Source organism: Diceros bicornis, unplaced genomic scaffold, assembly GCF_020826845.1.
Source record: "Diceros bicornis minor isolate mBicDic1 unplaced genomic scaffold, mDicBic1.mat.cur scaffold_95_ctg1, whole genome shotgun sequence".
Taxonomy (NCBI): Eukaryota; Metazoa; Chordata; class Mammalia; order Perissodactyla; family Rhinocerotidae; genus Diceros; species Diceros bicornis.
Window position 1 is genome coordinate 938,829 of NW_026691844.1, and position 69,439 is coordinate 1,008,267.

Sequence of the window (69,439 nt, forward strand, 5' to 3'; positions counted from 1 at the left end):
ACAGTACAGTTATCAAAATCAGGAAATTAATGTTGGTACAATACTAGTGACTAAACTACAGACTTTAACATTTTTCCACTAAGGTCCATTTTCTGATGCAGGATCTAATCCAGGATCCCACATTGCATTTAGTTGTCAAGTCTCCTTAGTCTCCTTCAATCTGAGATAGTTCCTTGGTCTTTCTCTCTCTTTCGTGACCTTGACACTTTGGCAGAGATACTGGTGGAGTTATTGTGTCGCATATCCCTCGATTTGGGTTTGTCTGATGCTTTCTCATGTTTAGATGAAGGTTATGCATTTTTGGCAAGAACACCACAGAAATGGCATTGTGCCCTTCTCAGAGCATAAAGTCAGGAGACATGGTGGTCTCTGCCAAGTTTCTCCATGTAATTATTCCCCTTCCCTTGTCATTAATAAATATCTTAGGGGAAATACTGAGACTATGCAAATATCCTGCTTCTCCTCAAACTTTTACCCACTAATTTTAGCATCCTTCAATATATTTTGCCTCTGATAATTATCACTATGGTGTTTGTCTAATGAAGATTTTCTTTCTTCTTCTTCTTCTTTTTTTTTTTTTTGGATATCTGATCTTATTTGTTACTCTTAGAAAATTTCATTTTTGACAGGACTCAGACTTAGAGGTAGAAGCTCTCAGGACAGCCCCCGTCTCTTGGCAATCTGTTCCTGGTGTTTTTCTTTGGCCTCCTTCACTCTCTTGGCCAAAAGTTCAGCATATTCTGCAGCCTCTTCCTTTTTTTCTTAGTACACTGTTTCTTCAGAGCAATAGGCCGCCGTTAGTGTTGCAGGACGCGTGGAGTAACAAGATGCTGAATCCTAGTGGATATTGACAGACAATGTGAAGGATCATCACACTTTTGTGAGGCATGGAAGGGGATGCGCAGTGGAAAATTTTTTGGAGGGAGCTGAGGAATTAGAGTTCCTTAATATCATTTGCTCCTCCTTGTGAGTCCCATTCTTATGACTAAAATTTCACTTTCTGGCATTCAATGTAAAAACTCTGGTGTCAGACACAAGGTGGCAAAAAAAAATTATGTTGCAATGCAGTGGGTTTCCTCAGTAACTTCCTGATCTGGTTATATATTCTCAGACCAAAGGCAAATTGGCTTCCAATAATTGTCAAATTTGCTCCAATCTACTTTCATCTGAGAACTTTGTTTAGAATTCCTCTCTTCTCTAATATAGTTTCCAAAACTCCATGTTCAGTAACTGCCACACTTGACATTTTTTATATTTGGCTACCAAGTTCTCTAAAGCCCTACCTCAGTGACTATATAGTTGGAGTTCTAAGACACTATTGGAGAAAGCCTGTGTAAATGATTTACTATTGCATAACACACACACAAACAAGTTCCCATTTTAGGGCAGGAAAGTCTTTATTGCCTGCTACCCCACCTTGATTCAGCCAGTTTCACTTTCTCTGAGGTTTGTTATTTCCAACCCCATTCACAGTCAAACTGGAGCAGGACTCTTCCAGTTGTAATTGGCTGAAATTCACTTAAACCAGTTTAAGCAAAGACATGACATTGTATTATAAGGATAAATTATGATAAATAATTCAAAGATAGGGAGCAGACTCGACCTTCTCAAAGGACTGAGATCAGGAACGGTAAAACTATCAGGAACGAAAGCAGCTATCAGATCCGTGTCTGATATGTCAGCACTGCTCCATGAAAGCACAGACTCTGGAGTCACACTGCCTGAGTTTTATTTTAGCTTTAGCCCTTCCTTAATTTAGCCAAGCTTCTCAGTTTCCTTACCTATAAAGTAGGGATAACAGTACCAACCTCGCAGAGTTACAACACTCAGAACACGGAGTGACGAGGTAAGTGATCTGAGAGTATTCTTGTTCTACAACACACCTCTCAATCTCCACATGCTGCTACCAAACATGGCAGCCCTCGCCTCAATTGATAGGTTTCTTAGAACAGATCAGCTGTCTGATAAACTTTCTCAATCAAGTGTAAATCCTCAGGACAATCTGACTGGTCCAGACAGGGGTCAGGGTTCATCCTTGCTAAAGCCAGAGGCGTTAAGTCACCTAACACTACACACCTGCTGAGGCCACCCCTAAACGCCTGTGGATATTTCTCAGTGCTGGGGGATCACAAACCAAAGCTAAAATCCCCCCCCAAAAACAAAAGAAAAGGAGTTTTCAGTACTTCTCTCAACTCGCTGCTCTTCTGCTCTTCCATAGTCACAACAGGTCCTGAGGTGAGTAACTGCTCAGCATCACAGAGCCAATAATCAAGCTGGGGCTCAAAACCAGGTCTGACTCCAAACCCCAAATTCATTCCCACTGAACACTGCACTAGAGTTGTTTACATTTATTGAGACCACACTACGCAGCTGACCCTGTATCTAACCAAACACTGGAGATGCAAGACTTCCAGTACTTCAAAATTAGGTTTCCTGGGTTTTTTCCCTAATTTTTAATTTTTAAAAATTGGGGTATAGCATATGCACAGTAAAGTTCACAAAATTAAAATGTTCGACTTGATGAGCTTTCTCATACATATACACTCATATCCACCCAGATCAAGATACGGAACATTCCCATCATTTTATGAGGCTTCCTTACGCCCCTTCCAAGTCAATACCCATGCCCAGAAAGGTAACTGCTATCCTGACTTCTATCATCATAAACTAGTTTTGTTTGTTCTTGATTTCATATAAATGGAATTATATCATATGAATGCTTTTGTGTCTATTTCACTCAACATAAATTATTGTTTGTAGCAATTTATTCTTTTTTATTGCTGGGTAATATTCCGTTGTATGAATATACTTCACTTTGTTCCAGTTTGAAGCCAAAATGAATCAAACTGCTAGGAAGATTCTTATACAATGCTTTTAGGAGACACCTGCATTCATTTCTCATGGATATACACTCGGGAGTGAAACTGCTGAATTATAGGATAGGCATAAGTTTAGCTACAATGTACACTGCCTGTGAATTTTCCAAAGTGGCTGTAACCAATTTACACCCCCACCAGCAATAATACTTTCAGTTGCACTATAATCTTTTTTTAAACAAGGAAAATAATATAATCAGTCTATTGTGCTAGTCACATTTCTTAGTTCTGCAAACGGATTTTATTTGAGGCTCTTTTGTTGCTGGTTACAAGCAAGGCTTAGTTTTAGGCTAAGTTGTTACGTAGAATAGATCCTCCTCATTCATTAGCACCCTTACCAAACCACAACCCCCACCCACTGAGATTTCACTAAAAGATACTACCTAGTTTGCCATCCTTTATAGCCGGGTTTCTCAACAATGGCATTATTGTCATTTTGGGCCAGATAATTCTCTGTTGTGGGGGGCTGTCCAGTGCATTCTAGGATCTTTAGCAGTATCCCTGGCCTCTGCCCAATACATGTCAGTAGCAGCCCCCACCCAATTCATTGTGACAACCACAAATGTTTCCAGATTCTTGCCAAACATCCCCTGAGGTGCAAAATCTCCACCCACCACTGCCCTGTTAATAACCACTATTTTCTAAATAAATATTCTGGCCTCTCCACACTTCATCTAAACCAAATGTCATGAGTCAATGCAGTGTTAATACAATGATGTCCATAGTTTCTCAATACTAATGGCACATTAGAATCATCTTTGTAAAAGGGGAGCTTTGAAAGAACGCATATGCCAAGGCCCCACCTTAGAACAATGGAATGAAATCTCTTAAGTAAGTCTTGAGCATTTTTCTTTTTCTTTTTTTTGGTGAAGAAGATTAGCTCTGAGCTAACATCTGCTGCCAATCTTCCTCTTTTTGCTAAGGAAGATTAGCCCTGAGCTAACAGCTGCGCCCATCTTCCCCTATTTTTGTACACGGTTTGCCACCACAGCATGACTTGATGAGCAGTGCATAGGTCCGCAGCCAGGACCTGAACCTGCGAACCCCAGGCCGCCAAGGCAGACTGCGTGAACTTAACCATTACACCACCAGGCCGGCCCCTTGAGCATTTTTATTTTAAAGCTCCTTAGGTAATTCTAAACTTCGGCACAGCTGAGAACTACCTTCTTAACATATTACTCTTCCCAGGAATATATGCTTTCAAATAGATTTCTACCAAGGACTTTTCAAACATTAGTAGAGCATGAGGCATGTATCTGGGGAGTAAAAGACTCACAGAAATTCTCAAATTACACCAATTAAGTGTCTATAGCCCATAACTATAAACAGTGATATCTAGTGTTCAGTTCCCGATTGGAAAAAAAAAAGGTATATGTGTTAATTCTTACAGCTAACTCTAATATATTCAACCTCTCTTTCAAAGGGATATTTCCCATTGTCTTTGAAACACCTTAAATCTTTCACCTAAACAAACAAAAATCCACAAGCCCCCCCAAAAAAACAAACAGAAAAATTCATATTCACTCTCAAGTCAAAGTCAAACTGTCTGAGAGAGAAATTGAGACTCACTGATTCCATTTCTTCATTTATCACATCCCACTCCAATCTGGCTTCTGGTCCTATTATTCCAACAAAATAGTTCTTGCTAAGGTAAATGACCCTTATGTTACTAAATCTAATGGATATTATTCAGGCCTTAGTTCACGTGACTTCTCAACAGCATTGGACACTACTCACCACTCCTTCCTTGAATCATTTATGCCTTTGTCTTCCATTGCACAACACCCATCTGATATCTGCAACTCCTTAGCCAGCTCATCTTCCTCTACCTAGCCAAAAATTAATTTAAATTCTTCATTGCACACTCCTAGGTTGTCTGCTAAGTCTATTTCATGTATACTCAAGACTTTAATTTCTCCCTACATACTCAACAGTTAGTTTTCAGTCTAGATCTTACTTCTCAGCTCTAGACTTCTATCCAAAAGCCTCTTGGATGACTCAAAGGCATCAGAAACTCAGTAAGTCCTACACCAATGATCTCCACACCTACTCATCTCCAAACATATTACCTTTCAAATGGATGTCATCAATCAGCTCCATCCCATTCCATTGTATGTACAGCTTCCCTCCTCCTCCTGACCTTGAATCCAGTTGCATCAACAAATCCCTCCTCGCGCCCAGTGGGGAAGGGGAGCGAGCAGGGAGCTTACGTCGCGCGGGCGGCGGCGGCGGCGGCGGCTACGACGGAGACGGCTGCGCTTGCTCTGTCGGCGTTACGGCGGCTGCCGGGAGCCAATAAGCGGCGGGAGCGGGAGCGCGCGCGTGGCTGCGGCGACGACGGCTCCACGGCTCGTTCCTTCTCGCCCTCGCCGGTGGTGCAATGGATTGTTGGATCCGCTCCGCAGGGGGTCGCGCGTGGGAGCCGTGGGCCGGGGCTTCCCCTCCCCCTCCCCCTCCCCCTCCCGGACTCCTGCTTACCCCCAGACGCCCGGAGCCCGAGGACTCACCCGGCGGCGGAGACCTGAGTGGGCTCCCTCCGCCCCCGCGAAGCCTGCACGGCCGCCGGTAAGAAAGGGGGCGGCGGGCAGGTCAGGATGTGGCGGGGAGGCCGGGCGGGGGCGCCGGGCGAAGGCCGGGGCGGCTCTGCGAGGGCGGCGGCGGCGGCGGCCGGGCTGGGCGCGCGGGGGGCGCGTGAGTGGCGCGCAGGCGGCTCCGCGGAGCGCGTCCTAGCGCCGGCGGGCGGCGGAGCCCGGGCCTCCTCGGCGTGGGCGCGGCGGGGCCGCGAAGGCGGAGCCGCGGGGCACGAGCGGCGAGCGCTTGGCCGGCGCGTCGCCCCCGCCGCGACCCGGCCTCCCGGCACGTGGGGGGCGGCGGCGAGGGGGAGGGGCGGCGGCCCAGGCGAGCCCGGGAGGGCGCGGAGCGGGGCGGCGGGAAGTGTGAGGCGGGAAGAGAGACTCGGGGACCGGGAGGGAGGCCCTGGGAGGGACGGGGGTGGGAGTGTGCGTCCGGCCGGGAGACTGACTGGAGCGAAGCTGCGATGGACGGAGGCGGGAGGAGGAAGGCTTCCAGCCTCCTTTCGAGCCCCGCTTGGGAAACTCAGCAGGAGCAGAGCAGCTGTTGAAGGACCGGGCCCAGGGGAGGAGGGTTGGGGAGGTTTGACTTCATTGTTGAGACGCGGGAAAGGCTGGAGAGAGCTGCGTGCGCCTGGAGCTGCAGCACTCAGGGCTGTGAGCAGGGCCTCAGAAAGAGGACCGACTCGGGGAAGGCAGATGAGGGGGAAAAAGGAAGTTAGAATGTCCAGAGAAAGCCGTTTTGAGGAGCGAAAGGAAGGTGGAAAGGAAAGAACGAACAGAGGAGTGAACTTTCTCAACGCAGAGAGACTTTCGGGAAAGAGGCGGTTTGTTAGAGTCCCTAGATTTTTAAGACTTGTTGAACAGTAAAGCTCTTTGACGGGTTGGAATTAATCTTTAACATGAGGAATAAATGTTGTGTGGAAGAGTTACTTTTTGGATAACCAGTTCTTGCAAAGAGTCTACTGGACCTTAGTCTCTGGAGAATTAAAATCTCGATCTAGATGTAGAGTTTGCTGTGATGAAGTTGGCAACAGCCTGTTTTCCTCCTCTTTTTTTGTGGAATGGAGATCATCGTAGGACTGAATTCTCTTTGCTGAGGTCGGAGGACAGCTCTGCTCTCAGTCGGCTATCTCGGTCCTTTCTGGCTGGGGAAGGATCTGACGTCTCCTTCCCCCGCTTCCTCCTCTCCCTCCCCTGCCAGAGATCTTTGTTTATTCGTGGATGGCTTGTAGGTGACTCTCCAGTGTTGTGCTGAAATCTTGAAAGGTGGGAATGCTGTGTCTTGGTCAGTGATTTCTGCCCCAAACCTGTTACTTAAAAAATCATAGTGTATATTCCATTACCTTTTTTTCTTTTTTAATGAAATCTCTGCAAGTCCAACCTGGATAAATATTATTTAAATTGTATCATTCCACTGTCGGCTTACCTGTGAAAGTACACGTTTATTTTGACCTGTACAGTTTTTGCGAAGATTGTATGATACTTTTATTCTTCTGTTCTTATGTGAGCATTTTCAAAACTTTGCCTCATTCAAGTGTATGAAGTTCTTGGTGATATGAATTAGTGTTTGATTAAAGGTAACCTTTTCCCCCCTTACTTGGTTTGACAAAGTATCTAATAAGACTCCGTTTTCTATTCTTGGAATGTATGTATATGTTATATATTACCGTTTTTCTTTAGTTAGCTAGTTATCCGTAATGTGTATATATGTATCGCTACACAGCTGCAGTTAGTCTAAAAGTTTTATCACTCAGCAGATTTTCTGATTTCCTCTGTCAAAAATAAGCACTGGTGTGATATAAATTCTAGTAAGTAGTCAGGAATGTAGTTAATGGAAGCCTAGGTATTTCTGATTGGCCTAGGTAGATTTGTATAAGTTCTAACTAGACTTATCTTTTTCTCTACAGGAAGTTTTCTTATTTTCTTAATATGTTTTCTTTAGGTGAATCAAAAAGGGTCCCAGGAAACCTGTGAATGTTGAAGAAAATTCGTCTGTGAATTTTTGGTATTCAAGGAGGAGTCAGTATTTATATTCATCTTTTAAACTGGGAAGATTTATATTTTATTTTAAAACTTGATATTTACAATGAATGGACACAGTGATGAAGAAAGTGTTAGAAACAGTAGTGGAGAATCAAGGTAAGCACTTTATTATCAAGTATTTATTATGAAGAGAATGGAAAACTTGTGTGACTCTTTTTAGTTTTCTTAGTAGATGGCAGTTTTCGGGTTCAAATTCTTCCTCTTAGGTATCCAAACAGTAAAAAGTTTCTAATATAAGGAGCTTTGTTGATAATACAGGTTTTAGTTATTTTTTTCCTTTGAGATACACAAAGAAGAATTTAAGTATAGAAGTTTGGGTTACTTAAATCTCCTTGGAGGTATATATTGTTTGGGTTAATAACTGAAGCTAGAACAAGTAGGAAAAGAGATTTAAATTGATTTGACTGTTAGTGCACTCTCTAAATAAAGGCAATAAGAATTTCTTTCCTCATCTTTTTCTGGCATTTTATCTTCTACCTGTGCTGTCCAATATAGTAGCCACTAGCCACATGTGGCCGTTTAAATGTAAATTAATTAAAATTACACAATATTCAAAATTCAGTTACTCAATCACACTAGACACATTTCAAATGCTGAATAGTCACATGTGGCTAGTGGCTACCATGATGGACGGTGCAGATAGAAAACATTACTATCACTACAGAAAGTTCTTTTGGACAATGCTGATCTGGATATTTGTTAAAGTATTGTTGCAACTCTTTTTTTCCTGCTATTTTCTTTAATTTGAGTTTTAATTATATATGAGTGAGTTAAGAGTTCTTACTTGGGCCATGTCTTTTTAAGGAAGATATAGTTTATGGGAATAAGCCATATTAAGCTATTTTAATGTGAAAGAAGCCTCTTCAAATACAAAGACTCTTTAAATTCTTCTGTAGCCCCCAAATTTTGAGTTATCTGCATATTAATAATAAAGTCCATGTAGTTATATATACTTATCATATGTAGACATCAGGAATATGGACATTGGAGTGAGACTGCCTGATTACTTATCCTGGTTCTACTTCTGGTTAGCTCTGTGAATTAGGACAAATTATTTAACCTCTGGGGCCAGCCCCATGGCCTAGTGGTTAAGTTTGGTATGCTCTGCTTCAGTGGCCCGGGTTCAGTTCCTGGGCACCGACCTACATCACTCATTGGTGGCCATGCTGTGGCGGCGACCCACATACAAAATAGAGGAAGACTGGCACAGATGTTAGCTCAGGGTGAATCTTCCTCAAGCCAAAAGAGGAAGATTGGCAACACATCTTAGCTCAGGGCCAATCTTCCTCAGCAAAAAAAAAAAAAGAGAGAGAGAGAAAAAGAAAAAATTAACTTCTGAGGCTTTGATTTTTGCAGTTTTGAAATGGGGATTACAGTATTATTTATCTTATTTGAAGTTGAGGATTAAGTGAGATGCTACATCTAAAGGTCTTAATATAGTTCCTGATATAATGAGCACTCAATATTTGCTTATTATGATTAGCATTATGTTTTATGTAACATAGGGTACTAGATAACTAAAACATTAATTATAGTGATAGAGAAATGTGATGGACAAGAAACAGGAAAGTTTTGGCAGTTAGGAGGGTTTCAGAAAAAATGTTGGGGTAGAAAATGAAGCAGTGGTATATGTATTTGACCTGAGACTTGGGATTTTCTGGTCATTCTAGGAATACTTGAGTTTATCAGCTTTCACAGGTGCACTGTTTGGATAACAAGAACATCATAGAGAAGGAGGAGTAGTTACAGAAAGCAGCATGATTTAGCAGAACAAGTGTTGGTCTGGAGTTACAAAACCTGAGTGGACACCATCTAACTAGTTCTCTGAATGATTTCTCAACTGTAAAGTAATTAAGAGTTGAACTAAATGATTTTGAAGTTTCATCCTATCACTTGTACAATGTGTAATAAAATTTTAGATAACAGAGTTTCTGGTGATTCTAGTCAAACTCTATCTAAAACTTTATGAATCACCAGAGTTGAGAGGTAAATTAGAAGACTTTTGAATCTCAGTTTTGATTCAGATCTCTACAGGTGTATTGACTATAGTAAGTGAATAGGAGAGTCACATTGTCCCGCATTGTCTTATTCATTAGTGAGCAGTGAAATGGTTGATAGGTAGAAATAGCTAGAGGAGACACAGGAACAAAACTACCTGGAAAATAGGAAGTAAGCCTCTTGAGAGTAAATCCTCTTGTTGAGTATGCGGAGAGATCGCGTGCTGTTATATTCTGACCGCTTACCTGTTCGAGTAATCTTTTATATATTTTACTGCCATATCTAAAGCAAAGGTGAGTAGTAAGTCAAATTAGATGGTATAGTTGAAAAAAGTTAAACCCTGTGGAAGCAGATTTACTTACAGGAGTCTTTTATAATGCATACTCATTTAAAATAATTGCAAAGCATATTCTGTAATTATTCTGAGTCACCATTTCTACCATACAAGGTATGTGCTTCTGAGAAGTATGATTGTCGAGTTATCTAACTCTTTCAACTGCCTTGGTGTTTGTTTATCAGGAGGAGGAAGACCTGCTTCTATTTTGCTTTCATTTTCTTCCTTACTGCTGTTATGCTATCCTTTTCCTTTGCTCTACTGTCATTGTTACTAACCCTGAGACCCCCTCCCCAAAGCTTTTATAACAAGGCAGTACAGAGAAGGGAGATTGTGCCTAGTTAGTTAAAAGAGTGAGGAGGTGAACTTTATAGACATAGGGATTTTCTTGCAAACAACAAAAGTTTCAGTAACTATGAATGTTAATATAGAGTGATGCGAGGAGAAATATGCTCTCCTTTTAAAATTAATATACACTGTAAATAGTTTTTTTTTTTTTTTTGTGAGGACATCAGCCCTGAGCTAACATCTGCCAATCCTCCTCTTTTTTTGCTGAGGAAGACGGCCCTGGGCTAACATCTGTGCCTATCTTCCTCCACTTTCTATGGGACGCCGCCACAACATGGCTTACCAAGCAGTGCGTCGGTGCGCGCCCGGGATCCGAACCAGCGAACCCCGGGCCGCTGCAGTGGAGCGCGCGCACTTAACCGCTTGCGCCACCGGCCCGGCCCCTGTAAATAGTTTTTAAAGTAAAATTTGGTTTTTATTGGCTAGAATTTTGAAATGTATTTTTGCTTTAGCGTTTCTTTTTTCCTTTATGAAAATGAAGTTTATGAAATGAAATAGACTTAAGAAGTCATTTAGCATTTTTGGTTGGTATAATTAGCTTTCTACTAAAAAAAATGGTTTTTTGATTCTTTCCATGTAGAAAGCTTTCTATAACCATTGACTGAAGGGAAGAAGAATACATAGGAAAATGTCTCTTGGGCTGTGCTATAACGGACAGTTTTGAAACTTATTTACTAAGAAATCTGGGTCAGGATGCACCTGTACATCAGTTTCAGCTCAGCACAAAGTTTATTATGTAACTGAAGTTAAGCTTTCTGAAGATACTATTGGAAGATTTCAGAGCATCAATTCCTCACTGTGTGGATGTGTTGTTATTTGCAACCAAATTTCTCAAATCCTGGGTAGATATTTTTTATTTTAAAATTATCTTGAATGATGATTTACTCCAGGACTAGATTTATGGGTAAAGACCAGAAATATATTATCATATTTTGCTCATTTTTGGATGATTGATACATGCTTAATACTCAGAAGAATTTCTCTGCTTGCCTGTAGATTAAATTTTAATAATATGTTTGTCCATGTAAATTTGAGAATTTATTTGAATCACTTTAATTAGTCTCTGTATATTATGCTCTTGAAAAATTCTTACAGGGTGAGGAAGGTTGTTAGTGATGTGCTGTAATGGTCTCAACCATTTAGAATTAATCTCTAGCTGGCAATGGAGCTTTGTTGACCTGTAACACTTCAATTTCCTTGGCTTATAGAAAATATGTTAATTATAATTTTATGGTTCAAGAACCTTTGGATCTCAGCTTGTAAAGTGTTCTGGGTAGGCAGTGAATAGGGAATATGATCACTGGAAATGTTCCAAATGAAAACCTCCTTTTTAGAAATTCAGAGTTTTAAAGGCTTTTTAGAGGCTTTGAGAAGCCCTAGAGCCTCAATGACCTGTGAAATTTAAGGAAAACCGATTCAGAGTTAATTTGAACACAGGGCACAGTTTGCACCATGGATCTGTTAGTGTCCTGTTGAATTCTACTATGGTATACTGTGTTTGGAAACATTGTATTTATGTATACACATACCAGAAAGATTTCTTGCCATCAAAATCAGTTAGTTTCTTTCACTAAATAAATTTGAACAATTTTTAAAGTCAATACCAGTTAAAATGGTGTTTGCTGAGCTTATTTTGCAGTTATCTCAGAGTTTTTAAAAAAATGTCATTTTTTAAATTTCCAAAGTTTGTGTTAAGAAACATTTTAAGGAGGATGGGAAAGTGTGAAATCACAAAGCCAGAATGGCTAGAAATCATTGAGTTAAGGAAACTGGTTTTTAAAATTTTCTGTGATGTCATTAATTGCAGGAAAGTATGACTCTTTTACATCTCATTTTTTGTTATTCCCTATTTCTCAGTTCAGCATGTGCTTTCTTCATCTTTTCCTCTTTTTTCTCTCAAATATCCTGTATATGCTACTAAATCTAAGATCATCTAAGATCGCTTCTTATCCTTTGAAAACTCAAATCGTTAAGCAGGAGCCTTAGTAATAGGATACTCTGTTTCCAAACAGAATTTACCAAATTAAAATTTTCACACAATTTCCTAAGATTGTGGTTAATCTAGGTTACTGTAAAGTATTTAGGCTTTTTTATCTGATAAGGCTAAGAGAATTGTATATGACTTGACTTTGCAAGACATTACTTTTATCTACGTAGGTATGAGATCATGTGGGGGCAAACATTAATGTGTAGTTACCCCTTTTTTGTACAGTAGCCTCCCCTCATCCACGGGGGATGTGTTACAAGACCCCAAGTGGATGCCTGAAACTGCGGATAATACAGAACCCTGTATATACTATATTCTTTGCTATGCATTCATACCTGTGATACAGTCTAATTTATAAATTAGGCACCGTAAGAGATTAACAACAACAATAATAAAATAGAACAGTTATAACCATATACTGTAAAAATAGTTCTGTGAATGTGGTCTCTCTCTCTCAAGATACCTTATTGTACTGTACTCACCCTTCCTCTTGTGAGGATGTGAGATGATACAATGCCTACATGTTGAGATGAAGTGAGGTGAATGATCTAGGCATTGTGATGTAGCGCTAGGTTAATATTGACCTTCTGACAATACATGAGGAGGATCATTGAGCCGTGATGATGTTGATGGTTGGATGTCATAAGCAGATGATGTCCATGGTTGTTAGAACACAAGCACTGTGATACTGCGATAGTCAATCTGATAACTGAGATAGCTACTAAGTGACTAAATGGGCAGGTAGCTTATGCAGTGTGGATACGCTGGACAAAGGGTTGATTCACGTCCCAGGTGGGATGGAGCGAGATTTCATCATGCTACTCAGAACAGCACGAAGTTTAAAACTTACGAAGTTGGGAATTTTCTATTTAATATTTTCAGACCACAGTTGACTGCAGGTAACTGAAACTGTGGAAGGCAAAACTGCGTATAAGCGGGGAAGACTGTACTGTTGAAATAGTTGCTTATTTAAGATCTTGACGACTGGTGGGTTACATATGATATAGTTGGGTTTAAAAATAAGAGTATTTTTTGTGGTGAAGAGATAAAGAATAGATGGAGAAAACTTTATTGTATTTTTTAAGGAAAATTTAAAAACATGCAGAAATAGAAAAGTTGCAGCCCCAATTTTGGTCCTTGGGCCAGCAGCATTGGCGTCATTTGGGAGCTTGTTCAAAAGTAAAACCTTGGCCCTTAGCCCAGACCTTGTGAATCAGAATCTTCATTTTAACAAGATTCTCCAGTAATTCATATTCATATTAAATTCATACGCATATATATGAAGCGGTTCATTCAGCACCTTGCCGCTTTTTTTGTTACTGATGTTGTTATACATCGTTTTTATTTTCTGGAAACTCCCAAAGAACGGTGTCATAGGCCCTGCCATCAAGAGGCTGGGTACATTTCATTGCTCTAGAAACAATAATGCAACCAATAATCATTGAGCTGTTAACTCTGACTGAGCCAGGCATGGTGCACAGTACATGGTGCATTATGTGAATTTATCACAGTTCATCCTCACAAAACTCCTGTGATGTTCACAGTATTATGAGTCCCATTCTCTAGAAGGAGAAACCAGATTTATAACCATTAAAAAAAAAAAAAAAAAGCTATTGGGGCCAGCCTGGTGGTGCAGTGATTTAGTTCACGTGCTCTCCTTCCGCGGCCCAGGGTTCGCAGGTTCGGATCCTGGGCGCAGACGTATGCACCACTTATCAAGCCATGCTGTGGCAAGTGTCCCACAGAAAATGGAGGAAGATGGACACAGATGTTAGCCCAGGGCCAGTCTTCCTCAGCAAAAAGAGGAGGATTGGCATGGATGTTAGCTCAGGGCTAATCTTTCTCACCAAAAAAAAAAATAAATTTCAAACTTCACTTGGATTTCATTGACTTTTCCATTAATGCCTTCTTTCTATTCCAGGATTCAACCCAGGGTACCATGTTATGTTTAATTGTCAGCTCTCTCCAGTGTCCTCTGTTCTGTGAGAGTTTCTTAGCCTTTGTTTGATTTCCTTAACAGTCATCAGAAGTACTGGCTAGGTGTCCTGTAGAATGTCCTCCAGTTTGGATTAGTCTGATATTTTTGTTAGGATAAACTAGGGTTATCAGTTTTTAGCACGAATATCACAGAGATGAAGTGTTCTTCCAGTCACATCGTATGGGGAGCATAATATCCACGTGACATTACTGTTGATGATAACGTCCATCACTTGGCCAAGGTAGTATTTGCCAGGTTTCTCCACTGTAAAGTTACTGTTTGTTTTTCCCTTTCCGTGCTGTATTCTTTGGAAGCAAGTGACTGTGTCTGGCTCACTCTCAAGGGGGTGGAGGGAGTGGGAATTAAGTTCCGTCTCCTGCTGGGAGGGAGTGTCTACATATATTATAATGGAATTCTTCTGTAGAGAAGTCATTTCTCCCCCGTTTAGTCACTCATTCATTTATATAAGCGTGGACTTATGTATATGTATTTTATACTTTGGGCTATAATCCAATAAATTTATTTTGTTGCTCAAATTGTTCTAGCCTTGCCCATTGTGAGCTTTCTTTCGAGTTGGCTTCTGTGTCCTTTTTACACATTCCCATTCTTTTGCCCTCGAGTCACTCATTTCTCCAAAGAGCTCTGGTTCCTTTTATTGGAGAAAAGGGTATTAGAAAGCAGATTTGGGTGCTGGGTATGCTCATTGCTACTCAGCTGTCACTACTTCTAGGCCCTCTCAGCAGACAAAGCAGACAGAGCTAGTAACATATGTATATATAGTAAACCACGTATGTCGGCATATCTATAGTTTTTTCTGTATCTGTCCATCTGTATACATATTAAGGTAAACTTGAGTTTGTACTGATGTCTCCAGCTATAATCCTGAACTACAGGATTCATCCTAACCTTCCTTTCTTGCTCCTTTATAATTTCTATCTCCAACAGAGAAACCTGGTTCCCACCATCCTCTACCTACCATCCATACTCTTCACGCTCAGCATATGGGTAAAGCAGTTGCAGAATTTCTAGGCTATTCTCACAGAAGAAACAAATTTACCAACTAGAATACAGTGTTTACGTACAGTGTACAGTTCCTATTATATTTAGCCTTACAATTTCTAGTCAAAACACCCATTTTCCAAAGTTACTCAAGTTAGCTTCTGCCCCCCAACCCCCTTCAGTATGATGATATCATAAATTTATAATAATGTTAGATTCATTTGTCACAGTTTGCATTCCATCCTGGGATACTCAGTCACATGGGTTGATTTTTTTTAAACTTGCACGTATTACATACACTCTGTGCTACACGGTTTTGTGGGCTTTGACAAATGCATAGAATCATTTATTCTCCGCCACAGTACTGCCAGAATGATTCCTGGCTACCACTGATTTGTTGTCCTTCCCTACAGTTTTGCCTTTTCCAGAATGTCATACGATGGAAGCATGCAACATATGGCTTTCTGTCTCTTTCGCTTAGCAAAATGAGTTTGATGCAAATTAAGGTATAATTTACATGCAGTTTAACGTACAGATCTTAAGTGTACAGTTTAATGCATTTTGATAAATGCATACACCTGTGTAACCTATTCCTGTCAAGATATAGAACATTTTTCTCACCCCATAAAGTTCCTTCTTGTCCCTTACCAGTCAATCCCAGCTACTGCCTCACCTCCCTCACCTCACACTTTGATGCAACCACTGTTCTGATTTTTTCCCCCAACAGAGATTATTTTCTGCCTGTTCTAGAAACCTATATAAATAGAATCATATAGTATTTACTCCTTTCTGTCTGGCTTCTTTTGCTTGGCATATTCCTGCAAAAAATTTTAATTAATTCACAATAGAAGATGAAATACATATACAGTCTTTCCTATATACCAGGAAGTTTCATAAGTGCTTTACATATATCAACCAATTGAATCCTTAATACAAGTCTACGAAGTAGGCACTTTCATGTTCCCATTTTACAGATGAAGAAACTGGAGCACAAAACATGTTACTTGCCTGAGGTGAGCAGGTTATTAAGTGGTAGAGTCTAGACTTGAACGCAAATGGTCTCTCTCCAGAGTCCATACTCTTAAACTCTATGCTACAGAGCACTGCCTGAGTACCGGGTGTGATTTGTGGCACAAGATCTACAGTAATGGATCACACACACAGTCGTTGCCATCATGGTGCTTACAACCTAGTGGGGGTTGGGATGGAATAAATATTAGTCAAATAAATAAGTATATAGAGAGTTAATTGGATGGTGATATGTGCTATTGAGACGAATATCTCCCAATAATGATAAGAAATGTGGGAATTGGAGACTTGCTCATTTATCTGGAGTGAGAATGAATGCCTCTCTGTTCAGGGGACACTTGAGCAGAGACCTAAGTGAACTGAGAGTGAGCCATGTGGCTACATTGGGGGATATCAGTCTAGGCAGTACAGAGACCCTGACATTGAATTGTGCTGGGGTGAGGGAGCTACAGCAAGACCAGTATGGCTACAGTGGATGGAGCAAATAGGGGAGTGGTGGAAGGTGAGGTCAGTGATGTGATGAATCCTGATTATTTGGGGGCCCTGTAGGAAATGGTACAGACTTTCCATTATGCTCTCCATGCACTGATGTGTCACTAGGCCAGAATTATTCATGTTAACAGGACTAGGGTGTACGGAAACCAAAGAGGGATACTGCATATTCAGTCACTGGAAGAGCAAGGAAGAAAAGGTGAGGGGAGGGGGGTGAGTCTGGGGTCATAGTGGGCAGAGGGGAGACAGCTGCACCACAGGGGCTGAGAAGAGCTCAAGGGTAACATCTGGACCCCAGTTCTCCTGCAGGGATATAGTCACGGCATGGAGTCACTCTCCTCCATCCCTCTGATCTCCTATCTGGGCTCCCCACTGACCAACCCAAACAGAAGCCTAAGGCAAATGAGCTCTTTGATATAGTCCATCAACCTCCCCAAGCACAGAGCAGCGTAGACTAGAGGGGAGAGTGCCAGTGTTTGCCATTCCTTATATACAGAGTGTTCCTCTGCAGTGTATTTCTCATGTGTGTCTTTAGGGATGAGGGTCCTCTGAAGGGTTTTCCATTTTGATGATATTCATAGAGTTTTCCCTTAGTGTAAATTGTGACGTGACTCCCGAAGGCTATCACTGAAGGCTTTCCTATAGCTATTGCATTCTTTAGGTTTCTCCCCAGTAGGTCATCTTCTGGCACACAGTAGAGTCAGAGTTTGTGTTGAAGGTTTTACCACATAGAGTGCACTTAGAAGGCTTCTCTCCAGAGTGAGTTAACGTGTGGGTTATTGAATGCTACTCCATATTGTCAGATTAGAAGGATGAGGGTGTGCTGAAGGCTTTTCTTCACTGAAGGCCAGACTCCAAGAGGATTCCCAGTGATCTCTGTCTCCTGGTATTCATATCCTGTGTAGTTCCCTCCCACTGTGTGGCAGGATCAGTCTGGGTGACCAACACAATCCAGATGAAGAGAGAATATGGTCTTCTGAGGCTAGGTCATAAAAGACTTATGGCTTCTGCATGGGCTCTTTTGGATCACTTCCTTTGGAGGGAACCTGCTTCCGTATTGTGATGATACTCAGCACCATGGAGAGACCTACATAAGGAGAAACTGAAGGACTCCTGCCAACAACTGGCACTAATTTGCAAGGGATGTGAGTAAGCTACCTTGGAAGTGGACCCTTCAGTCCCAAAGACTTTAGATGACTGCAGTTCTGGTTGACATCTTGTTTCTCATGAGAGATCCTGAGCTAGAACTACATAGTTAATCCATTCCTGAACTCCTGACCTACAGAAATTGAGAGATAATAAATGCTTGTTGTTTTGAACCACTAAATTTTAGGGATAATTTATTACACGAGAAATAATTTATACATGCAATGTGAGTCCCGAAGATTCCCGAGGGATGGAAGATCCATGAATGCTTTCCCACAGTTATTATATTCATATCTACCTATTATGAATTCTCTTATGCACAGAAAGGTAAGAGTTAGTGGTGAAAGATTTCCCACAGTGATTGCATTCCTATGGTTTTTCTCCAGTGTGAGTTCTCACAAGTTTCTTAACAGATGAGAGATTATTAAAAGCTTTCCCACAGTCACTGCCCTCGTAGGCTTTCTCTCCGTTATGTATTCTCTTGTGCACAGTAAGAGAAAAGCTACTGCTGCAGGATTTCCCACACTCATTACACTCATAGGGTTTTTCTCCAGTATGAGTTCTCACATGCTGTGTCAGATGTGAGCTCTTCCTAAAGGCTCTACAACAATCATGACATTCATAAGGTTTCTCCCTGTATGCATTCTATTGTGGACAGTAAGGGATGAGCTCGTGCTGAAGCCTTTCCACAGTGATTACATTTGTAACGATTCTCCCCAGTATGAACTCTCCTGTGCCTTTTGAGGATACATCTAGTGCAGAAGATGTGAAAACACTGGTTACATTCATAGGGCTTTTCTCCAGTGTGAATTCTCACATGAAGTCTAAGGGATGAGGGATTACTGAAGGCTTTCGCACAGTCACTGCATTCATAGGGTTTCTCCCCATTATGTATTATCTTATGAACAGTGAGGTAAGAACTGCTGCTGAAGGATTTGCCACATTGATTGCAATCATAGGGTTTTTCTCCAGTATGAATTCTCTTGTGCTGAGTAAGATTAGATTTTGTGCTGAAGACTTTAAAACACTGATTACACTTGTTGAGTTTCACTCCAAGATGACTTCTCTCCTGTTGATTAAGAAATGAATGCTAACTATAATTTATAATATTTTTAATATTCAGTGCTATCATAGGAATTTTTCTTCCAGGAATTCTGCTATGTATAACATCATTATAATTGGTGTTTTTGCCACTTTGAGTGCCTGTATATGATTTCTGCTGGTTTGAGTTCTCAGAAGTTAAAAAAGGTGGATGCTTTGCCATAAGTCCTTATCAGATTCACAGAGCATCTTCTGATAAGTTTAAGACAAATTTATGTTTGAAACACTCAATATCTGAGTCACATTTATGGAAACATTTACTTGTGTGAACACTCAGGGAAGAAAAAATTTTGGAGATAACTTATGCTTCTCTCCAAATTCACAAGAGTTTCAGGGTATCTCTCCAGAGGGACAACTTTTGCTTGGGAAAATGAATCCCTTGGTAACTTTGTGGCTTTTCTAATTTATGGTATTTTCCTACTGTGGAAAATCAGAAATCTTACCATTTTTAAACCTTTAGATTGTTCTTCTCTAAAAACATGCTGCTTAGAAGTTAACCCTTGGACTTTAAGGAGAGTCTCCAAATCCGAAACAAATTGAAAAGAAATTTAAGTTGATGAAGTAAAGAAAAGGTAAAATGTACACATTAGTGAAGGTAGACCCGAAGGGGTTAGAGATTTTCAGGAGGTTTACAATGAAAGGGACACGAGTGTGAAAATTTTAGGTTTGTATTAAAGAAGACTCTAGAAAGATTGAGATTGATGCTGATGGAAAGAAGGAATTGTCAGGAATGTAAAGTGAGAAGGAACTAGACAAAGAGCTCATATGAGACTTAAATTTAAGAAGGAAGAGAGAGATCTTTTTCCCCCCTCTGAGGCCAAAGTAAAGTATGAGATAATGAACAGAAAGTTAAAGAAAAAGCAAAGGAGGTCCACGAGGAGGCTCATACTAAACGTTTTTGGCCTTCTTGTCGGAAAAAAAGGGCATTTTACAAATGTCTCTGATGGACATTTCCTAATGTAATACTCCAAACTGTCAAGCCACAGGCCAGAGAGGTTCCTGACAAAGACTCATATATACCTAGTGCTCACCTGGACAGGTGCCTGGGAGAATTCCTCTTTCCTCTGTCCTCGCTTTATCTTCTTGCTCCAATTCGGAAAGCAGACTAGGTTTATCAACTTGATTCCCTATACATGGAGAAAAGACATATGATGTAGGGAACTCTGCATGGGACAAGAAACCTCACCATGGAACTGAGGCCCACACTTCTATAGATGAGCAGGTGTGACTTTAGGAGCAGCAGTACAATTATCCTTAAATTCTAACAAATATAGTAAAACTATCTTTCACCAAGAAAAAAAAATGCAAGCATCCTCAGTCAATATCCGGGGTGACGGGGGATAACTGGTCCCAGAAGTTCATGCCCAGTTTCAAATACAGACTTAAAAGCCCCAAAGCTTTTATCCATGGAGAACATGAAGTCAGGGCAAGGAGTAGATCTTCAGTTGATAGGGAAGGCATTAGACCACAAGCTCCAGGATGGTAGGGACCTGATTCCCTAATTCCTAGCACAGACCTCATTCACCACCATATTCCTAATTCCTAGCACAGACCCAGGAACATAAAGGTGCTTAAGAAAGACTTGTGAGAAGTGATGTCAGTTATTTCCCTTCTTCTACTGATTTGGGGCTTTGTTCTTCTTTTTCCAGTTCCTTTAGGTGCACTCTTAGATTGTTTGAGATTTTTCTTGTTTGTTGAGATAGGCCTGTATTGCTATAAACTTCCCTCTTAGAACCGCTTTTTCTGTATCCGATAAATTCTGGCATGTCGTATTTTCATTTTCATTTGTCTCCAGGTATTTTTTGATTTCCCCTTTGATTTCTTCGTTGACCCAATCGTTGTTCAGTAGCATTTTGTTTAATCTCCACCTATTTGTGGCTTTTCTGAATTTCTTCCTACAGCTGATTTCTAGTTTCATACCATTGTGGTCAAAAGATGCTTGGTATTATTTCAATCTTCTTAAATTTATGGAGACTTGTTTTGTGGTCTAATATGTGATCAATCCTGGAGAATGTTCCATGTGCATTTGAAAAGAATGTGTATTCTTTGGTTTTTGGATGGAATGTTCTGTATACATCTACTAGGTCCATCTGTTCTAGTGTGTCCTAAGGCCAATATTTCCTTATTGATCTTCTATTTGGATGATCTGTCCATTGGTGTAAGTGGAGTGTTAAAGTCCCCTATTATTATTGTGTTACTGTCTATTTCTCTTTTTATGTCTGTTAATAATTGCTTTATATATTTAGGTGCTCCTACGTTGGGTGCATAGATATTTACAAGTGTTATATCCTCTTGTTTGATTGTTCCCTTGATCATTATGTAATGCCCTTCTTTGTCTCTTTTTACAGTTTTTGTTTTAAAGTCTATTTTGTCTGATATGATTATTGCTACCCCAGCTTTCTTTTCATTGCCATTTGCGTGGAGTATCTTTTTCCATCCCTTCACTTTCAGTTTGTGAGTGTCTTTAGGTCTGAAGTGTGTCTCTTGTATGCAGCATATATATGGGTCTTGTTGTTTTATCCAATCAGCCACCCTATGCCTTTTAATTGGAGCATTTAGTCCATTGATGTTTAAAGTAGCTATTGATAAGTATGTACTTACCGCCATTTTTTAACTTTTTTCTTTGTTTTAGTAGTCCTTCTCTGTTCCTTTCTTCTTCTCTTGCTCTCTTCCTTTGTGGTTTGATGGCTTTCTTTAGTGTTATGTTTGGGTTCCTTTCTCATAGTTTTTTGTGTATTTATTATAGGTTTCTGGTTTGTGATTACCATGGGGTCCATATACGGTAACTTTGGGGCTGCTCCTCGGCGGCCATGAAGTGCTGCAGCTTGTGAAGGTGGCGTTTTTTCTCTCCAGAATGGAATTTCTACCTCTTCCACCTCAGTCAGGATTGTGGTTTGTTGCAGGAGTTCCTCTTATCTAATTTTCAGTTCTCTCTCAGGGGTAGTTTTTCCGCAAGTAGTTGTAAATTGGCTGTGTCCGTGGGAGGAGGTGGTTTCAGAGTCTGCCCATGCCGCCATCTTGACTTCTCTCTCTCTGTGTAGGTTTACTCTTAGTGTTGTACATTCTGTGGGTTTTGACAAATGTATAATACCATGTGTCCATCATTATAGTATCACAGAGAATAGTTTCACTGCCCTAAAAATCCTCTGCTCCGCCTGCTCATCCCTCTTTCCCCTCTAACCCTTGGCAACTGATCTTTTTACTGTCTCCATAGTTTTGTCTTTTCCAGAATGTCATATAGTTGTGATCATACAGTATGTAGCCTTTCTAGACTAGCTTATTTCACTTAATGATATGAACATTCACATTTTTTACCACAGCTCTGTGCTTGATATACTACTGTTTACTTAATGATTTTCTTTCACAGTCAAGTCTGAGGACACCTGTGTACCTGAGTGTGGACACTTTGAAGAGGGGAAGAGGGATGTGCTCCTTAATGTAGCATCTCAAGAGGGCCCTATGTGGGGGGAGGTGCCCAGCCCATCAGCTGTCACTGTTCAAAACTTTCTGGCCTTGCCCAGGGAGTTACAAGGTGGCCAGGAGTGCAAATCCACAGAACCTTATCCAGTCCCCCACCACCACCACCAGTGCTGTACCATTGTGTCTAAAAGCAGCTATAGCTGGGATATACTAAGTAATAAAAAGGAACAGCCTACTGATACACGCAACACTTTGGATGGATCTTAAGGACATTACATTGAGTGAAAAAAAGCCAGTTTCAAAATGAAATTACACTGTATGATTTCCCTTACATAACATTCTCAAAATAACAAAATTATAGAGATGGAGAATAGATAAGTGGTTGCCAGGCTTGGGGAAGGGGAGGGAGGGATGACAATAACGGGGCAACAGGCAGGTGATGGAACAGTGTCTTGATTGTTGCGGTGCTTGTGCTCATCTACAATTGGAATAAGTTGCCTGCGGCTGCACATGCGCACACAACACAAATGACTGCATGTAGAAACTGGTGAGAGAATCAGGCCTGTAATCTAGGAACAGTGTTGTCCCAGTGTCAGTCTCTGGCTTTGACATTGTACTGTAGTTGTGATGTCACCACTGGACAAGCTGCTTGAACGGCACTCAAGAGTCTGTACTATTTTTGCAACTTCCTATGAGTTAACACTTATTTCAAAATAAAAAATACCTTTTAAAAAAGCAGCTTAAGTTTACAATTATTTCAAAATGAAAAGTTTAATTTAAAAAAGCAGTGATCAGCTGAGTTGCAGTTCATCGTATATGACAACTAAAATAAGGAAATGTTAAACAGTTTCAGAGATTCAACTAGTGTTAGCCCACATCAAATAATAATTTAAAAAATCCCTTTAGCTTCAAACATCAGAACAAATAACTTCAGCTTATCTAAACTGCAGGATGCCATCCTGTGCCATTCAAAGTAAATGAGGATTAAAGTCGTGAACAAGAAACTGTCAAAGATAAACAAAGCTGGACACTAGTTAAGATGGTAAAGACAGATTTTTTTTATTATGTCTTTTAAATGGTAAATATAGATTTTATTCAGGAACTATTGCAATACAGGAAGAGAGACCTCAGTTTAGCACTGGGCTCCATTCCAAATAAAAGATAGGCAAATGGGGATTTATAGCCAAGGAGCAGGGTCAGGACACTGGAAGGAAATTACTAAGAGGAAACATCAGGGATAAGGGGTTCTGGTTAAAGAGACCCAACAGGATTCTTGCTGGAGGCAGACCAGGGTGATCAGATACCAAGGGTTGGGATGAGGAGTTTGATCAGATATCAAGGGTGTGGGGTTCTCTCTAAACTGATTTGGCAAGATTCTTGCTACAACTGGACAATTCAGGCCGGACACTGACAGATGCCAAGGTTGAGGCCTCGAGGGCTTAGAGGAGCCTGACTAGAGTTTAGTCAAGGAGAGAGTCTCTGTCAATGGTATTGTGAAGCCAGTAAAATTGTGGTATCATTTTGGCACTGCTCAGAGTTTAAAGAAAAAGGAATTGAATTATTTTAAGTGCATGCATTAGGAGCTCTTTTAAAGCCAGAAATTACTGTAGATTTTCAAACTTGAAATGAAAAGGCTAATGAAGCATCCCACAGGTTATAATTTCTAATAAGGTAAATATTAATCTCTACAACCCACATAAACAACAAGCTCTTTAGGGGTCCCTTTATGTTTTTAAAAAAGAGATCTTGAGACAAAAAGTGAGAAAACCACTGCTAATAATGCCTAGTCATGATAGGTCCATTTCTTGTTCTGAGCTCATAAAGACCCATTGTGAGGGAATCCCAAGCCCGTATGTAAGTCCCTGGCTAGGCCTACATTTTTGGTTCTTTTAGCCCAGGACAGTGGTTTTTGGTGACCTCAGGGACTTTGATCATAGTTGGCTTATTTCCTCTGTTCTTTTGTTTTCATTTGTTTATTTTTCTTTATTCTTTTTCTCTTTTTTTATATAGTTTGTTAGTATTGTTAGTTAATATTGTGAGTAGTGCTAGCAGTAGGTCACCATGCTGCAAGGCCTCAAGGCCATCTCTGCTGATAAGGAGACCCATATGGACAGTTACTGGTGCCTCAAGACATTGGCCAGTGCAGCTTTGCTGAAGTGAAGTTGGCCCAGCACATACATTCTGACTGAGACAGAGGTGGCCATGAAGGTTATCAACTAGAGTTAGTAGAGCTCTTTCAGCCTCCAGAGACTGTTCTGTGAATCACCTCAACATGGCAAAACTATGCGAAGTGATTGATTCAGTGGAATCGCTATACCTGGTCATGGAGTACATTAGCAAAGGAGAGGTGTTCCATCATCTATTGGACCACGATGACATGAAAGAGAAAGAGGCCTGAGGCAAATTCTGGCAGATAATGTCTTCTGTGCAGTACTACCACCAGAAGGGCATTGCCCACAGGGACCTAATGGCAGAGAACCTGCTTTTCGATGCTGACCTGATCATAAAAATGCCAGACCTTGGCTTAAGCAATGAGTTTACCTTTGGAACAAACTGGATTCCTTCTGTGGCAGTCCCCCTCGTGCTGCCCTAGAATGATGGATGTGTGAAGTCTGCAGTCATCTTCTTACACGTTCACTGGGTCCCTGCCTTTCAATGGACAGAACTTCAGGGAGCTGCACTAATGGGTACTGAACAGAATATACCATATTTCTTTCTTCATATTCATGGAATGTGAAAATCTGCTCAAGAAATTCCTGATCCTCAACCCTAGTGAGAGAGGCACTTTAGCAGAAATTGCGAAGGACCCGCAGATGAATAGGGACCATGAAGAGGAACTGAAGCCTCGTATCAAGCCACCTCCTGACTATAGGGACCCCTGGCTGAGTTGATGGCATTGACCTTATCCAAAGAGGAAGCCAGTTATGTCTCCAGCAAAAATGAGTTTATTCGCAATCAGCAAAGAATTACAATTTGAGGTCTGCAACCATGGCAAGCCATGTTCAAGACTCCAGCAGCAAAGGGAGGAGAAACTTGTATAGAGGGGAAGAAGAAGTTGGGAGGTCTATTGTAAACAAAGAGTCCATTGGAGGAGACTGGGAGTGTGAAGTGTAGTGGCTGAGTTGTGACAGTCTCACTGGCTGAGCTTCTTGCCAGTCAAGAAAGAAAGTTTCTTTTCTTCCTATTGGGCTCTGCCATCAACATAGGGTGTGAGAGCTCCCCCTTTTGACCTCCTGACTCCATTGTAATGAGGTTTCCATTGATTAATTTCCACAATGGTGTCTATGGGCTACACATGAGATGAGATTCAGGACTCATTGATGGGCCAGAAGTATGATGAAGTGATGGCCACTTATCTGCTCCTGGGCTACAAAAGACTAGAGCTGGAGGGCTACACCATCACCATAAAACCCCTGCCATCAGCTGGGCCAGCCAACAGCTGCAGTCCTTCCCATCCTGCAAGCCACAGCATAGGGTGTCTGCAAATCCAAAGCAGAGAGTTTAAGCCATTTCCACCTTTAATTCCTACTATAAGAGTTTGTTAGTGATGTTGAATGGATTCCGACTCCCAGTAACCCTGTGTACAGCAGAGCAGAACCCTGCCTGGTCTTTTTACACCCTACTCTCGCCTTCTGGAGCTATATCAGTCAATGCTCCACTGCTGTTCATAGGGTTTTCATGGCCAATTTTTTCAGAGGTGGGTGGCCAGGCCCTTCTTCCTAGTTTCTCTTCATCTAGAAGCTTTGCTGAAGCCTGTCCATCATGCGTGACCCTGTTGATATTTGAAATACTGGTGGCATAGCTTTCAGGATTGCAGCAACACCCAGCCACCACAGTATGACAATTGACAGATGGGTGCTGGGTTCCCTGACTGGGAAACAAACATGAGCCATGGTGGTGCACCAAATCTTAACCACTAGCCCACCAGGGCTGGCTACTATAAGAGAAGCAACACAGAAAACCAACAGCCTGGGGAGGGCCAGGAGTCGGGGCTGAAGTTCATCAGCATCACTTTTCAGAAAATCAGTGGCCTTCATAGGAAGACATCTGTGTTTCAGGTCAGCCGGAAAGACCAGGCAGGAAGCTCAAAGAGAGTGAAGCTATCAAACATCCAGTGGTGGTCAGCTAAGACAAGAAACAGTGTGGGGAATTCAAGCCATGCTTCCTGTACTTTGTGGAGCATGAATATCATAAGCTCCATGGAGCCCAACAACATGGTGCAGGAAGTCGACCAGGTGTGGGACACAAATAGTGTGGGTAGAAGCAGTGCAAGAAATATATGCTGCTGTTTGTGCATGGCAAGCCCAGCTGAGAGGACTTTGTACAGTGGAGGATGGAGGTGTACAAATACTGTGACATTCTCTCCATGGTTTTCAGACTAAGATGCTATCTGGCACCTCCATGGCCTTCAAAAGCATTGTGTCCAAAATAACTGCTGAGCTTAAAGGATGGCCAGGATCCACCTGGAAGATAAGAGGAGAGGTCCATTGGACCTAGGTGCAGGCCAGCCCCTCCACCCTCACCTGGGCAAAACTTCAGAGACTAAGTTGTTTTTCCTTCTCCCTTCTCCTACTCTTGTCCCTCTTTTCTTCCATGTTTATGGGTGAGAGGAGATGGTTCAGGGTTTCCTGCTAGCCAACTGAGAGGACACAGTGGAATGACCCCATAGGGGAAGGACTCATTACTCCTCAGCCTTAGGGAAGAGCTGGAAGGGAGTTAGCTTCACCAAGGACTTTCAACAGCTGACTCTGGTTCTGCATTCACAGCAGCTCCATGTGCAGGAGCAGGTTTCTGCTGTGTTCAGCCTCCAAGCTTCAAGAGTCCAAAAGAGCATTTGGTTGCTGAAGAGTAGGAGTCACAAGCATTTCTGGTAGTCTATCATAGGGTACAGTAATCTTCCTACAGCTCAAAAAAGAGGTTTCAGGAGAATTCAAGGGCATGGGTGGATCATCTATTCTTCTTGAGAGCCATTTTTCCCATTTCAGCTGCTGGTGCCAGTTTCCACTTTGCTGTCTGAGGACAGTTTTGATCTTGTAGCCGACACTGATGGATTTGTGGGAGCTGCCTAGAACTCTAAATAGCTTTGTTTCTTCCAAATCTTATAGTAAAATTGATGCTCCAGAAAGATGTACTACAGATATTATGCTCTTTTGAATCCTCTGTGCACAGAATTGGGGATGTGCCTGTGTGGCTGAGTTTCCTGTCTGTATAATGTAGGAGTTGGGCCTTCCACTGTGATGTTTTCTCCTTTTGATAACAGTGGCATGGAGCGGTGGCTCTAAGAGGCCTGCAAAGGTATGGGTTATTCAGCTAGTCTGAGGGTCCAAGGAGCACTCTGAGGTAAGCCGGATGTCCTGGGGGTCCAGAGGGAGGATTTATGGTAAGAGACGGCAGCGTGGCTAGACTGAGGGGATAGAGGGAAAGGCGGCTTTGAAAGGGCAAGTTCTAGGTTCTCAGGTAGTGGGTATTTTCATTTTAGGCCATGAATTGATGGTCAGATGCCCATCAGGGAGCTTCTGCATGGGTTCATAAGAAGCCCAAGCAACCAAGACAGATTTTATTCAGTAATAACTATTGCAGTATGGAAGTGTGGAAATTAATAGTAGAAATCTTAACACAATTGGTGTTAAGGCCTGTAGGGGGAGCTCTCACACCCTATCACACATCCTCAATTAAACCAAACAGGAAGAGATGTTTGCATATTGGACAGCAAGTAAAACTACTTTACTATTGAAGGAACATTTCTCTCCCCACCTGGCAACAGCCCAGCCAATGAGAAATGCCACAGCTCAGCCAATGAGAAGCCATTGCTGCCCTGAACTGTTACTCTCCCCTAATGGACTTTCCTTTACAATAGCCCCTCCCTACTGCCCCCATTTTCTCACCTTTTTGTGTTTTCTGGATTTGCCTACGGTTTGCCATAGCATGCAGATTCCAAATTGCAATTCTTTTGGCTATTCCCAAATAAATTCATTTTGAGATAAAATAACAGGCAAATTTCCTTTTTAAGTTGACAGAAGAGAGTCTAGTGTAAGTTCAGCCCAAATTCAACTAGTGCAGAGGTAACTACATGTTTTAAAGGGAGGATGAGGGAATGGGAAGAGAAAGCAGGGAAGTGGAAATTTACAAAAAGCAGGAAGGAGGATTGGTCCATATGACTAGGCTATCTGGGTTTGCTAACTGCTTGTGGACACTGGCTCCCACTCTCCTAGAGAGACTGGGAGACAGGGACCCTATCTTCAAGTGTTGGCTGACACAGATGGTAAATTCCTTTGTGAGCTCTGAGTTTTCCCAGGTAGGAACTTCAAAGGAGAATGGGTCATCCCAGGGACACAGCCTTGAGTTGTTAGAAATGATGCCAGAGTTTGTTCAAGTCTCTTAGGTAGGGTGGTAAAAGAAATCATTTGTGCTGGGAAACTACAGTCTTTATAGGCCAAGGTTGATGGTAGTGAAGAATAGGGCTCAAAGGCACCTGATTTTTGTCAAGGAATCTTTGTCAAAACTTCATATAAATAGGTGAAAAAGTTAACATCAATGCAACATGGTAGTCAGATTAGAAAAATGGGTGCTAATGTGCACCTCCCTCCAAAAATCCCAACCACCACATGCTTTTCATAACAAAAATGAATAAAACAAAACCAGCAGCCATGGCAAGGACGGCAGGCCCCAGGGGCTGTTACTGGAGCCCAGGATGGTGTCAGTGTCCAGCCACCACAGACCTTGGCTGCTGGAGGCTCAGGAGACCTCGCCTTCTGCGGCAGTCTTCTGAGCATTCCCACCTCAGGACAGTGGTGGGGAGCAGCGCTGGAGGTCCTGAGTCAGCAGCGAGGCCCACCGACTGTGCCTGGGGAGGAGGCATGTCTCCTGAGGAGCCTTAAGGAGAGGACACAGACTGGGTTGCAGAAGATGGACGGAGTCCAGGGGGCCGGAGGGAGCAGGGGGTCTCAGAGCACTGGGTGAGTGGCACATGTGAGGGCTGGTTCCCTGTGTGTCCTGAAGGGAGTAAGAAATATGAAGCCAAGAACTGGCAGAGGACCGTCATGAGGGATACGTGGTGGGCTGGGTCAAGGGGTTGTTGTCTAGAAACAAAGTGGTCAGCCCAGAGGACACTGTGGAAGGAGATATCAGAAATTTACGTCCTGGTAGGAAAGGAGAGAGAGAGCCGTCCTGGTAGGAAAGGAGAGAGCGAGCCAGCGAGGGGCTGGGACAACCAGGGAGGGCCTGGCTACACACATGCACATAGCCACTCACCCACACATAGAGGGGAGTGTGTGTGTGTGTGTGTGTGTGTGTGACATAGCAGGAGAAAGAGAGATTCATTTTGTGAGCTCCTATGTGGTTTAATCTCTCTTTATGTGGCCAGAAAAATAGCTGAATTACTCACATAAAACCTGACTTTACATCTCAGATCTGGTCAGAACTAAAAAGCCCCTTATATTTAAAATACATATATTCTCATCAAAGTAAAGCAGGTTCATGTTTAAAGAGTAAAACTGAACAAAAAGCATTGTAATGAAAAGCAACAGCCCCCTAATCTCCCTCCCTTCTTCATCTCTTCCCTCCCCACCCCAGTCTTGTTGCCCGAGGGAGAACTTTGTGACTTTGGGTTTGGTTTTTCTGTAGTTACTTCCTGATGTCTGAATCCTGTGTTTATATCACCATCCCCCTCTGTTGACTCCCTGCGCTGAGGGGTCAGGATTAACTCATTTACACCACCCTCTACGTCCTTACCCGCTCTTCCCACGTGACTCTGTTACAATCCCATTGCCTCCCGTGGTCATATTTACATTTTGAACAATTATCTTTCAACTGAGAAAGTACAAGAAAATCTTCAGAAATGAAGGGAGTCAGAGAAATTAGACTACCGAAGGACATTTAATGAGATGAAATACTGGAGGATCTTTCAAGCAAAATGACCCCAAGAAAAGAGAAAGCGATGAGACGTGTCACACAGGAGACAGTGAGGAGCCACAAAGTTGCCAAAAGTGGTGACTGTTGTGATGACCGCTGCTAATGCACCTGTGATTTCTAATACCATTCCAGAGAATACTTCCTAGAATAGAAGAGGGAAAACTCGTGTGTAAAAGCATCTGAAACAAAACGTCCAGGTGATTTCCACCAAACCTGGGAGTCTGGAGGGAGGAGTAGAAAGGAAGGAAGAGATGTGAAAGCAAACTCAACATTGTGTCTCGTTCAGAAGTGACCAGCACGTCTAGCCACTGAGAGAAAGTGCAGGTTCATGGATTTCTAAGGGGAGTGGGTTAGGTTATAGAACTTTCAAACCAGTAGAGGGCACACAAAGAAAGAAAACTACAATCCACCCAGTCAGAAAAGAAAACATACAACAAAAAGAAATCACTTTTCATAGGAACATAAAGTTAGGAGAAGAAGAAGTCAAAGCAAATCAGTAACCACAAAAAATGTGACAAATTACATGCTCCTATTAAAATATGGAAACTTTATCTTGTGGCAGAAAAAAAGTCTTATGCTTCTTATAATAGATTACAATAAGGATGAAAGGAGCAAACACTAACTATATGCCAGACACCATTCTAAATGCTTTATATATAGACACTTATTTATCTAGAGATATATCTAAAACAAGATCACAGAGAAGGCTTGTAACAAAGGGATGTGATCAAGCACACAAAAAGTATTCTTCTAAGTCATTCTTTCATTAAGAGGAAAATGAAACTAAAATGACAGACTACTTGGAAATAAACAATAATAAATAAACCTTACATGGGATGGGCTCTAGGGGATACACAGTGAATAAGGATGAACCTTAAAGACTCTGTTAGAGAGAATTTGTTAGAGTGACACAAAGGAAATGAGGCCATAGGCATGTCAATCAGATGCCAAAACAGAATAATAAAATGACCTCTAAAAGAGTAGAAGGAAAAGTCTAAAAGACAAAAGCAGATATCAAAGAACTAGGAAAATACATAGATTTGTTAAATAAAAACAATAGCTTTTTCTTTCAAATGGTAAAAAAATAAACTATTTTTAGCAAGACTTCAAAAGAAAGAAGGAAAGAAGGAAGGAAGAAAAGGAGAAACACATAAGTAATATCATAAACAATAAAAGGAATATACCACCAGATATAGCGGCTAAAAATTATGAGATTATCATGCATAGTTTAAACCAATAAATATGAACAATATATGAAAACATAAATGAAATGAATAATTTCCAGAAAAACTAAATGACCAAAATTGGTAAGTTTGTCTAGGCAGAGAACCTGAATAGAATACACTTCTACAGTGGTTACACATCTGCTTCTCCCAAAGGGCTTGTCCAGATGGTTCTCTAAGTTACTCGATCAAACAAACAGTTCTGTGATATTTAAAAAACTTTGCAGAGAAGATGGAAAGCTTTCTTACTTTTTCTAAGATGACTGCACAATCTTTATTCCAAATTGGATAAAGAAAACACTGAGGGAGAAAAAAAGAAAGATAAATGAAAGAAAATTATATACCTATCTCATTCATGAATATGGAAGACAAACCCTAAATTAAATATTAGTATACAAACAGAGCAGAATATTAAAAGAGTAATACCCATGACTGAGTAGAATTTATTGTAGGAATACAAGAATGGTTCAGCATTGGGAATTCTATTAATGAAACTCATTTCACTAAGGACAAAAATTATTAACTATCAAGTTAATAGATGTTTAACAAGCAATTGATAAATTAGACAACCATTCCATATTTTTAAATTCCTTTCAGTAACCTAGGAATAGAAGGAAAAGACTCGAGAATGTATCTTTTAGAAAACATGTAGCAAACACCACAGTTAATATTAAACACCAGCAGCATTAGCTTTAAAATCCAGAATAACACAACAATGTCTGTTATCAATGCTGTTACTTACAAGTGTTCTTGAGAACCCCAACAATGCGATTTTTAAAAGCATAAATATTGAAATACAAAAGAAAGAATGTATTTCTTGCAGATGATAAAATTGTTTGCCTAGAAAACCCAAGAGAATAAACCGAAAAACTATTCGAACTGATAAGAGAGCTTTAAAGGGTGATCAGGTACAAGATATAAACAACAGGGCAATGATTTTCCCCAGACACTAGCAATAACAAATTAGAACACTCTTTAAAATCCCTTTCATAATAGCACACAATCTGTGAAATAAAATCCAGGAAAAAAGTCTCAACAACTAATGTGGCTGAAGAAGAAAACTAAAAGACTGTGTTGAATGACAAAAAGTGGACTATATTCTTGGGTGGGAGACTAACATGTTATAAGGTGTCAGTTACTCCAATCCAAACCCCAAGATACTGATTTTGAAAAATACAGGAGATGATTCTGAAGTTCATATGGAGGAGCAAATACATAAATATAGCTCAAACACTTTAGAAAAGGAAGTATAATCAGAAGTGAGATGCCCTTCAGATATCAAATTGTCACTAAAACAGTGTATTACTGATATGGGAAGAGATAAGTAGGTCAATGGAACAGAACAGAGCATGTAGAAACAGACCTAACAATGTACGGAAATGCAGTAAGCATGAAGAGGCCGCTTCAGTCGGGGAAACTGGGGTTTTCTCTAACAGGCGATGTGATATTTGCTTCGCATGGGAGACTTTATATTCCCCCACCACACACACACTCCTAATGGATATAAACGAAACAAAACCTATAGAATTATTAGAAGAAGATCCTAGAAATATTTGTACCATATGTTAATCATTTAAAACTAAATTTATGTTCAATCATGACACAGACCCCAGAAGCTGTAAAATAAATTATTGGCATATTTATCTACATTAAATTTTTCATCTCTCTAAGATGAAAGATACCATAAATAAAGTAAAAACACAAGCAATGGGTAAAATATCTGCCTCAAAGATTACAGACAATAATTCTGGTCAATATCCAAAATATCTAAAGAATGCCTACAAATGGATAAGAAAAGGCAAACAATCGAGTATAAATATAAGCATGAGATAGAACAGACAACTCACAGACCTGAAATACAAGCAGACCATAAACATGAAAAGATGCACAACTTCACCAGGATAGGAAAAGGTGCAGTAAAATAAATTTAGCAAAATGCAAAAGATTTGTAACATCAATGTTTATTAAAAAGCGTGTACAGAGATGGGCACCATTGTACCCTGCTTCTAGAGGTACTGATAGGCACAGCATTTTTGCAGGGTAGCCATCAAAACCTTAAATGCATGTTCCCTGTTATCCGGCAATCTTCTGTTCTAAGGACATAATTACACAAATGCACAGAACACATTCACCGAAGCATTTTTTGTAACAATGAATTTCTGCATATCAGATGCCAAGATGGACAAGATGGAAACAGTGCACAGAGCAATGGGAGTGGGGCCCTGTGGAGCGTCCCTTGCAGACTTCAGAACCAAGTCTCAACAGGGACACTGTGTCCATGACTAGCTCTTGGCCCATCTGGGGCAGGTTCTCAGAGCTGCACTCGGCCATAGGATGTGTGGTGTCCTAGAAGCTCTGCCTCCCTGTTAGGTCAGTGGAGTCCCTCACACTCCAGGGCTTCTGGTTCTGGATTGCGCAATGAGGGCCTTGGGCAAGATGATCCCTAAGGTCTCACCGTGTTCTTCCATCTGTGGAGGAGCTCACCTCTATTTCTAGTCTCTTTGTTGCTGCCTCCGTTTTCCTCCTGGGAGTTGGTGTGTTGTCCCAACTGTGGTTGTTGAGGACAGTGGCCCATGTGCAGTGGAAGGGCCCTGGCTGGCCACCAAATCCACTGCAGGCTTCTCTGCCTCCCAGCAGCCCCTCCCCTCCCCCAGCCCAATATTGGACAAACATTTTAGTAGTCACCAGAGGTCATCTCTGAACCATGTTACCCCCCTATTTCTCCCTCAGGCAATTACTGAAAACAGCTTGATTCTTAGTTTCAAACTTCAGAAGGGGCCACCATTTGCCCTCTTGGGCCCTGTGACGGGAACATAGCTGCTCAATTTTAGCTGGGGATTTGCATCCTTACTAGTTCCTAGGCCCAATGATGTAAGTACAGCAGTGAGTGGATGTTCTCACAACTAAGGCTGTGAATGTTCCTTTTTAAAAGTCTTTGTAATGACATTGTCATTTTTACTTAGACATTTAGAAACCTAATCCTGAAAGGACAAAGAGGAAGGCAGAAGGGTCTCCTACAAGGACCTCTAGTATTTGGGAGAAGACACTGTTGAAGCTGATTTTTCTGGCAATGTTTTCCAGATGATCCCATTTTATCTGGGCTCCATCAGGGATGGACTGGGGCTCATCACGACAGTGAGGAGTGCACGGTGCTGAGGAGGCCGGGCGGATGGTCCTGCCAGTTACTGCTCATTTAGGGCCAGGGTCAGGGCACTTTCCAGAAAAGCTGTTTCTAGGCTAATGACTTGTCAAGGTATAATTTTTAAAACAATAATAAATGTGTTTTTATTTTCTCATAATTTTTAAAACGTGAACAAAGTATAATTTTAAAAAAATTTAAACATGAATCATTCAAATATAAATGAACTTGTGTCAAAGATTTTATTCAACCCATTAGTTCTTGAGGGAATCAATAATATGGTAAAGAGTGGTTCAAAGAGCATTTGAAAAGTTAGGTCCATCGAGGCAGCTTAATATAGCAATGTTGGGATAAGATTACCAGCTTATCTATGAAGTGGTTAATGTCCCACCTTTTGGGCCACCATACCTTTGAGACTATTTTCTCCATTAGACAGAAATTATTCGCAACTCTGTTGGACAAAATCTACAAGTTAAATATGCAAGTGCACTAAGTCTGGGACATTCAAGTAATAGTAAACAATAGTCAAACCAAGTGCCCTAATAAATAATTAATCCTTATTGTGCCAGTGCCCCCATATGACATTGGAAGGACATGTTGGCCACTTTTTGGCCTTATTTAGAAATTGTAAATAATTTTCCTTAAAATGGGTTCCCCCGAACAGAACAAACAGGTGCTGTTTGTTCGCCAGAGGAGCCAGGAGAGGTTGTGGACGACACTGTGCAGCCCGCCCATGCCGGGGAAGGAAGCACAGGTTTGATGCCCATGGGCGTGGAGCACCATCTTTAAGAAACAGCCTTATCACTTTTTCTTCCATTACAATCTTTTCGTAACTCAATCTCTGTCAAACTCTAAGTTTGGGCTGGCTCTCTGAAAAAGCATAATGAAGTCCATCCACCAGAGCCCATCCACTGCCTCTCCAAATGGATGGCACTCGTGTGAGCACTGTTCTCATAGGGCCTGCATTGAACTGGTGGCTCCTTCACAACCAACTCTCATTCTATACGGCTCTGCATGCTAGGAGAGGATGCTGGCTAATTCTTTACTGCACAGGAATTCCTCTGAGGTGGGAGTGCCCAATGCTGATGCCTTTGGGTAGCACTTTACAAGTTACCCCAGAAATGCCTGTTGACCTTGGAGACTTCAGGCTGGTTGGGCAGTGGAAGAGTATGTGCAGCCCCTGCAGCCCCTGACATTCCCCGGGAACCAGCTAAAGATGAGTGCCTGCAGCTCAGAGAGCAATGTGCTTCTCCCTCTCTCTCAGTGTGTGTGTGCTTCACCGCCTGTGTGACAAAAGCACAATGGTGGCACAGGAATTTTCAGTATCAGTTCCTTGGAGAAAAACGAAGGAAAGTATGTAGTGAGGAAGGTTCGGGAGCAATGCTTTGGGCTGGGGGGGAGGTTGATGGGAAATTATCCAATCCATTCTTTCTGCCCCTGTTACGAGAGGTTCGGGGATTCGATCGGAGACGTAAAAAACACTTTCCGCTCCAAACAAATGGACTGAAGGTATACTTTATTATATAGAGGATAGTAAAGGCGATAGTCTGCAAACAGATCCGAATAGGTCAAATATTAAGAGGGAAAAAACATCAGCTCGACTGGAAAGGGAAAACATCCATATCAGCGGAAGAGAAATGACACAAATCAACCGGAAAGAGAAACACCAGGTTGACTGAAAAAGAACACATCAGATCAGTTACTTCACATCAAATCAATTACTTCACATCAAATCAATTACTCACAATATTCACACCCCACTGCCGGGAGAGTCCTGTCAATCAACGCGGCTGGGCAAGGATCACACGTCCTGGGCAAGACGTCCCTTCCATAGGTGGAACTCTCACTAGGTCTCAGTTTCCAGCAGTTTTTATACCATCAATAATTTTTTGAGTAAGCAATTACAGAGTTTGCAGAGCAAGCATTTAGTGTTTCCATGCACAAATGGTTATCAGTGGCGTGCGTGCATTGAGCCCCCTGGCTAATGTCCCAGCCCAGTAATTGTGTACGTGCATTGTTCTCTTTGGTTATTGTCCTAGCCCGGCACAGATGGCCAGTCCATCCCGTGCTACGACGCTCCAAGAGCCTTGAAATGTTACAATTTGCAACTCTCTCCATGGGAGAAAGGCCAGTTCCCGGGAAAAGGCCAGTCCCCACCACACAGAAAGCAGCTTTATATTTCTTTGTGTGCTGGTGGCTGTAGGTCAATGGAGCAGCCAAACATGGCTGTACTCATGTCAAGACAGCCCCTGAGCAGTGTAGACCAAAAACCATCTGCCTTAATGACTGTCTCTTCCTTTGTGAGTCAACCCATGCGACTCACCTATGCCAGGTGGAATCTGCTGGTGCCTGAGAATATGCCAAGGGCCAAGGAGACTTGATCCCTGAACTCCAGGGGTCCAAACTGTAGGTGAAAAGAAAATACAGTCACATAAAGACATTTGCAAATGTGCCTCATGAGATATTTTCACAAGTCCAAACTATAGGTAGCAACTTGAAGAGTGACAAGGAAGAGGTTGTGCACAGAGTTCACCCATGAAGACATTGGAAGAAGAAGTGTTGTGAGGACCTTGGCGAAAGAGCACATGGATTGGCAGGGAGAAGAAGTGAGCAGGACACCACATGCAAAAGCATGGGCGTGAATGTGAAGGCTGCACGTGCTGGGCTGGTGAAGATTAGGGGCCAAGAATAAAAAGAGAGAAGCATGGAAAGCTAGGATGGTCACTGAGTGGGGAGATAGAGGTGACACAAATTCCTGCATGGACTCTGAGGATGAGGGAAACATTTTATTTTCAAACTCAGGAGGGGAGATGACTCCCCTCCCTCTCAAGCCTGCCTCTGTGCTCACAAGTTTATCTTAAGCCACCCCTACTGCTGTCTTTTGCCATCCTTCCTTGGCAGAAGAGAAGGATTAATCCACCTACCTGTGAGTTGGATATGACTTTCATTCCATCTCCTCTGGTGTCCCAGCTGTGTGTGAGAATGGCCTTTGTGTTGAGGAAGGGACTCTCCCGCTCCTCTGCCCAGGAATTCCCTCAGACCGTGTCATGGTGAGGGCTGGTGTCCACCAAGCAGGATTGTCCTAACGGACCTGATGGAGAGGCTGAAGCGTGGTGGGTTCTCCACCGTCCAAGGACAGGTGAGGGTCCTTCCTGTCTCACTTATAACCCACCAGGAGTCCAGCGCTTACTCTTTTTTTGAGTACAGGACTTTGTACCTTTCCTGAGGCCTTGGACTGGAGGTGCCCATATACAGCTGGTGAGACGGCCATGGGGTCCTGTTCCTGCTGGGTGAGCACCCTGGTGTGCAGGCAGTGCTAGGTGGGGTCTCCCTCCCACATCCCAGCAGGGCTGTGCCTGGGATCACAGAAGTGGACTCTGCCTGCTGCCTTTGCATTCCTGCTGTGACAGTCTCACCTCTCCCCAGGCAGTGTGGAGGACCTCAGGTAAAGGGCAATGAAAAGCAAGGATTAACGTTTCCAAATAGCCCCTTGGTACAGCCGCCATTTTCCTTCTCTAGCCTGAATCACTTCAGATCCTTTGAACTCCCAGATGGCTCTGGGCTGCCCAGGATGTCGCTCCACTTCCCTGTGTGGCATGAAAGGTCCTTTGGAATTGGGTCCTATCTATTTTTGTCTAGCCTTCCCTTCCACTGGTGCGTTTCATAAACTCTCTCAGCAAGCCCGTAGACTTTTCATCTCCACACAGCAACACCCCCCCTCAGAATGTCTGTCCCCCTCCCCTCACCCTCCTGTTTCCCTGATCCTGTTCAGTGTCCATTTTAAGTTCAATCTGTCCCTGAGCACTCCTGTGTCTCCCCAGCCCCAAGGACCTGCACCCACCATTTGAGCTCACCACTTAGCCCCCTTTACTGTGTAGGACATCTTTATGCATGCATAAGCCCAGGATATATGCACCAGCCTGCCTGAACATGGAGGGTCACCTTCAAGTCAGTGCCCCATAGCTCACTGTTCTCACCTCCACCTGCTCACCCAGAGCCTGAGCACCTGCCAGGCCCCACCCCAAACATCAGGCATTTCTGAGAGTCTCTGGGGGTGTCCTGCATGTGCTTTAGCTACCCTGTGCCACAGCTCTGATCTGTCCCCTAGGGAGGGTGTCAGTGTGGGGTGCAGCCAGGTGACTGGCACCTTGGTCCACTGTACTTCTCTCCCACTAATATCAAAGTTGCACCGAGGCCTATGTCAAAATGGGGTGGGTTAGGGTAGTGGTTGCTTCTTCTTTTTTGAGTTCCACTCCATTAGAGTAATCCCAATACAGTGCCCCACTGTATTTCCAAGTTGTGTGTGAACAGCTCTTGTGGGTTTTACTTATGGCAACGCTCCCAGGCTGTCTTCCTTCCTGCTCTTGCCCTGCAGGGGAGGGTATGGCAAGTTAAGAGCTGGGCATCAGCCCTTTCCCAACCCTTAGTTAGCGGATATTCCAGTCCAGTCTCTGTGTCTTTCCCTGTGATGGTTAAGAGAGAAGGGCTAGTCAGGGATGGCCATCCTGCCTCCCTGGATCCCAGAGATCCTGGGCAGCCAGCTGGAGCATTTTCTTCCTGCTCTGAGCCTCTGCAGTTTGCAGTTTCTACAAAGCCCCCAGATACCTTTGCTCTCCTTCTAAAACTTTGGCAGGACACTTTCCATGGAAATTCAATTCATGATTTGCCTCACAGAGACAGGATGTGACAGGGACTTCCTCACTTTGTTCTCTCCATCTCGATTTCTATAGCAAAGGACAGAGCAAGCAGTGCGTGTCTTAAGGTGGAAGGTGGGCGGATAATTCTGTCACAGACGAGCTGGCCCCTCTGTGACAGAGCTGACTCGACTGTCAGCCTGTGTCTAGGGGATCTTAGCATCTGAGACCAAGACCCTTACAACAGTTGTCTCCTTTGCAGGGGAGTTGAGATCACCAGGACTCATCTGCCATTTCAGACCTTTTGCTGCTACCTGTCAGGTATGTGGCTCATTCTCACTGCCTATCTAAATGTCCACCTTGCAGAAATGGAAAGCAGGAAATGACAGTAGGAGGTTTTGGAGAGAGCGCAAGATGGGTTGGCACCTTCTTGTCAGCTGAGCCTGGCTGCGGGACAGGGTGTTTCAAGTGTGGCCAAGGGGAGATGCCCATTCAGGCAGTTCCACTGAGGAGGCAGGATTCAGACACATCCCATTTCCACCTCAAGCCATTTCAAGCCTCACTGAGGCTTCCTTCTTTTTTTTTTCTTTTTTGTGAGGAAGATCAGCCCTGAGCTAACATCTGATGCCATTCCTCCTCCTTTTGCCGAGGAATATTGGCCCTGAGCTAACATTCGTGCCCATCTTCCTCCACTTTATATGGGGCGCCACCGCAACATGGCTTGACAGGCCCTGCTTCGGTATGCACACCCGGGATCCGAATCTGCGAACCCTAGGCCACCGCAGCAGAGTGCACGCACTTAACCGCTAGGCCACCGGGCCGGCCCTGAAGGTTCCTTCTTGGAGTGGTTCATCTTTCTTAGAGGAGACTAGGGGTGGAAATCCTCTTGTGGGCCTATTGAAATCAAACAAAAACAAGCCAGTGGGCATTAACTGACAGTTTTACGGGGGCAAAGCATCGCAGCTGGTGCTGGATGGGGAGAAGGTGCAAGAGTGCAGAAGCCCTACCCGTGGGAGCTTACAGCTTCGGACGTGGGGAATGGGAGGAGGGCAATGCACACCACTTTATGCAGCCCAAGCTCACCAAGTAGCAAAAGCAAAAAAATAATAATCTTTAAAGAGACACCCAGGGGCCAGCCCCGTGGCACAGCAGTTAAGCACATGTGCTCCACTGCTAGCGGCCCGGGTTTGGATTCCCGGCGCGCCGAGGCACTGCTTGTCAGGCCATGCTGTGGCGGTGTCCCATATAAAGTAGAGGAAGATGGGCACAGTTGTTAGCCCAGGGCCAGTCTTCCTCAGCAAAAAAAGAGGAGGATTGGCAGATGTTAGCTCAGGGCTGATCTTCCTCACAAAAAATTAAATAAATAAATAAAGAGACATCCAGGAGCCGAAGGGCTGGAAATCAAGAGAACGTCAAGTGTTGTTTAGGAATTGCAGCTGCAGGAGGAGAAAACCGAATGGGGTTGGAGTGGGGCCAGGGAGAAAATGAGGAGGAAGAGGAGAAATGGGCTTCCCCTGGATCTCTTCAGCATTAGTGTGCACAACCCTTATTCCTCCCTCTGTGTCTTCAGGAGGAAACAACCTAGAGGCCCCTAGAAAGCAGGGAGAACATACCCCACCAGCAAAGCTTAGCTCCAGTCTGAGACCCCCTTTCTGGCTGTCCCTCTCCTCACTGGGCCCTCCTTCTTCCCCAAATATCCAGCATGTCCAGTCTCTCACCTTTCCCCACCAGAAATAGACTCTGAAATCCATTTACAGTGTTTCCACTCACAAGGGTACTTGTTTGATAAGGGTCAGAGCCTTTAAACCTCAGAGTGAGGTTGGAAGAGGGGTAACTTCAGGCAGCATGTGGGAAGGAGGGCAAGAAGGGCATTCAGCCCCTCTGAAGTCACTTCAGGAAATTGCCAGACTGTCTCCTTCTGATTAAAGGCTTTCAAGGCCGTGTCCTTGTGTGTTGGGAGAAAGGGACCATGGGGCATTTGTCTCCTATCCAAGAAGATGCTGTTGACAGGTCTGAGAGAGATTCCAGTTTTAAGTTGTATTATCAGCGGTGGGGTTTTTAGATTTTTATTCATTTGATGGTTGGTTGGTTGGTTGGTCTTGTGGCTGACACCTGGGGACTCAAGCCACTTCTTCAGAGCATGTGAGATGCCATCAGGGTGAGTGTTGCGTCAGGGTCTGTGGCCAGGAAGTCCCTAACAGGGTCATGGTTTGGGGGCTGGAGGACTGAGAATGCACCCAGCCCTGACACACGGCACAGCTGCTGAGGACTCTGTGTCCAGCGAAGCGCTGAGCTTGAGAGGAACCCCCACTCCACCACCTCCTAGCTGTGTGTTCAGGGCAAGTCACTTAGCCTCCCTGGCCTCAGTTTCCTTGTCTGTAATTTGGATCTATTTGTAATAATAATATTAATACTTCTGGTATAGGTAAGCACCTGGTAGATAGTAAGCGCTCAGTTCATGTTAGTTTTTATTGCTGTGGGTATGTGCACACGTATGTGTGTGCCTGTGTTTACAACCTCCTCGCCCTGCACCTTAGTGATGGAAATCACACAAGTGTATCACAACAGAGCACTGCAGTCCCGTTAGTAATTCCACGGTCTGGAACACACTGACTGCCCCCCAGGAGGGGGCACCATCCCCCGGCCCAGGGAAGTTGGAGCATGTGCTCCTCCTGTGAGGCACCCCCAACCCCAGCCATGAGGCCTAACGCCCCCTCGCTGCCTTCTGGGAGGACCTGAGTACCACCTAACACAAGTCTTGACTGATTCCTGAGAATCTAGCCGATCCAAATGGATCCATGTGAGCCCTGTTTGTTTTGGAAGGCGTTAGCTGGTGCTGATATAGCCCTGATGGCTGTGCCCTCCTGGGCTCCATGTGAGAGTCCAGAAAAAAGACTGGGACACAAAAGAGAAGGGGACAGGGAGACGGAGAGAAAATGCAAAGCCACGTGCACCCCTGCTCCGGAGTCCTTTGTTGCCGGTTTCCAGGCCTGTCACAGACACATTCCTACCATCAACCAAAAGAGCAAGAGGCTGGACTGTTGGACCAGAGCCTGGACTCCGACCCAAGGCTTCTGTTATGCTGGCTATTGGGTAAACAGTGATTCCAATAGCTTCCAGCCATCAAAATGGCCAAGCCTCCCCAGAGGAGACTCCTGCCTCCTCCCCTAAAGGGGCTCTTCCTGAAAAACGAATGGAGCCACCCAACTTGTCCCTTTGCCTACAAGAGGGCAGGGCCCCCAGACACTGGCCACTTGCCTCGCAGGCCCTTGCCCCTCCCTCCGGCTGTATTTCCACCAGCCCAGGGCCTTCCAGCTCACAGTCACTCAGGGACCCCACCCCCGCCGCTTAACTAACTCTCACACCTCCTCTGACCACTCTTCTCCTGCATGACCCAGCAGCTTTTAAAGTCCTTTGTCCACTCCCTGCTGGTAGTATTGCTGATGGCATCTTGGGGGCTCTGCAGCCACAGGACCTCAGGAACATGCGCCATGTGGCAGGTCTGCAGGAGAAGGAAAATCAAGCAAAGGGGTGGGGGGCAGAAGGAGGGAGAGGGGAGACTGAGGTACTGGAGAGTAGAATGGGGGGCTCTCCGATGGGGTGAAAGGAGAGGGGTGCAGTCTCTGAAAGAAGACAGAGAGCAGATGTCTGGAAGGTGGAGGACGAGGGAGGAGGTGCTGGCTTTTATTATAAAGAGCACCCAGCCAGCCCGAGGGAGGCTTAACAGCCTTCTGAGTGGGCAGTGTTTTCTTCCACTGTTCCAGCAAAGAGACTGAGGTTTAGCCAGTTAAAAAATCTGCCTAATGTGGCACATCTAAACAGAGGAGAAATGTGGAGAGGATTCCGTACCTCCCACAATGTGTCAGCCACCCCCACGCCCTGGCTGTCAGCCTGCCGGACATGACCACAGGGCCCAGGGGGCATCAGGGGTGCGAGTGGACACCCCGCCTGTGCTGGGGCTGGGTCTCCTGGACCACAGATCGGGGGGCATGGCTAGAGGGACCACCCCATCCCTGTGGCCTCTAAGATGCTGTAGATGGAGTGGCAGTTACCAGCTGACCTTCTAGAGACTCCACCTGAGGTCCCAGGACTGGAGGAAGGCGTCCCAGATGTGGCTGGAGTTGACAGGCAGCTTCCAGGCACGCATACCACTTCCGAAAGATCAGAGCTCTGTGTTTGTTCTTCTGTTTTGTGGACCTGATGTTCCAGGCCAAAGGGAAATGGGAGCAAGGTGGGGCAGGGAGAATGAAAATGCATCTGAGAGTCCTTGTAGATTTCCCTTTGTTTGGGGAAAGCCACTGAATCTTAGCTGAGCCCACACACAATGTGTGGCTTTATTCTTGGCTCTAAACAATACAAAGCTCAGAGCCGCCTCCTTTGGGACCCTTTAGCCTTGTCCCTTCACAGCTGCGTGAGTCCTGCAAGGCCAGCGACGCCGGTAGCAGTGCTGCCTGGTAAAATCAGAAGGAGTTCCCACATCTGACTGTGGCTTAAAAGAAGCCAGTCACTGGGCCTGGTAAGAATTAAATAAGAAATAATTGAGGCATCAACAGACCTCAGGCCTGACGGGCTGAGTGCCAGCTCTCCAGCGTCACTCCACCGTCTCTTTGTCCTTCTCGAGGTGGCCCCACTGCTGAGGAGATGGTGGATTTCCCAGTCTCCCTGGACTCGTCCCAGTGAGCATCTCTGCCCAGCAGCCTCTTCTTCCTCACCAACCTCCTCCTTCTCCTCCAGCCTGGGGAGCTGAACTCAGGTAGGTGTCTGATCTGTAGCCCAGCCAGCCAGGACGAGAGCACATCTGCTTCTGCCCAGCCCTCCTGCCAGCTGCTCCCAGGCTAAAATCTTGTAGCCTTGTACCACACCACACCAGTGGCTAAAATACAAGATCTCCATTCCAGTTGTTAAAGAGCCACTGGCCCTGAGCACCATCCAGCCCCAGAGTATTCTTCTACCATCTCTCCAGCCACCTGGCACCCCTTACACACTGTCCACGACCCTACAGCTCACAGGCATGGCAGGGGTGTAGCAAGAGGGTACAAAGAAACTCTTGCTGGTCTGTGCTTGGGCTGAACCAGTTGGTAAATATTTTTAACTCCACTCCTGCATATAAGCCATAGCTTTCAAAGGGCAGGAAGGACCTCGGGACTACCATCTCTCATGAAAGAAGCAGCCAACACAGAGTATCAACTAATTATGCAAATGCAATTCCCTAATTCCCTGAGCTGGGAACCAGGAATACCAAGGTGACTGGGCACAGCCCAGCTCCTCAAGCAGCTTGTGGTCAAGAGAGGGAGACGGACGTGATATCAACAGCTGGCTGTCCAGCTGTGTGACCAGGGCTGCAAGAGAAACTTATCCAAGGATTTGGGAGCACAGCTAAGAGAGCAATTTGTTTTTTCCAGAAAGCCAAGAAGAGTCAGGGAGAGGAGGTAGTGTTTGAGCAGAGCCTTCCAGGAAGCACATTTCCAGCAAGATGACAGATGGGGGGGAAACTGAGGCAGGGTGTGCCCAAGGAGAGGGCCGGGCATCAGGTGTGGGGGACAGACAGCTGGAGAGAAGCCGGAGAGGGAAGCTGGTAGGAAGGGTGATGGGCTATGCCCAGTGGGCAGCAAGGGGTCCCAAATGGCGTGAACACAGAAATGCACCTCCACGATCTGTGGGATCCATGAAGGGAGAACTTGGGGATGGGGTTTTAGCTGAACTTCAAAGGAAGGAAATGAAGTGCACAGAAGCCAGAGAAAAGAGCGAGGGCATGCCGGGTGGCAGGGAACATCACGTGCAAAGGAGCTGCTGCAGGAATGGCAACACTCATGGAAACTGCAGAAAACAGACTAGCTTGGGGGAGTAGCGGGGCCACATGGAGACACCATCGAAGACGACGACCAAATGAAAGATCCTCATAAACAGAACTCCCCAAGGCAGGATTTAGCCTTTAGATAGGAAAACCCCTGAGGCAGGGAGCCCACAGATTATTTCTGATACCCTTTGTTATCACAGAAGCTGTACTTATGCATTATACAAAAATTAGGAAATCAGACAAAGGAAAAATAAGAAAACATCTATTCCCATTATGCAGAAGTTACCACCATCAACAATTTGGTATATCTCCTTTCAGATCTTTTTCTCTGCACATTTATGCAAATATGTATTTTTTTAGTCAAATAAGAGAATAGTAACATTTTTTTGACATTTGGTTTTTTTGGTCAAAGATTCCATTTCATCGAATGCCCTGGCCACTTTTATATAATTGTCCCCAAAGTAGCATTTGCAGCTGGTTGGGTCAAACCAATAACCAGTCCAATACCACACATTGTATCTGTTTGTAAAGTGCCTTGTGTATTTCTTAATCTGGCACATTCACATTTTCCATGACAATTACTTGTTCAAGAAACCGAACCAGTCGTCCTGTAGTGTGTCTCATCTTCCTCATTTGAAGGGTTTGCTGTCAATTCCTGAGCTGCAAAGGGGCGTGATAAAAACATGTTTGAGGAGGGCTGATTTTGTCCGTTGTTCTGGCTTCTCGTCCTAGAGGCGCTCGATGAGGAGGTCAAGGTGGTAGGCCCCGAGGAATCCATCCTGGCGCTTGTCGGGGAGGAGGTGGAGTTCTCGTGCCACCTGTCGCCGTACCTGGACGCCCAGCACATGGAGATCCGCTGGTTCCGGAGCGGCCCCTCCGACGTGGTGCACCTGTACCAGGACGGGCAGGAGCTCCACGGTCGGCAGATGGCGCAGTTCCAGAACAGGACCCAACTCGTCACGGACGAGATCGCCGATGGCAGCGTGATCCTGCAGCTCCGCGGCGTCGTCCCCGCAGACCAGGGCCCATATGGGTGCCAGTTCTTCTCCAGCGACTTCTCTGGGGTAGCGGTCTGGGAGCGGAGGTAGCAGGTGCGTGACCCGGGCAAGCCCCAGCAGGGAAGAGGGAGGAGGGGTCCATTTGGATAGAACTGCTTTGCTCAGGAGTAGAGAGTCACAGTGAAAAGGAAAAATATCTCTAATTAAAAAAAAAAAGATTAAAAAGAAAGATTCATTAGAAAACGAACAAAAGAATTGTTCATAAAAAAGATACACAAATGGCCCCTAAACACATGAAAAGATGATCACTTTTACTCATAATGAAGGAAAGGCAAATCAAAGCTGAGACGCAGTTATTTTACTTATCAGATTGGCAAAAATTCAACAGCTGGACCACACATTTTGGTGGAGCTGTTGGGAAGTAGGCCCTCTGCTCTGAAGACATGGACAGAGTTCAAAGATCAGACGCTCTGGTGCCGGGGAGTTTGGCAATAGCTAACAGGACTGTCTGTGCATCCACCCTCTGGACAGCAGTCCCACCTCTAGGAGTTTCCGCTGAACATACACCTCCCACACCTCCAATGTGAAAGAGGAGGATGTATAAGTTTCACTTTGTAGCCTTATTTGTAATTGTTAAACAGTGAAAATGACTGAAATGTCCAGGCACAGGCGCTGAGTATGGTCCATCACACAATGGAGTGAGTCATGCTGTGCAGCTGGAAAAATGAGGAGGGGCTCCATGAACCAGTGTGGAGTGATTTCTAAGATGTTGTTAAGACAAAAAAGCAAATTGCAAAAGAGGTTCTCTAGCATGTACACTTTTGTGTAAGGATGATGGAGAAACATTGCACAAAAGAAACACAGGAAGGATAAACTAAAAACGAACGAAACTGCTGCCTTAAGAAGGGGGGTGCATTGGGATGAAAAGATGGAGAACGGTCTGGGGCTGTCTTGATATACATTTTTTACAGTGGTGATGTTTAAACCATATTAATGTTTTGCAAATTCAAAATAGAAGGCTAACTCCACAAGGATGGGGAGATAAAGGAATGCATATGACACAAGCCCTTGAGCTCTGGTGGGATCTAAGAGACAGAAAACAAGCTATTGAAATTTGGGGTGAGGCTATTCTTCATTCTAAGGGACTGTCCCATGCATAATATGACTAAATGCCAGTAGTCCTTCCCTGCCAAATGGCCCCCCTCATATTTCCAAATGCCCCTCAAGGGTAGTACTGTCCCCATGTCCCACACAGCACAACTGATTTAGACTGTTATTATAGTCCACGAGTGGGGGCTGTGAGCCCACATGTGTGTTAAGAGCAGTCACAGTTTGTGATGCCTTACGGTGACTGCAAATGCTGAGTAGTGGCATGAACTTCACGTACAAGTTCTGGGAAGGAGCCTGATCTTTCCCACTCCTCCTGCCTCTCCCAGGGCTGGGCTCAGACCCTCATATCTCCCTTGAGGGCTTCAAGGAGGGAGGCATTCAGCTGAGGTGCAGCTCCAGTGGCTGGTACCCCAAGCCCAAGGCTCAATGGAGAGACCATCAGGGACAGTGCCTGCCTCCAGAGACGGAAGCCATCATCCAGGACGCCCAGGGCATGTTAAATCTTGAGGATAAACCTAACCTATGAGCCATTTTTCACATTGGTCCAAATCAATAGTTACATTATCATAAGAAAGAAACCTCACCCTTATAAGCGATAACTTGACCTCAGGGAAGAGGACTTGACAACACCATGTGTTACACATAGTTCATCTGAAATTCACCTAGTAATTGGAGTGGCCATCTGTGTTAGCTAATTGTTTTTATCCAAAGGAAAAATAAAACACCTTACATCTCTATGACAAGCACAGTAGTTACAACTTGGAACCTGGCTAGGAAGTAAAACTTATGGCATGGAGCTAGGGACACTTTCTCCTGGGATGTTTACATTCCAAAGAAATGGCTCTGAGCTCCTTAAAAAAAAAAAAAAAAAAAAAAAATTCTAGCTTGTGCTGGCCAGAGGCTAATTCAGCTTTCAAAAGGATTTACATACAATCTCAAAGGGGTAGAGAAAGGATTTACAAGTTTTTTAAAGGAAATACTCTAAGAAAAGGGAAAGGGGGAGTATCTTTCCCTTTTTGCACCAGAGAAAATCCGTTTTTTTCCTTCTTAGATTTGTGTTTATCCTGTAGAAAGGGTGTGAGTCACACAGATATCTGCAAGGAGGTCATTCAGGTAGAGGGAATGGCAAGTGCAAAGGTCCTGGGATGGGAATGTGGGTGGCTATTGGAGGAGCAGGGAGGAGGCAGGAGAGGCTGGACAGAGGGACAATGTTGAGATTTCAGGTCAGGGTGGCATCTGACCCTGAGCCCTAGCTCTTAACTCTTAGATCAGTGCTTTGCAAACCATTTGTGGTGAAAGACCAATCCATTGTGGCCCAATACTTCTGTACAATACAATAAAAATGCATTGCTAGAAAAATAAAATTAAAAACAAAAGAATATGTTGTGCTAAGTGAAATAAGACACAAAAGGACAAATACTGTATAATTCCACTTATATGAGGCACCTAGAACAGTCAATTCATAGAGACAGAAAGAAGAGAAGTTACCAGGGGCTGGGGGAGGAAGGAATGGGGAGTTACAGTCTAATGGGGACAGAGTTTCAGTTTCGGAAAATGAAAAAAGTTCTGATGGTGATGGATGCATAATGTGAATGTACTTAATGCCACTGAACTGTAAGCTTAAAAATGGTTAAGATGGTAGTTTTTATGTTATGTATATTTTACCACACTAAAAAAGGAAAATATATTTTTTAAAAAGACCACTGAGATAAAAGCACCAATTTTTTATAATTGTCTTCAATAGACACAAAATTATTATCTTAAAATGCCACAAGAATTTCTAAAGGGTTACTCTCCATTTTTGCACCTGTCTCTTTACTGTGTAGCCACTGTGGATCTGCCCTGAGCCACATCCTGCCTCTGGGCTGATCCTCCCCAGGGAGCCTGGAGAGGACAGAGGGGCTTTGCTATCAGTTCTTCCAACGGTGTGAAGAAAAGTAGAAGCCAGGTATTTGCAAGGAGCAGGCGGATGACTTGTGGATTCCATGGTGAGGGTAGAGAGCAATAATTCACTGGGCTCCAGATATCAACAACACGCCTCGGATTCTCCTGATCTTCAGGTGCAGGGCGAGAGTAGAAGCGGAGGAGGCCAGGGCGCTGGTCGCAGGGGCGTCAAGCCAGGGGAGTGGGCGGCCGCTCAGCCCCTGTCCTTGCACGTCCTGCAGTTGGCAGCACTTCCCCCTTTCCGCCGAGCAGCTTCAAGTTCGCCGCTCTTCCTCGGGATCCACCCCTCGAGAGCAGGTCCCAGTCCCACTTTACAGATGGCTTCCGTGGGGCCAAGGGGGTTGAATGCGCCAACAGGTCCCTCGGAAGGTTTTCCGGCACGCAGGGGCCGGAACAGTGTCGTCACTTAGTGTCTTCGTGGCGCCTAAATCGGGACAACTCCCTGTGGGGTGTTTTCCAGACGTGTTTTCACCCGGAACCTCCCCCTGGAAGAGAGCTTTCCTCGGGACTCTGGCGGCGCTGCCGCTCCTCCCGGCTCTGCCCAGGGCGCTGGCGCTGCACCTCTCTCGCCAGCAGCGGAGGGCCCGAGCCACCAGGCGGCCCTGCCGGGAGGGGCGGTGGGGGCGCCGTCCCCCCGCGGGCGGGGCTGAGGCGGGAGGGGACAGGCGGGAGCGCGCACTCACGTCCTCTCCCCTTTCTTCCTCCTGGCAGAAAAGCTGAAGGAGCAGGCGGAGAAGGACAAAGGTAACCAAGGGAGAGGCGCGCTCTTCGCTCCCAGCCCTGACAGCAGAAGGGAGGGCGGTGGGTCCAGAAGGCCGGTACTGCAGACCCTCGGGCAGGGCAGATAGGGGGCGGCCGAGGGGTGCTCTTCCGCTTCCTCAGCCTCGGGGCCCGCCCCTCCCTCGCGTCCACCCCAGCCTGCTCCCCAGAACGCCGGGGCCCGAGGCCGTGCACTTTGGGGAAACGAGGCTTCGGTGTTCATCGTCGAGATTTCCCTCTTTTCTTCATTTCTTCTCCAGGGAAACTCACAGCGGAACTGGGTAAGCTCTGGGTGCCGCGCACACGGTGCTGGCCTGCGGGCTAGTGGGGTAACCCTGCTTGCGCACAGTGGAAGAAATAGTTCAATGAGTTTAGGCTCCCTTTGAAGAGCGATGGATGGCAGCGACCCATCCCTCTGTGCCTCCCACCTCTCCCCTCCCAGCCTGGAGCACAGCTGCCAAGGAGGTCTGGCCTGAGACCCTGTGGACAGACCCTGCCAGCCCCTCCCCTGCAAACTATACGCTTCAGTTACAATTACACGCCTACTCCCTCCTGTTCATCGTCCTGGAATGTCCTTCTCTTGAATACAAGTGCCACTGGCAAGGAACGCCTTTAATTTGCACCAAAGTGGAGTGAATTATCAGATTCATTTTTCTACCTACAGGGACTTAGCACCTTGAAACCATGGTGCGTGTGTGTGTGTGTGTGTGTGTGTGTGTGTGTACAGAGGAGGGGAGAGTGAATCCAAAGGAAGGGGAATGGAGAAGGCCGCTATGGGTAGGGGGAAGACCTAAAGAACCACCTTGCCGGCTCCAGTAAAACTCCAGACAAAATTGTGAGGTTGGAGAAGTTTGTCTTGCAGCCTACCCAGTCCTGAAGGGGAAAAAGGAAACCCAAAAAAACCAACTATAATAAGTCATTAACACTGTAGTTGGAATTAGTGTATGGTGTTGCCTTTCCCAGGAGCATTTAGTTTTAAAAGAGGACCTGGGGGGCCGGCCGGTGGTGTAGTGGTTAAGCTTGGCCTGCTTTGCTTTGGTGGCCTAGGTTGGCAGGGTTCGAGGGTTCAGTTCCCAGTGTGGACCTACACCACTGGTCAGCCATGCTGTGGCAGCAACCCACATACAAAAAAGAGGAAGACTGGCACAGATGTTAGCTCAGGGCCAATCTTCCTCAGGAAAAAAAAAAAAAGACCTAGCATGAAAAAATCAAAGGAATGCGTTTCTAATGGCAAAATATCAGTCTTGGTATCTGGCCAGGGGAAATAATTGTGTGTGATGTCCTCCCAGTCCTTTAAATAATGTACCCAGGAAGCCGCGCTGAGGCTCCTGCAGGACCTCCTCCCCAGGAAAGCATGTGATTTCAGGGCAAAAGAGCAGTAGCCCCTTCAGCCATGAGCCCTGGGAAGAGGCTCCTGAGTACCAAGAGTGTTGTCCCTTCTGGGCCTGTGCAGATCTCTGCTTTAGAGCAAGGAGTAGGATGAGGCGTAAGAATCCCGCAGATGGGCTTCTTTTTTTAGGGTGATGCAGAGACAAGGATGGGGTTGGGGTGAGTAGTGGTTCCCAGTGGCCTTACTGCCTTGGGAAGGCGTCTCCATTCATCCCCAGGCTGATGTTTTCCCTGCGTTTTGCTTACAGGGAAGCTTCAGACAGAACTTGGTAAGCGACCGTTCTTAGAACTATTTCTTCTTTAGCATCTGGGTATCCATGTGTGTTCTTCTCATCTCCCAACTAGGTATGATGCCCAGGCTGGAAACCTGCTGGCTGTATGGGTGGCAGGAGAAAGGGGAGAGGGGCAGGGGTGGGTGCAAAATGCATCATGTGAGCAGGGAAGCTGCAGGGACCTGGTGTTCTAATTCCATTTTCCCTTGGCTGCTTCAGACTGGAGAAGAGCTGAAGGCCAGGCCGGTGAGTGAAGCTCATGTCCCTCCCACTGTCCACTTTACATCTCAGCATCCCAGTCATTGCTATGATTAACCAAACATGCTTCATTCTGGTTTATTCCACAGCCACATGGCATATATTAATCTATGTCACTTGGTAGAGGTTATATCTGAGTTTTACTTCTGCATTTACTTTGATATTGTCCTGAGGTGTAAGCATACTGTAAATCGTTGGTGCCAATCCTGGTTGCACATCAGAGTCATCTAGATTCCTGGTGCCCACTCTCAAAGACTCTGACTCATGGGTCTGGAGTGGGCATGTTACCCTGTATGTAACTATTTCTCCCTGTACCTTCCTCCTTTCCCCCCATACAGCATACAGTCTAATGTGTATCTTTATTTTGTATATACAGTCATGCACCACATAATGACGTTTCGGTGGTCAACGATGGACCGCGTATAGGATGGTGGTCCCTTAAGATTAGTACCAGACAGCCTAGGTGTGTAGTAGGCTGTACCATCTAGGTTTGTGTACAAGCTATGATGTTCACACAATGATGAAATCATCTAATGACGCATTTCTCAGAACGTATCCCCATGGTTAAGTGATGCATGACTGTATTCTTGTAAAACGTGAATTGCTGTTTTGTGCACATACATTTTAGTTTCTGTAAATAACATTTATAGTCTCATGCTGTTCCTTGCTTTTCTCACTCATCACTGTGTTTTACCTTCCTCCACATGTACATCTGATCTGTTTTTCCTTCCTGCTGCAGAGCACCCATTTTAGCCAGCCACTCTCCTGGAGACTCAAGCCTGCCTCTCACTCCACACCACCACAAACAACGCTGAATGAGTAGCCTCAACTGTGTAGTCTTCTGGCTGTGTGTGGAGATTTCTCTGGGATGTATGCCCAGGAGGGGAGTTGGTGGCCCATGGGGGATGTGTCACAAGTGGGGTAGAGGGACCCTCTGAAGGCAGCACCATTATCCTGCCATTGGCAGTGCCTTGAGGCTCCACATGCCCACATGCCACATGAGCCTGCTTTCTAAGTTAGCCAGTCAATGAGGATGAGTGATTTCTCGTTGTGCTTTTAGTCTGCACTCCTCTGAACACTAAGAAGTCTGGACCTCTCTTTACATGCTAGTTTTGGGGCTTCGTTTTCTGAAAATTGCCAGTTTGTGGCCTTTGCCCTTTTTTCCTATGGGATGCTGTCTCTTTCTTATTGATTCACATGAGTTCTTTTATATATATATATATATATATATATATATATAGGATATTAATCCCTCATTGATATTAAACATTGTGAATTCCTTCTTCTATTCTGTTATCTGCTATTTGCTTTGTCTGTGTTGCCCCTTATTGAAAAGAAATCATTAATTTCGATAAAATCTAATTCATCAAATTTGTACCCTGTGTTTTTGATGTTTTGTTGAAGAGGAGCTTCCTCACTCTTAGGTCACAAAGATATTCTCTTACACTTTCTTTTATTCACTTTATGTGTGTTATGTGTAGGTCTTTAATCCATCTGAAATTCACCATTTTATTTGGTGTTAGGTGAGACTCCAGTGATTTTTCTCCATATGGTGAGTCAGTTTTCCCAAAGCCAGCTGCTCTGCCATCTGTGATCCCCCCACTGATGTGGGGTCACCTTCAGTGCATACTCGGTTCCCATGTCGAGAAGAGTCTGTCCATTGGGCACCTAGCACTGCATTGTTTGTATTGGTGTGGTTTTTATAGTACCTGCAAGTACAAGTTGTCCTCCATTTCCGCTTTCTTTTTAAGGTTAATGGACCTCCTTAAAATAGAACTTTTAGGATAAATTTATGAAGTTCCTAAAAAAAATCTAAATGTAGTTTTACATGGAATTGCTTTGAATTTATAGATAAAGTTAGGGAGAATCAGTATCTTTATAGAATTGAGTTATTCTGTGCAAGGGCTATATGTTTTTAAAGTCTACTGGTTATTCTGATGCAAAAGCAGGGTTGGAAGGCCTTGCTGTAAATTTATGGAGCTCTGAAAAGATCTTCTATTGCTTTTGCTACATGTTGCTTAACAACAGGGATACATTCTGAGAAATGCCTCATTAGGTGATTTTGTCATTGTGTGAACATCGTAGAGTATATTTACACAAATCTAGATGGTATAGCCTACTACACACCTAAGCCATATGGTACTAATCTTTTGGGACCACCGTCATATATGCGGTTTCTCATTGACCAAAACATTGTGTGGTGCATGACTATATTTTACAACTTGGTGATCTCTCTATTGTAACACAGAACAAGATAAATTTTTTTATTTATTTATTTTTCCCCCAAAGCCCCAGTAGATAGTTGTATGTCATAGCTGCACATCCTTCTAGTTGCTGTATGTGGGACGCGGCCTCAGCATGACCGGAGAAGCAGTGCATCGGTGCGCGCCCGGGATCCGAACCCCCGCCGCCAGCAGCCGAGCGCGCGCACTTAACCGCTAAGCCACGGGGCCGGCCCCAACACAGAACAAGATAAAATGAAACAGAAATTCACTTAGAATGGCTCACGTTAGGAAGGAGGCAAGACAAGATATCTAAAGGACATCTTAAGACTGGAGCCATGCTCAGCTGAGTCTCCTGGGGACTGAACTGGTCAGAGCTGAGGCTTCATTTCTGTCCTTCAGGGCATCCCAGCCGCATGTATTGGTTCTCTTTGCCCACATGCTGTGTTCTCCTGCTTTGCCCAGCACAACTTCAGCCTGTGTGCAGCCTTGGTATAACCCAGCACTGAAATGCGCCCCCTACCCAATCCCAAATACCCGGGAAAATTCCATGGTGGGCCCAGACCCGCCTGGATCCAAACCAACTGTCATGGTGAGAATGGGGTTATTCAGTTTGCAGGCACCCCTCATGCATCTTGAGCCTCCTCGAGGTTCCAGAGTTCCTGACTCAGATCTCTGACCTGCTTTTTCTTCTCTGTTTGGTTTCAGAGTGGAGAGCAGCCCAACAATCTGCAGGTAACTGAAGCCAAGGAACTGTGACTTAGACAGAAGGGAGGTGGAAAGATCTGAGATTAGAGGGCCTGTCCAGAGCCAAGTATGGGGCCTGCACACACAGACACACAACATGACACATATTTCTGCGTGTGCACACATTTACACATACACGCATTGCTCGCGTGCATGTGATTGCACTCACAGGCTCCCACAGGCACGCATATTGCTTTCTGGGTTTTAGTACACTAGGTTTGTTTCCATCTGGTCGGAAGGCTGCTACCAGGGCCTGTTTGCAGGAAAGAATACAGAGTTTGTGAGGAACCTCTCATCTGACTGAAGGATCCCTGGGGTTCCCATCCATCAGATGGGTGTGTTTTGGGGGATGGGGTGTTGGACTACCTGGCACTGGACTAGATAACCTCAGCAGTCTCTTTCAGTTTTAAAATCCTAATATTGCCATAAAACCGAGGCCCAGAGCTCACGTGGTGATCTCCAGGTCACACAGGGTGGTGGCACCAGCCAGGACTAGAACCAGCCCTGAGCTCCTCCTTGACCAGAACTTGGGGAAGTGAGCCCGCCTCTATCCCCACGAATCTACCTTGTTTGCTATCTCTGCTCTCCATGGCACCTAGTATGGAATTGAAGAACCTTCCTGTCTGGGCAGGAAATAGGATTCCTCTTAACACTTTCAAATGCTGGGCAGTGACTTGCAGGCCAGTTCAGCCCCAGGGGGTGTTTGGGGTAGGGGTGCATGTGAGGATTCCACGGATTGCTCTACCAGGAGAATCAGAGGTTTGCTTGTCAGGGGAGGGGACAGGTGGGGCCCAGAACCGTCCTCTGTGGGCACTAACCCCACGCCTCTGCGCAGTGGACGTGACCCTGGATCCGGCCTCGGCGCATCCCAGCCTGGAGGTCTCTGAGGATGGCAAGAGCGTGTCCTCCCGCGCGGCGGCCCCGGGCCTGGCCGCTGAGCCGGGCGGTCTGCAGCGGCTCTCGGAGCAGACGTGCGCGCTAAGCCGTGAGCGCTGCTCTGCCGGCCGCCGCTACTGGGAGGTGCACGTGGGCCGGCGCGGCCGCTGCTTCCTGGGCGCGCGTCTGGCCGCGGGGCCGCGCGCGGGGCCGGCGCGCCTGAGTCCGGCCAGCGGCTACTGGTGATGGGGCTGTGGAACCGCTGCGAGTACTTTGTCCTGGACCCCACCGCGTGGCGCTCACCCTGCGCGTGCCGCCCCGGCGCGCGGGTGTCTTCCTGGACTGCGAGGCGGGGCGGCTCTCCTCCTTCAGTGTGTCCGACAGCTCCCACATCTCACTTTCACAGACAGCTTCTCGGGCTCGCTCTGCGCATATTTCAGGCCCAGAGGCCACGATGGCGGTGAACACCCGGATCCCCTCACCATCTGCCCGTTGCCGGTTAGAGGGATACGTGTCCCCGAAGAGGACGACAGTGGCACGTGGTTACAGCCTTATGAGCCCTCAGACCCCGCCCTGGGGCTGTGGTGACGCGCTCTCGCGGCCGCAGGGCTGGGTCCTGGGCAGCTTCCTCGACGCCCGGCCAGCGCTTGGCTCTCCCGCTTTGTCTAGAGTGACCTAGTGCACCACCCGAGTGTCCCGCCAAAATGACAGCAAAAGCTAAAGACTTCAGCGCAGCAGGGGGGCAGAGGCGCCTGTGTGCATGTCGACGTGTGTGTGTGTGTATGACCTTCTTTAAGAAAAAGAGGCAGTTCCAAGGCTTGTTTGTGTGTATGGTAGGAATGAACAATAGAGGAAAAATAGATTGATGTTGCCAGGAGCCGGGGTGTTCCTGTGGAAGATGGAGAAGGAAACTGGGATGGGGGGAAAAGGGAGAAACCTGATTGGATTGGATTAGAGGTATCAGTTAATTTGTATATTTTTTGTATATATTTTCTAGCTCTACAAACATCTAGAAGCAATGTCACTTCTTAAGCAGTGAGTTCATCTAGGGCTCAGATCCTAGTCTTAAATGTCAGTCCCCACTAAAATGAACTTGGAGAAAGCTGATCCCGGGGCTGGGGCAGAGAAAGCACGGTGTGCATCTGGAGCATCTGGTGCCAGAAAGCACAGATGTGCTCATAACTGATGGGGTCTAGCAAGAGGACAGAGAGGCTGGGCTGAAGAGGCTCCGACTCATCAATTGTGGGGCAATCTGAACATTAAAGTAAAGAATGACAAGAATTGCTCAACAAGCAAATAAGAAAATTCACCAGGCGTGCTGAGAGTCAAGTTTCTCTGTCAGAGAAAGGAAATTACAAAAAATACAGACGGGAAAGGAGAGAATGAAAGAATAACTCTGTGACCTTGTCGTTTTTACTTTGTATAGATAGATGGAACACACACATGATAGATAGCTAGATGATTGATAGATAGGTAGATAGATGGTGCATGATAGATAAATAGATAGGGAGTTGGATATGTGTGCATACAGATGATTCCTAGCTCTAGCTGCTTTGAGAGCTTAGAAACAATACCCCTGTACCAATGAGCACTCCTAGCGCCCAGAACTTGGTTTTTAGTATTATTTTCCACTGAAAGGAACCAAGGCTCCTTACAGAAATGAAGGACTCCAGGGCTGGGTCAGAGAAAAGATGGGTGTGATATTCTCATTTATAATAAGAAATATATATTTAATCTTCAACCTAAGTTCTGGAACAGAGCTCCCAAAACCCTTGGAATTTCCTATGTGGTAAGGGTGTCTTTTCATATTCATAACAAGCCCCTTTCAACCACACCCGAGTTTAAATTATGCCATAACTTCTGAAAAGTCCCTAAGGATGGGGCTGGTTGCCAGGGGAAGCAACTATGTGATTAGAGGGTTGTAATTTAGCCCCACTCCCCTCCCCTGGAGGGGTGAGGGGCTGGAGATGGAGTTCAATCTCTGATGGCCAATGATTTAATCAATCATGCCTATGTAATAAGACCTCCGTAAAACCCAAAAGGAGTGGGTTAGAGGAGATTCCAGGTTGGTGACCACTTGGAGATGCAGGGAGAGTGGCATTTGGAGAGAGTAGGGAAGCTCTGCACCCCATCCCACATGCCTAGCCCTATGCATCTCTTCCATCTGGCTGTTCCTGAGTTATATCCTTTTATAATAAACCAGTACTCTAGTAAGTAAACTGTTTCTATGAGTTCTGTGAGCTGCTCTAGCAAATTAATTGAACCCAAGGAGTGGATTGTGGAAACCTCTGATTTATCATGCATTGGTCAAAAGCACAGGTAACAACCTGGACTTGCAGTTGGTGTGTGAAGTGGGGGCAATCTTGTAGGACTGAGCCCTTCACCTGTCGGATCTGACACTATCTCTAGGTAGATGGTGTCAGAATTGAGTTAATAGCTTGGTGGTGTTGAAAAAAACATACCGGAATGAGTCTCCAACATCCTCTACCAGAAAGTAAGGAAATGTTCAAGGAATGATGGGGAGATGCCAATTGTACAGAAAAGTCAGCTTTAAAGGACTCCCACTGGCCAAATTTGAACATCAAATAATTAATGGTGGTTACAGATTAAGGAAAATAGGAATCCAAGAGTATCTATATCTACACTGATATACATAAATAAATGAATGAATAAATGAAGGAGAAGAGAAAGCTCTACCCTACAATAGAGGTCTGAAATATTTCCCCACAAAATACTAATTACTTACTTATTAATTTAGAAGTACAAAACACTTATCAATCAACTTTATAGTGGAGGAGTCTGGCAGACACCATATTAACCAAGTGATGAAAGTTAACATTACCAGATATGACATAAATTTATACTATGTGCCTCCTGATACAATGCGGTGAAAAAAACACAGCAGCATCACTTTTGAGGTATTCCTGCCCCCAACATTCATAAATCATGAGGAAACATCAGACAAACTGACTGATACTCTTCAAAAATGTCAAGGTCATAGAAAATAAAGGCAAGGTTAAGGAATTATTTCAGATTGAAGGAGACGAAAGAGTAAACACAACAGGTGATGGTAAACACAACAGGTGACCCTGGGTGGGACCCTAGACCTATAGAAGACATTATTTGGAGAAAAAGAGACATTTTAAAAAATGGCTGTGGATCAGATAGTAATATTGGACAAATGTTAACTTCCTGATTTTGATGTAGGAGAATGCCCTTGTTTTAAGAAAATACACTCTTCAGGAGTAATGGGCTGGCCCGGTGGTGCAATGGTTAAGTGCGCACGCTCCGCTTCGGTGGCCCGAGGTTTGCAGGTTAGGATCCTGGGCGCGCACTGGCGCACTGCTTGTCAAGCCATGCTGTGTTGGCGTCCCATATAAAGTGGAGGAGGATGGGCACAGATGTTAGCCCGAGGCAATCTTCCTCAGCAAAAACAGGAGGATTGGCAACAGATGTTATCTCAGGACTGATCTTCCTCACACACACACAAAAAAAGTATTAAGGAGTAATGGGACCTGATGTTTGTAACTTATTCTCAAATGGTTCATTCCAAAATATAGTAATATATAAAGAGAATGATAAAGGAATGCAGTGGTGTCTGGAAAATGTTTAATAACTGGTTGTCTGGGGGAAAAAGTCTGTAGCATTTGCTGATTTCCATGGTGTAAGTAGTCCCACCGTGGCTGACCTCTGGCTGCCAATGTGACATTGCTAGTGGAGTTGGAAGGAGATGCACATGGTTGGCTCTCGGAAGACACCAGCTCCCGCACAGGACTCGTTTTATACAATTCCAAACAGGGCATTGGGCCATCTATTGTGATTTGTTTCTCTAACAAATCAAATAAATGCATTTTTGAACTTAGGAAAGTATGCTTGGCCACCTGTTATGATAGAATTATAGCCTTATTAACATATTGTGTATGATATTCAGAAAAATGAAGTTTCATTTTCTGTAATGATTTGCATTAGTTTGCAAATATTTTGGGATCCTACTCACAAATGTTTTTGTGATAACATTAAAGATATGTTCCTTGACTGTATGCGACCATTATCTATTCCTTTGAGATCATTTTTGTGCATTAAATAAGAAAAGCAGGGGCTGGCCCCGGGGCTTAGCAGTTAAGTACGCGTGCTCCGCTACTGGCGGCCCGGGTTCGGATCCCGGGCGCACACCGACTCACCGCTTGTCCGGCCATGCTGAGGTGGCGTCCCACATACAACAACTAGCAGGATGTACAACTACGACATACAACTATCTACTGGGGCTTTGCGGTGGGGGGAAGGAGGAGGATTGGCAATAGATGTTAGCTCAGAACCGGTCTTCCTCAGCAAAAAGAGGAGGATTGGCATGGATGTTAGCTCAGGGCTGATCTTCCTCACAAAAAAAAAAAAAAAAAGAAAGAAAGGAAAAGAAAAAGAGAAAAGAAAACGTATAGCTGATACAAAAGGCAACATTAAATCATTTTTAAATGACCAGTAGCTCCATCAGCACATTTTAAATGATGGGACGCCTGGCCTTAAATTGGAAGGGATCTTAGACATTCAGCTACATGTTTTGTGAGCCACAAAGACTGTGCTGGAGGCCATTCAGGAGGCCAGAACATTCAGAGTAGACACCCATCTCCTTCCAGCCCATGTCCCATGACCCTTTTGCAAGTTTCTAAAAACAGGGCATGATATATTTAGTCCTCCCTACTGTTCACATTTTCCATGCCGTTATCCCTCAAGACTGGGAACCGGTGAACCCAGCACTTATGGGTGGATCCCAGTCCAGTGAACAAACACACCTGTGATGAGTCTGCTTGTGAGGCTTCTCCTGCTTGAGGCAGCCTGGGGACACTAACTCACAAAGGCTGAGAGAGGACCTCAACCTCCACTGCAGGTGCAAGTCAAGTCATCATTGGCCACACAGGAATCTTACATGAGAAGACAAACATTCCCATGAATTAGGCACTCCCACACATTTTTGCCAGGCTTCTAAATTGGTGCAGCCATATTGAGGTCAATTTTGGTAATGTCAACCAATTTATAAATGTGAACATTCCTGACCCAACAGTTCCACATCCCGGAATCTGTTCTACAGAAATATTCACACCAGTACCTAAAGTTACTGAGGCTGCTCACTGCAGCAGGGTGAGGTTGGAAACAACCTACATGCTACTAGGAAACCAGATAAATAAAGTATGGGGTACTGTGGCACTGTAAATTTTTGTGGTGTACATAAATTTTTACAGGGATCATGTATTGCTTTTGTCATTAAAAAAGTAAGTCAATGCTTCTTTTCTTTCTGCCTCATGTCGATGGGAAACAATCACAAAAAAATCTTTTTAAAATGTACAGTTGAAACCTTCTGATTTAACAGTCTTCCTACGAAGTAGTGACATGACATGTTTTTATGTCTTTTAGCGTTTTCACATCACTACCTTTGCTTGCCTCTGTGGCATCCTTCTTTCTTGTCCCTCAGTAGCATCTTGGGCAGGGCCCACAGTGTTCATATAAATTTAATTGTTAAATGATCTGTCCAGTTTGCAAACACTGAACTCACATCCAGTTCTGACCCCTGACAGGTTGGGGGCCTGCAATGGGGAGGGATTGTTCTGCCTCCAGAAACCTCTCCTTCCTCCCTCTGACAGGCTCTTGCTGTTCCCTCAGCACCAGAGGCAAGAGAGAGAGATGAGGGAAACATCGTGCAGCCACAGCCTCCTCTGGGTCCTCCCCATTCCTCAGTTCCTGCAGGTTTGGCTGAACCCCTAACCTCTGCTCTGCCTTTTCATTCCAGGACACCCCAATGCTCCTGTGATGCTGGACCTGTCACCGAGCAGACAGCGTGCTTAGAAAGGATGCAGCAAAATGGCTCAATATGGCCAGCTTTCCAGATGTTCTTTGACCCACAGGAAACTCACACCTTGTTGTGTGTGCCTTGTTGGGGGGCTGGGCAGATTCTCTCCAAGGGCTAAACCCCCAGTTTTCCTTTGGGCAGATCAACAGTCTTATCAAATAAGATGCCAAGCTCTTCTTGCAGGTATCCCCCAAAGTTACCTAATGTTCTTTTAGGGTTGGCTTAGGGGAGTGGCAGTACCCCCCTCCTCTCCGTGGAGGGCAGGAACTTGCCTCTCATGAGCATTACATTCCCAAGGCCTGGGAGACCCCCACATCCACCCCATCTACAGTTTTCTTCCCACCCCGCCCCCATTCGTCAAAGGAAATCCGCTCCTCTTTTAGCCACTTATTTCACACATTTATTTCTTTTATTTATAGCTTATGGTCAATGCAAATTAATTCTATAAAATGAGAAAGCATGAAGAATCAAAACATAATTATGCAAATTAAAAATAGATATTCAACACAAAAAATACAAGTATAAAAGCAGGTTCTTTCATGCACACACAGCAGCGCGAGATTCACCAGCTGTTTCAAAGGACAGCAATGCTTGCTTTTTGTCTTGAAGACCATGGCCTACCAGTTTCTAACGTCAAAAAACTGACTGATACATAGTGTTCCAAATGTAGCCATTTTGATTCTTAAAGGTTAAAGTATTTTCAAAAATTATTTAAAAGAATTATTGCAAACTTAATGATGCTGGTGTTCTCCCAGCATTCCTCCAGCATGGGCATCTCTGGTTTGGCATCTGTGGCCCTGGGCCCAGCCTTCGCCCTACTCCCAACACTCCACTTGCTTCCTTCCTGGGCTCTTCCACTAGCAGCTCTGGACTGACTTCAGGCCATGTCGTGTCTTGTGGTGATGCCTACTTCCAAAGTCCTGGCCTGGAACTCAGTCCTGGAACCCCCCCCCACGCTGATAAGACTTGGGGGACTCTTCTTCCAGCCACCGGACCCCTGTGTACTGGCTGCCACAGTCCACATGAGGCCAAGGAACTCTTACAGTCTTCCTCTTTCCCAGCAACAATTTGGAGAAGACTTTGTAGACCAAGGTCCAAAACCATGTCATTTCTGGGGCTCTGTGTATCTCTCACTGCTGCTGCCTCCCTGGGATGCTCTCCAAACCTCCCTTGGAGGGTGGATTTATAGAAGAACAGTCAGCGAGAGCCCTAGGACTGGGAAACAGAGAAGCAGCAGGTGACCTGGGCAGGATGGGGGTGCTGGGCGGAGTCTTTGCTCAGCCTGGAGCTGGTTTTGGCAAGATAAGCCCCACACAAGCTGGGGCCCAGCTGTCATCTGCCTTCTAGTAACCTGGAAGCTTACAACCTCATTGTGGGGCCAGGTACTGACCACGATTTCAACTGTCACCTTCTTGCTGGACAAGTTGCTTTCAGTAGGTCAAAGAAGCAAGAGAAGAGACCAATAGCATGAAAAAAATCAAGTCAATGCAAGGAAATGGGTCATTTAAGTGGAATTAGGTCTCTTTGTTGGCAGCATGAGAGAGAACCTCAGGCACAGTAGAAAGGTAACCTAGACTTCAGGTTTCTGCTCTGCAACATGAAAAGCTTAGACGCATCACTCCCATCCTTACAACAGAAAACAACTGAATAAACTAAAAAACAATATCTCCTCTTAGATCTGTCAGAGAATTGAGGTCACAGGGCAGACAACTACCCTGAACACTGGAGAGAGGTGTTTACAGAGAATCACAGGTTACCAGGAGCAGAGCCCAAGTGGAGAAGTCCGCTGGTGGACCCAGTACCAGCAGGAACACAAACTGTAGTTTTTCAACTGCTGGAGGCAGATTGTGGACTAGCTGGAGAGTTCCAAACTCCAGGGGACCCCTACACTTTCTTGAGTTTTACCTTCAGGAGCCTCACTGAGTTCTCACTGTGAAGACTGGAGGAAAATCCCCTCCTGCTATGAGCAGGGACAGAGGAAACGCCACCATTTTGAAATATGTTGGAGCACCCTGTTCTTCCTCCAGTTCTCTGTAACAAAGACCAGCACTCAAGGGAAACTATTTCCTCTGACCTGGGGAAGAGTGATTAGCCAACTCCAGCCGCCTCTAGCCTTCCTGTGATATGTAAGACAGGAAAAAAGCTGAGAATCATTTGTGAAGGTCATATCTCAGGGGCACTGGCCCATAAGAAGACTGAGACCTAATCATAGAACCATAGGCCACTCCCCCTCCCAACACCTCACCACACAGCAACAGGACCCCTGCACAATAACAGCAGATTGCAGTTGAAAAGACTGCAAGGCTCAAACTCTATTTATGAAGGACTTTCTCGGGTAGATAAAAACAAGGACACGAGAGGAACCTGAGCTCTCAGAGAGCTACAGCCACAGCAAACACAGTGTAACTCCTAGCCAGGTCAACATAAATCATCACACTTAATCACAGCCAGTTTACCTTGGTTCCTAATACCTAATGCGTTATGTCCAGTTTTCAACCAAAATTACAAGGCATGCTAAAAGGCAAGGAAAAACAGTGTGAAGGGAAAAAGAAAGCAGCAGAACCAAGTTCAAATATGGCAATGATTTTGGAATGATTAGACTGGGAATTTAAAATAACTATGATTAATAGGCTAAGGGTTCTAAAGGAAAAAGTGGACAACATTGCAATAACAATGGATAATGTAAGAGAGAGATTGAAACTCTAAGAAAGAATCAAAAAGAAATACTAGGAAACAAAAAGAAATACTAGAAATCAAAAACACTTTAACAGAAATGCAGAATGCCTTTGCTAGGCTGACCAGTAGACTGGATATGGCTGAGGAAAAAATCTCTGAGCTTCAGTATATGTCAATAGAAACTTCCCAAACTGAAATACAAAGAGAAAAAAGTGAAAACAAAACAAAACAGAATAGAACATTCAAGAACTGTAGGACAATTACAAAAGATACAATATATACATAATAAGAATACCAAAAGGAAGAGAAAGAGAGAAAGGAACAGAAAAAATATTTAAAGTAATAATGACTAAGAATTTCCCCACATTAATAACAGAGAGCAAGCCATAAATCCAGGAAGCTTAGAGAACACTAAGCAAGATAAAAAACTAAAAATCTACACCTAGGCATACCATATTCAAATTGCAGAAAACAAAGACAAAAAGAAAAATCTTGAAAGAAGGCAGAGGATAAAAACACCTTACCTATAGAAGAACAATGATAAGAATTTCATCAGAATTCCGTGCAAGCAAGAATTGAATGAAGTGAAATATTTAAAGTGTTGAAAGAAAAAAAATCGTCAACCTAAAATTCTGTATCCAGTGCAATTATCTAGTACAAGATAAGAAAAAAGAAATAAAAGGCATACAGAGGGCCGGCCCCATGGCTTAGCGGTTAAGTTCACACGTTCCGCTGCTGGTGGCCCGGGTTCGGGTCCTTGGTGCGTAACGACTCACTGCTTCTCCGGCCATGCTGAGGCCGTGTCCCACATACAGCAACTAGAAGGACATGCAGTTATGACATACAACTATCTACTGTGGCTTTGGGGGAAAAATAAATAAAATTATTAAAAAAAAGGCATACAGATTGAGAAGGAAGACATAAAAATGTTCTTGTTCACAGATGACATGTTTATCTGTGTAGAAAATCCCAAAGAATTGACGAAAACTCCTGGAACTAAGAAGTGATTATAGTAAGGTAACAGGATACAAGGTGAACATACACAAGCCTATTGCTTTCCTATATACCAGCAATGAACAATTGGGATTTGAAACTAAAAACAACACAGTACCATTTACATTAGCACCGCACAAAATGAAGTACTTAGGAATAAATCTAACAAAATAGGTACAAGATCTATATGAAGAAATCTGTATAACTCTGATAAAAGAAATCAAAGAAATTCTCAATAAATGGAGAGATATTCCATGTCCATGGATAGGAAGACTCAATATTGTTAAAATGTCAGTTCTTCCTACTTTGATCTATAGATTCAATGGAATCCCAATCAAAATCCCACCAAGTTATTTTTGCGAATATCAACAAAACTAATTCTAAGTTTACCTGGAAAAGAGGCAAAAGACTCAGAATAGCCAACACAGTATTGAAGAAGAACAAAGTTGGAGGACTGACACTACCTGACTTCAAGACTTACTATAAAGCTACAGTAATCAAGACAGCATGGTATTGGCAAAGAAATAGACAAATAGATCAATGGTAAAAAATACAGAGGCTAGGAGAGTGACGTCAGCATCATGGCGGAGTGAGTTTTCCCGTGAACTCTTCCCCCGATAAGATACAACAAAAGGAACAGTCACAGACCAACAACGGAATCCCAGACAGTGAAAATCTAGATCAGAAAGATCCACACTACTGCACATCTGAGAGTGGAACATACTGGGCCCCCGGAGGAAGTGGGGAGAGAGGACTCAGAAGAGTCACAGGGCTACCATCAACATCTGAGCACCCCAGAGAGCGGATAATGAGGGGCAAACGAGAAGCCCCCCACACCAGGGACCCAGAGGGCAAAAGAGAGAGCCACCCCCTCCCCACAAACTGGAACCTGCAGCTCAGCTGAACAGACCAGACCAAGTGATCCGCGGCAGACTAGACCAAGCGATCTGACCCACGGATCTCAGCAGAAAAACCGAGGCAGAGTGCAGGGGGCTTAGATTACACAGCCTTTTACCACCACACAGTGGTGGCAGGTGGAAACTGCAACCAGAGATTTCCAGGATGAGGTAAAACAAAGCCAACACAGGACCCACAGTGCAAAGATATATGAAATCACCAGACCAGAAGGAAAATGACAAGCACCCAGAAACCAACCCTGAAGACATAGAAATCCATAATCTAAACGACAGAGATTTCAAAATAGCTATCATAAAAACACTCAATGAAATACGAGACAACACAAACAATTCAATGAGATTAGGAGTTTTTTCACAAACGAGATTGAAATCATAAAGAAAAACCAATCAGTGCTGATGGAGATGAAGAACACAATGGAGTAGATAAAGAAGAATCTGGAATCTTTAAAGAACAGAGCTGACAATATGGAGGAAAGAATTAGCATTTTAGAGGATAGGAATACAGATATGGTCCAGATGGAAGAGGAGCGAGAACTAAGACTAAAAAGAAATGAAGAAAGTCTCCGAGAAATATCTGACTCTGTTAGGAAATGTAACATAAGAATTATAGGTATTTCTGAGGGAGAAGAGAGGGAAAGAGGGACAGAGAGCCTATTCAAGGAAATAATAGCTGAGAATTTCCCAAATCTGGGGAAGGAGCAGGAAATACCAGTAAGCGAAGCCAACAGGTCACCTAAATATATTAATAGACAAAGGCCCTCTCTACAACACCTAGTGGTAAGCCTAGCCAGAGTCAATGACAAAGAAACAATATTAAGGTCAGCTAGACAAAAACAAAAAGTAACGTACAAAGGAACTCCCATCAGGCTCTCAGCGGATTTCTCAACAGAAACTTTACAGGCTAGGAGTGACTGGAATGATATATTCAAAATACTGAAAGACAAAAACGTTCAGCCAAGAATACTCTACCCAGAAAAAATATCCTTCAAATATGATGGAGAAATAGTAACTCTCCCAGATAAACAAAAGCTAAGGGAGTTCATGGCCATGAGACCCCCACTACAAGAAATACTCAAGAAGGCCCTCAGGTCTGAAAAAAAGAAGAGAAAGGGAATACAAAGCTTGGAGCAAGGAGAAAAATAGGTAGACAAACTCAGAAAAATAGTAGATCTTTACTGGAATAGGTTAGCAACCATTTAAATACTAAAATCAAGGTCAAAGGAAGGAATTCATCAAAAATAAATTTAACCTCATCACTGTAAACACACAGCCACAACACAAGATAAAATAAGGTATAACAAGAACGACTTAGAAGGGGAAGAGGAAAGTGATTGAATTGACTTAGTATAAGGAAATAGGAGGCCATCAGATAATGGAATATCTCATACACAAGATTTTTTACACAAACCTCAAGGTAACCACTAAACAAATAATCAAAACAAAATCACATATGATAAACAAAGAGAAAACTAGAAGAGTCATAAGACAGAACAACCAAACTGAATCGGCAGTTCGAAACAAATGGGACAAGAAACAAAGGAAACACAAAAGAACCAGAAAATAAGTGACAAAACAGCAACATTAAGCCCTCATATATCAATAATTACCCTAAATGTAAATGGATTGAACTCTCCAATCAAAAGATACAGAGTGGCAGGATGGATTAAAAAGCAAGACCCAACAATATGCTGCCTCCAGGAAACACATCTCAGAACTAAAGCCAAGCACAGGCTCAGAGTGAAAGGACGGAAGACGATACTTCAAGCTAATGGCAAACAAAAGAAAGCAGGTGTTGCCATACTCATATCAGACAAAGTAGACTTCAAGATAAAACAGGTTAAGAGAGACAAAGAAGGGAAATATATAATAATAAAAGGGACACTCCACCAAGAAGACATATCACTTATAAATATATATGCACCCAACATAGGAGCACCAATATACATAAAGTAACTATTAACAAACCTAAAAGGAGACATTAACAAAAACACAATAATAGTAGGGGATCTTAATACCCCACTTACATCAATGGATAGATCATCCAGACAAAAAGTCAATAAAGAAATAGTAGACTTAAATGAAAAAGTGGATGAGATGGACCTAGTAGACATATACAGAGCACTCCATCCAAAAACAGCTGACTACACGTTCTTCTCAAGCGTGCATGGAACATTCTCAAGGATAGACCATATGTTGGGAAACAAAGCAAGCCTCAATGAATTTAAGAAGATTGAAATCATAACAAGCATCTTTTCAGACCATGATGCTATGAAACTGGAAATGAACCATGAATAAAAACTGGGAACGTGAGAAAAATGTGGAGATTAAACAACATGCTACTGAAAAACCAATGGATCATTGATGAAATTAAAGGAGAAATCAAAAACTATCTGGAAACAATCAAAAATGAAAATATGCCATACCAAAAACATATGGGATGCAGCAAAAGCGGTCCTGAGAGGGAAACTCATAGTGATACAAGCCCACCTTAACAAACAAGAAAAATCCCAAATAGGCAACCTTAAATTACACCTAACAGAACTAGAAAAAGAAGAACAAACAAAGCCCAAAGTCAGCAGAAGGAGAGAAATAATAAAAATCAGAGCAGAAATAAATGAAATTGAGACCAAAAAAACAGTAGAAAGGATGAATGAAACAAATAGTTGGTTCTTTGAGAAGATAAACAAAATCAACAAACCTTTAGGCAGGCTTACTAAGAAAAAAAGAGGAAAGGCTCAAGTAAATAAAATTAGAAATGAAAGAGGGGAAATTACAATGGATACCACGGAAATACAGAGGATTGTAAGAGAATACTATGAGAAATTATATGCCAACAAATTGAACAATCTAGAAGAAATGGATAAATTCTTAGACTCATACAACCCCCCAAAACTAAACCAAGAAGAAATGGAGAATCTGAATAGACCAATCACAAGTAAAGAGATTGAAATAGTAATCAAAAACCTCCCATGTGTGTGGTGATGTGTTGTAATTAGTATTTTGGTGGTGAACATGATGTAGTCCATGCAGAAATAGAAGTACAATGATGTACACCTGAAATTTTTACAATGTTATAAACCAATGTTACTGCAATAAACAAAAAATTAAAAAAAAAAAAAGAAATAGAAAAAAAAAAAAACCTCCCAAAAAATAAAAGTCCAGGAACAGATGGCTTCTCTGGTGAATTTTATCAAACATTCAAAGAAGATTTGATACCCATCCTTCTCAAACTATTCCAAAAAATAGAGGAAGATGGAACACTTCCTAAATCATTCTATGAGGCCAACATCACCCTGATACCAAAGCCAGACAAAGACAATACAAAGAAAGAAAATTACAGGCCAATATCGCTGATGAACATAGATGCAAAAATCTTCAACAAAATATCGGCAAACCGAATACAGCAATACA

At 44.0% G+C, this 69,439-nt stretch overlaps 1 pseudogene; it reads left to right on the plus strand.

The window, feature by feature from the left end:
• The first annotated feature begins 7,435 nt into the window (after positions 1-7,435).
• Positions 7,436-56,378, plus strand: LOC131403919 (butyrophilin-like protein 9; annotated as a pseudogene).
• The last annotated feature ends 13,061 nt before the right edge of the window (positions 56,379-69,439 follow it).